A 72,089-nucleotide genomic window follows, 5' to 3' on the forward strand; every position below is an offset into this window, starting at 1 on the left:
AAATATCAAAAAGATTGTTTACACATATTTTATAAAAGGGGTATCTAAATACTTACTAACTTTAGAGATATAATAGATATTTATTTCAAAGATAAGTATATTTGTATCCAATGAATTCGATAAAAAATTAAATTATTTGACGCTTTTAATCCGATAAAACTATAAATTATCTTAATAAAGCGGATGGATGTACTAACTGTAATTATAGTGGCGAATTGGTTTGTCCATATAAATCATAGTATCTTATATTGTCAAAGAATAAAGATCAGTACTTTACGCTTGATAGAAATTGTCATTTTATAATCCGAAGATGGGATCTGTTTCGCCGGGTAGTATAATTTCGTTTTTTTTAATTTGGAAATTTTATTCATATAAAAATGAAAAAAAACAGCATTCATAGTATGGGTCTGTTAGTTCCAGAATTTGTTTTTTTAAATAAATACAAGGGGGAATGTGGGGTTAAATTTAGAATGAGGGGCTATTTAGTTATAGTGTGTTTAACTTGTATTTTAAAAAAAACATTCTTGGATCATGAATATTTTTTTGGAAAAAATAAACAAGTCATTTAAACTAGGATCTACAAATATTCTAGAACAAACTAAAAGCTGTAAGAAATCAGATAAACATGTTATAGAGCCAGATTTTCTAAAATACTTTGATTCTAGTAAAGAAATATAGCATAGTATATTTTTTATTTATGATTTAAGTTTCTTCTATTTATGATTTTCATCTACTGTGATATAGACAATCTATTATAAATATTGCACAACTACTAAATGCGTCTTTTGACACCTTTCTCTCCCCCTTTTCATCAACTACTCTTCTTCAGTCAAATGATATGGGACCAAGTGTCTTGCGAAGTGTAAGATCTTGTATGTATGCTTCTACTAAATCTGATTTTTTACTTCATAACCTAATTTTTACGTAATTTTGTAACTACCATCCCAAGTTATTACATATGGTAGTAATTTTGTTTTAAATTTGTACATTAAACAAATTTCATGCGCCAAGATGACATACTTTCTATATTTGTCATTTTCAACTTCAGTTAAGTTGTCAAGCTAGTTGCGCCTATTTCAATACACGTACAATATTTTCTTTTTTATCTTATTAAATTATCATGTCTATTTTTTGGATCTGTATATCCGTTTCAATTCTGGCATCTCTTTTCGTTTTTACATTTTCGTTTTCACAGATCCCTTGTGCTGAGTGATTTGAGTAGATAATTATAATTTGACGCGGGGAATCGTGCTATTAAATATAGAAAATAGTAAAATATCATTATCACTTTATAGCATGGAATGATAAATAGTTAATTTAATTCCTAATTACAAATATAAATCGCATTTTCTATGTAGAATAATCAATTTATTATTATTCTAGTTTAATTTTTATATTTTATTGAGAAAAAAATGAAGTCCTGGAAAAGAAGTAAAAATAAAAATCGAAAATTTTGTAAAATCAAGCATTTAAACAGCAAGGCATTTTTTTATGAATAAAAAAGGTTTGAAAATTTGAAGATAATATGTATAATATTAAGGATTTTTTTAATAGTGCTTGATAATATGTAATTGAATTCTAAAAATTTACATGCTTTCTACATGGAAGATACACTTTATAGGCTTTATAAAGTCAATGTAGGTTGTTCAAACTAGTTTTATTCTTTATGAAATATATCCAGAAAAAACCAATAGAGATTTAAATGGGTAGAAACTCTTGTGAGGGCTAATAAAAAAACGCATAAGCTTTTTACCTATTAAAATAATTTGATATAGTAAAGACCAATCATTTTTAATAAAGTAAATCATTCATAAAATTTTTTAAGATTAATCAAATAAGAATATTTGAGTTAGAACATTGTATTTAACATGAAATTTGATCGATGGAAAAATTATATTTTAGCTTTAAAGTTATAAAATGTTTGAAACAAAGAATTTGTAAATTTATAAATTCATTTCAAATATTTGTCTATTATATCGAAAAATTTGATGTAAATTCAAGTATATTTACAAAAATTAAAATTTATGGTTAAACTATATCTAAAGAGCTTTAAAATTAAATCTGTTAGGGTTTAAATGTTGTAATTTTTTTAACGTATTTAACATTTTTACAAAAAGAAAATTATACTAGATTTTATAAGAGTTACAAATAATTTATTTAATAGGAAATAAAGTTTTTACTGATTTTAATCACGGTTTATTCATGGTATACGATGAAAAAAAAGTATTCATATCTTTTTAAGCTTCTTATTTGGACACATTTTATTACATAAAATGTAAAATCAAATAGTATTCTATTTAATCTGCAATCGATTTTTAAAAATTTTTAATATAAATTAAGCATTCTATTTCTCTTGATATTAAGGCTTCACGAATAAAATACGTCTTTAATTTTTTTATAAAAATAAAATAAAAATCGTTTGTGATAAAGGTATTATTTTATTTTATAATGGTATAATCCTAATTATATGCCGATATTATGAGCAAAAAAATCCTCAAATTATTCAAAAAAATATTTACATTAAATTATTTTGAAAATTAAATGTAGTTTAATAAATAAATAAAAATTTGTTCTGTTTTAAATTCGCCAAACAAAAATCATGCACCATAAATTTGAGTAAGGATTAATTCTACATAATTCTGTTTATTATTTTTAAAATTTATTATTCTCGATGGAATTAACCTTAGATGTATTCCATATCCTTTTTAAAAAAAATCTTAAAAGTTTTACATCTATTTTCTAATAAAATTCAAATTTTCATAATTTATAAAAACTTAAATAAAATACACTAGTAAATGATGTAAATATGGGTGAAAACGAGAGTATAATAAAAATCTTAACGATTTCAGGACACAGCACGAATTATAATTTAAAAAATTTATCTTTTTAGTATCTATGCTAGCATGTATTATATTTTTTAGCATAGAAACACAATTTTTCAAATGAATTATTACTAATTTTAATTTACTATCATAAAAATTAGAATATTTTATTAAATGCTTAAACTTAATACTTTTCAAATGAATTATTACTAATTTTGTATTTATTATCATAAAAAATTGAATAGATTTTATAATGCTTAAACGTAATATTTTCTAAATGAATCATTACTAATTTTGTATTGTTTATCATAAAAATTTTAATAGATTATTAAATGCTTAAACTTAATATTTTTCAAATGATTATTACAAATTTATTATATATTCGCATAAAAATTTGAATAGATTATTCAATATATAAACTTACATCTTTCATATATTATGACATTATAAAATATATAAGTTAATAACTTTATTTTAACATATTTTTTGTTTAAATCACAAAATAAAAAACTTATCTAAATAAAATTTATATTATATTCCTGCAAAAATTTTTATAAAAAATATTTATTAATGTTTATGAATGTATATCGAAAAATCCAAATAAAGAAATTGATGTTTATTCAAATAAAAGGCTTTTTATTTCTTTCCCCATGTGAATGCCCATATAATTATACTTTTATCAACCCATGAAATGCACCATAGTCTTCATATTTTTCAAAAAAAAATATCAGAAGCAATTTTCATCATATATTTACATGCCTCAATAAATGATTAAATGCACCAAAATAGAAAGAAAATATATATCTTATCAAACTCTGTATAATAGGATATGTGTAAAAGAATTTTTTTTAGAAAAAATAGAAGATCAAATCATATTTTAGAATAAAATATCTATATTCTATTGAAAAGGTATAAAAGATCAGAATAAATGTATATGGAATGTTTTTTTTTGCTCCTTTTATCAATGATATTATGTGATAAAACCTATATTGTAGCACACAACTAAATTAGTATCAGATATAAAATTATGCACTGGGAATTTTATATTTTATACAATATCTTGAATTTATTTGAATTTTTTCATTATTTTCATTAAAAATCACAATTAATATTAAAAAAACAACGTAGATTGACAAAATTCGTCAACATATAGCTTTATAATGCTTCAGCATAGTTAAGTAACCTTTTTATAGAATTTTTAACTTCAAAAACGAAAATATAAGAAATTTTAGGATCAAAAAATGTTCTTTAGCTTTATAAACGTTAAAGTATGATAACGAGAAATTCAAAGAACAAAAATATTCCTTTAAAAAGATTAATGGCTATATTTTATCATAAAAATAAATTATTATGCACATTCAGCCTGTATTATATCTCTTAGAATTCAAGATCAACAAATCTAAAAAATAATAAACATATAAAAAATAATTCATATAAATCGTGTATAATCATACAAGAAAATTTGGAACACAAAATACCAAAGTCGTATATTAAAGAGTTAAGATTGTCATAGAAACGATGAACATAAACAAACAATAGAATGTAAAAAAAAACTTGAATTGATAAGATTTTAAAATGGTAGATTCATAGAAGAAGGTTGTAAAGATACACATATTAAATAATTATTATTTTAATATGTTATATGGGCCAATCTAAATCTTTTTTAACAAATTCATATAGCTAAAAGTTGTAATGGGTGATATATAAATTTGTATAAAAATCGACAAATGAATTTATTTATAGAGTTCTATAAGTTCAAAGAATGTTTTCACTTATTATACCCTATAAATAAATTGCATATATCAAAAATATTATCCTATTTTCTGCATATTTATAGATTCTTTAGATAGTGATAAAACCTACGAATGATAATTATCAATAAATTTAAACATAAAAAAATTGTGCTATTTACAAGTAAAATGCGTGTTTTTTGTTTATTTTATAGAAGGTACAAAATAACGACAAAAATAAACAATAAATTTTATTATTATTTAAAGTGTATAAAAATCAAGAATATATTTACCATATATTTTAGATATTCGAAATGCCCCATAAATGGAAAAAAGAAGGATATTGTAGAAATATGTGCATTTAACTTATAAAATAATATAATTATAAGAGTAAGTTTTTTTATCGAAAAGTTCTCTATATATTTAAGATAATTTATAAAGAACATAATTTATATCCTTTTTAATTCTATGTGAAAATTTTTAGAAACGAAATACCGTGTATGAATATGAATTGCTTTATATATTATATTATTTTATAAGACAAACAACTTATTAACAAAATATTTATCTATTTTCATGTTGAAACCAAATATTTTATTTATAAATTTAGTATTAAAAATTAAAAAAAAGTTATAAAAATGATCTTTTAATGAGAAAAAACAGGTTTCTATGATGTTTTTATTTTATTACAAATGCTACATCGCATTATTGATACAAATTTTTGTATTTATAAATGCTCTTTGTGCAAAAACAGTAAAATAAAATAAATTTGTGCGCAATTTTATGTTTCGTATTTTACACAATAAAAATTAAAAAAAAAACATTTATGATGGTATCTTTATTTTGTTTGTATATACATATATTATCATATAAATATTTTGAAACCGATATGCAATAAATTCCTACCTATGAGACGAAAAAATATTAGAATAAATATATAATAATACAAATTGCATCTTCAAAATATTTTTCTTCTGAGTTTAGCGTATAAATACCACGCTGAGATATAAAAATATTCGAATTTTTGTGAGATCTACAATATAATTTTATAACAAGTATGATTTCATAAAACAAAATGCACAATAAATTCAAAGAAAAACCAAAAAAATATAATTTATGTATATAATAATATGAATTTTATATTTAAGGCCCTAATTTTTTATATTGCGATCTATGCTGTAAAAATATTATTGAAAGCATTTGATGTCAAGCCGCAATAAAAAACTTAGAATTTTTATATTTTTGGTGCAAATAGTGTTTAGATTATATAATTACTTTTATAAGCAAAATAAATAGTAAAGATATATGCAATGTATTTTTCGTTCAGATTAATGTTCTATTATATAAATTTAAAATTGGATCAATACTTACTCTTTCGGCATCAATTATATTTCAAAAGTAACAAAAATATAACTTCCATATCATTATCTATTATATAACGAGATATTATACATAAAAAATATCTTTTAAACTAATTATATATCAATAATAAAATATAATTTTCATATTATTATCTATTATATCACGAGGTATTATACATGAAAAAAACTTTCCAACTTAATTATGTATCAATAATTAAATAAACTTAAATTTGCGATTCATTGAATGTGGTATTATAAAGCTAGATCAATAATTTCTCTTTTGTTGTTGGTTATTTTCAAAAGTGAAAAATTATACCTTCTATCTTATGATATATTATATTACGAAAGTATTGATATATAAAAAATATCTTCACATTTTAATTATCTACCAATAATATAAAATAGAGGTCATTCCATATATCCATTTTTTTATTTCTTCTTCCCCCACTATATATTTATTTTTTAGTAATGGTTAAAAAGATATTTTATCCAGCAATAAATGACGAAGAATTAAAAAGTGTTTATGTACACATGGATGGAAAATGTGAAGACTTTCTTGAAGACAATATTGTGGATCTTTTAGGAGGGCCAATCACAAATGATGATAACCAAGCTAGTGATTTTAAAAATGAAATCCAATATTCACAAAACGAAATTAAAGATTCACAAAACGAAATTAAAGATTCACAAAACGAAATTCAAAATTCTCAAAAAGATAAAATAATTACTAAAAACGGTAGAGTGCATAAAAAAGAAATAAAATTAGTTAAAGATAGATTTATAGACACACCTAAATTAGATTTTGGGCTAAAAAAAGTAAATCTCGAAGATGCACTAAAAGGATACAATATTGTTGAAAGAAACAAAGAGGAAATAGTATTAACTTTCAATGCACCAACATTTAATATAACAGATGTTGATATTTCTAATAAGGAAACTAAATTTCGTAAAAATAAGCAGAATAAAAAACCAGAAGTTAAAGATCTTATTAAATGTTTAAATCGTTTGAAAACAGATTATGTTGAATTAGAAAAAGAATTGATGGATGATAAATTGGAATTAGAAGAGGCTGAAAATATTAAACCGAAAAAGAGAAAACAAATCGTGTGTAAAAATTGGGATGAGTTTTTAACTACAAATAAAAATAAACCGAAAACATTAGGGTTTAAATATAAAAAAAGACAAAAATTAAACATTTTAATTAAATACAATGAATAATTATAATTTAAAAAGTACGAATATATAGAAATTTTAGAAGGTTCTAATAAAAATAAAAAATTGATTGAACAATAAAACAATCGCTTTATATGAATATGATATATATAAATTTCATGATTACGCAAATGAAAATGATAATTAATTGTTTTTTATTTCTGGGCTAAATTTATGGTTATGATTTTAGTTTTTGTTCTCGAACACAACTTGCTTGATTCCCTGCGCATACAGCGTATTTATACTTTCGGTTATCTTCTCTTCTCCAAAGTCTTCTTCAATATCTATCCTCTTTCGAGACCTATTAATTCAAGGGTTTTTCTCAATCCTAAGGATATTATCTATCCCTCGATCTGATTCGTGACATCTAGTTCCTTCAGGTACTTATTATGATATCGTGTCACCACACCGTTTCATGTTATAACATATGGGGTAAAATGAAAATTAACTAACTATAATTAATAGTATTTTTTATTTCTGGGCTAAATTTATGGTTATGATTTTAGTTTTTGTTTTCAGGCACAGCTTGCTTGATTCTCTGTACCCACAGCGTATTTATACTTTCGGTTATCTTCTCCTCTCCAAAGTCTTCTTCAATATCCCACCTTCTTTGAGAACTAACTATAATTAAAACAAATAATTTAAATAAATTTAATAAAAAATATATAATTCTAATTACAATTTATAAGCTAAAAAATAATATTTTAAATCCTTATAATAAACATAAATACTTTAATAAAAATAATAAAAATAAATTTTTCAATTAAAGTAAAGGCTTGCAATAATATTTTGAAATTTTTCAATTAAAGTAAATACTAATAAAAATGCATTTTTAAATTAAGATATATGATTTAAATAAATATTACAAATGCTTATAATAAACATAAATACTTTAATAAAAATTAATGTTAAATTAAAATAAAGGATTTAAATATAAAATTTTAGAATGCTCAATATAAAAATAAAATTGCTAAATTCTTAAATAATAAGTAAGGCGCTGTATAGAATAATAAAAATAAAGAATTTGTATAAAATAAATGCTTTATGTAAATATTGAAGTCAAATTCTATAAATACATATAGTAAATTCAAAGATAAATACATATAATTCAAATTTAATTCCTTAAATTATATATAAAAAACCAAAACTTTAAAAAACGATAATAGAAATTGATTAATTGTTTATAATTTATATATTTGATACCATGGAAAAAAAGAAAGTTTAATCAAGAATACCATTACACAAATCATAAAAATTAGCACGTTTTACAGACCCACAAATAATTTTCTTTTGTTTTATTTTTCCATAAACAACATACTTTTCATCAACCAATAGTTCTATATCTTTGGTTTCCATTAAAATCCAAGCCGAAGCATCACTAACCAAATAGTTAAAATTATTAAAACTTTTTCTACATGTAACAACAAACATATTTATGTTGGGATTCGGATACGCTATAAAGTCTAAAAAAAGTCTTGTTTTCTTTACTGGAAACTTTGGTGATGTAAGTGTCAGACTCGTATCAAAAAATGAAGATAAATCGTCTTTTTTGCTTAAAACTTTTATTCCTTTTAATATATTGAATTTTTTTTTATTTGGATTCATTTTAAACTGACTGATAATCTGGGATCAATCTTTTTAAATTCTAGATTTCCGTACACATTTTAAATAACAGGCGAGATGTGCATGGATAACATAATGAATTCGGATTTTAATAAATAATATTATCTTTAACCACATATATTATAAACAAAAAAGTGATTCTTTGTATATTATGTCCGAAATTCATAATGAATAGCTAATATTTTGTGAGTGATGATATTTCCAAGAGTAAAGTAGTTTTATATGAATCACATCAAAAATCTATATATAATAGTTAAAGTTTCATTAATGCGATATTTTCAAAAGTAAATGATTTATATCAATGAAATCAAAAATTCTTGCACAAAAAGATAATACTATATATTTGTGTGCATTTTCAACTGTAAAGTGTTTTTATATAAAATAAATAAAAAACCAAAGATATAGACAGAAGATTTTAGCGATAATTGTAGGTACTTTGAACACCAAAATGAATTTTTAATAAATTAAAATAAAAATCCAAGTATATAACTAAAATACTATATATAAATGTGTTTATGTTTTACCCAAAGTGATTTTAATTCAATGAAATCGAAAAATTAGACATTTAAGGATATTTTTATACATGAATATATGTATTTGAACAATAAAGTGATGTTTATACCACACAAATAATCAATTCTAAATTGAAACGATCAAATCATAGATTTATGTATTTTATTCTATAACAAAACACCCGAAAATACGTTTAAGATTCAAATTAAATCCTATTTTTGCTGATCTTTCCAATCTATATTGTACTTAATCATGTGTTAGGACTTAAAAGCAAAGAAACCTAATGTATAAATAAATAATTTTACATTAAGATACAAAATAAAATAAACAAAACGCTACACAACATTATAATACATAAAATAGATTCTGTAATTAATACTATTTTAGAAAATCATGGTAAATATATAATTTTTGTATTATTTGTCTCCATTGTCGTGGTTTTACAAAATATCAAAGTGTTTTTTACCACTTTCCCCTTAAAGAATTAGTGGTTACTACGAATATTATACTAAAATAATTTATTATTTTAGCTATTTTATTTAAGCTATTGACGCAAGAATTGCTCAATAAATTCGTAGATAGATCATATCAGTTATCATAAGCCGATATTCATCATATTTTATTTTTTTAATTATGGAATAGATCATAGTAATAATATAACTTGAAAAAATACTTCCGACACTATAGTTAAGATGTATTTTAATTTAAAAGACAATAAATGTTTTTAAAAATAAAAATCAATGCAAGAGATTGTAATTAAATTGTAAATACCATAAAAAACATGCAAGTATTTTTTAGTTCTTTTGTAGAAATATTACAATATAATAATATACATATATCATGTTTAATTTATATGGTGATTGTGTGACAAGTAAGCGATTTAATTTTTGAAATTGTAGTAAGCCATAAATAAAAATTTGGGAAATATTAAAAAAATATCATTTACTTGTCCAAGATACTCAGAAGATGAGTAAAAAAATAACTGTAAATAGATAATATTTGTATTTAAATTCAACAGAAGTGTATAAATGCTATTAAAATGTACTAATTTATATATTTATTTGATATAAGTTAAAAAAATAGATATTCATTTTTTTTATATATTTGTATAATGTAAACACCATTTATTTGAAAATATATGGTATTCATGGCAAAAACCCGAGATTTAAGTTTAAATCCAAATTTTATAATATATTATTACAGGAAAAAACGATATTAAATTATGGATTCAAATAAGGTTTTAATTTTGGTTCAAAATGAGTAATTAATAATTAATCTCCACGAATTTATTTTAATATTGCTTTTTTTAGGATTTTATCGCGCAAAATACCCAATATTATGTTGTTATCACGTGACTTCATAATTTATTTTGAATCTAATAAATAAATTATTATTATGTCTAAAATTCATTAAAAGCAAAATTTTAGTCGTTTTTGGTTTTTTAATAAAACTTGCATTTAAATTGTAAATATTCTAAATTATTGAATAAACCATCACCCGCAAACCCAACACTAAAATTAATCATGTATTTCACCAAAATGAATGACATATTTATCATTAATATTTTAAATCTATATTAACATCATCAGGATTTACTTTTGAGAAGTTTTAAATGACCAGTAGAAAGTAATATTTTATTTAAAACATACTTATAATCAAAAAATAATTACAAATTTTTCAATACTTATGGTTTTGTGACTTTTTAACGTGTATATGACGCCTTTAATAATATTTCGTTAATTTAAACGTGATTTTCAACAAGATATTTATCGCTACTGAAAAAATACAAGTTTCTTTAATAAAGTTTGAATTATACTATAATCTGTATTTTATCACATAAGTAAATTCTTTATTGCAAGATCAATTAGAACCTCTATAATTTTATTCGATATATAGAACCACTTGTATCATATCTATTTGAATTATTCTATTTATTACACTTGAAAAAATCATGAAATGCAATAAATTATAATGTAAGATTTTTTTTTGGTGGTTTTTAATTACCTCAAAAGTACATAACCCTTTAGAAATAATGTGACTTATAGAATAGAAAAAGATTAAACGATCAAATCTTTTATTTCATCATTAATGAGATGATTTATATTTTTTTTATTTGTGGTTTCTGATTATTTTTTATTTGTTATTCAAATTGTGTTTTTATTCTTCAATGATTTCTCACAGATATATCTTAATTCCAGAATATCATGAAATTATCGAGCCATCTTTTTTTTCCAGAGATTTCGTAATAGTTAATGATGCAACAAATCCTTTTCTATATCCTATATTGGCGTAAGCAACGTTGTTCGAGATATGTTATTGAAACATGTGTTTAATTAATTAACTAGTTTCGGAAAGTTTTCAATGTGAGCTTGCGGTCGAGCCAGTATTTTATAAAATGGAAAGAATTTTGTTTATTTTAAAGAAATTCCTAAGTTAAATCTATCTAGATAAATTTTATCAATTTTCTTGAATGTTTTTTTCTAGCTAGCTTTTCTCATATATTGCTTCATTTTATACTTATTTTGAGTTTAAAATCCTTAAAAAAATATTTAGTGTGTACTTGAAATCTTAATTAGACTTGGTATACACACAATGTTGTAAATCTACAAGATTATATCGCTTATATATTAATTATTGTTATTTTATGAATTAAGTTAATCTTAATATATAATAAAACTTATGCAAAAAATCTATTTAATGTAAAGTTAGGCTTTTTTGATGGTTAAAAGGTCAGAAATCATAAATTGTAATTTTTTTTAATTTGAATTAGTCAGCTTCTGATTATTGATCATTTAGTTTAATACCACCGAATCAAATTTGAATTATTGGGACTACTATGGTTGAAAGAATATAGCAGTTAATAAAAAAATGATTATAGACCATGCTAATTCAAATACAAAAGCTTTCATTTGATTGCACAGCTATTTTGGCTTTGTTAATGATATTAATAGGGTTAATACGTAGATATAATTCAGCACTTAACATTTACTGTAAATTGCAAATCCTTAATTTTTCTTGTGTAAATACGAATCTTATGTGCATCCGTTTATTTATTATATGTATGTTTCTAGGATACGGTTTTCAGTTTCATAAAAAATAACCTTTAAAATTATTTCAAAAGGACTATTTTTCAGCAATATAAACGGGAAATTAAAAAAAGAAGAATTTCCATGCTCGAAAGAAACCTATAAGTTCATCTGTAAACAATATAAATAAGGAAGAAGATAATATTTTTAAAACATAGCATTATTAGAATATGTATTGCGACTAATAAAGTTAAAGCTCATGAATTACATCAGTTAATTGAAAATTGCACTGAAATCTATATGATACGTAAAATTTTAAAGAAATAAAAATATTATCATTATATGTGTATTTTTATCCAGTGTAAGTTATTTTTTAATAACATTTTTTATTTATGGGCTATATTTATAGTCGTAATTTTAGTTTTTGTTCTCAGGCACAGCTTGCTTGATTCTCTGTACGCACAGCGTATTTATACTTTCGGCTATCTTCTCCTCTCCGAAATCTTCTTCAATACCCCTCCTTCTTTCGAGACTTATTAATTCAAGGGTTTTTCTCAATCCCAAGGTTGTAAGTTATTTTTTAATTAAATATATTTTACTTTAACTTACCCAGGAAGTATGACTCTTGGCAAATGAATTCGGCTTACTATACAAATGTATATTAAAAATAATACCTTATGTAATGACTTGGGATGCGGCGGTTAAAAAATTTTATAAGAAATATGTAAAAGATTTAAAAATCACAGATTAAGATGAAGCATACATGCAAGCTCTCACACTTCGTAAGACACTTGAAATGATATCATTTAACAGAGGAAGAGGTAAATATGCATTAAAGAGCTATGCAATATTCCCAATGGGCTGTCTACAACACAGTAGATGGAATTTATGAAAAGAAGTAACTTAACGCATAAATAAAAAATACAAGTATTTAACTTACCCATAAGTCGTATATTAAGGAATTGTGTATGCCACGAGAAACGGAAGCATATGCACAAACAATAGTACTTGGAAAACACAGAATGTAAAAACTTGAATTAGGAAGATGCATTGAAGATGATTATAGGATAATAGGCCTGAAAAGAGAGTACAGAAAGCTGTAATATAGAGCAATCTGAATTTTTACATGAGTGAACATGAAAAGCTAATGGAAAAATTAACACTTAAATAATTATATAAACTTTGACTTACAAACGTATAAGTATAAGTCTTTAAAAAGGATGATGAATTGAGTAAGATTGTAAAGATGAATATACAGGAAGAAAAAATGATAAAATCCTTTGATAAATTAATCCATGGCCCTGATTAGATAAATTAAATAGCTTGAAAATAGATTAACCCATCAATAAGGATTCGTATGTTAAATTAAGAGTTGAATATACGCATATGCAATTGATTGAGAAAAACACTTGAATTTATTAGTCTATTAAGAGAAGATGCACAGAAGCAGTTTTTACAGATGAGTAGATTCATAAAAGAAACCAAGTCTGTCAGTAGCGATGGTTTAGTGGTTTAAGAGTTCGACGTAAAATCTTCAATTTAAAAATTACTAGATTATATTCCTCATTAAAATAAAAGATATTTTTTAAATTACCAAACAGGCAACTAATGCCACCTAGCTGCAAGGTATACAGAAAACGCTGGTAGGCGACCGCCAGCAAAAGAAGGCTTTTGGCTTAAGACATACACTTAATTATGAAGTTGAAACAATGGGACTTGATTCCTGAACCGAAGTGCAAATAATAATTACAAAATGGTCTGAGGAGATAGTTTCGCTTAGTTATGTTCCGATTGAAGTAGTCAATTAAAACCGTTATATTTTAACCAAGTCTGTTTTATAAGCAAAATCCATATTTTTAATCAATAAATAAAGCTATAAAAAACCAGTCTATAAATAAATAAAATCACGGATGATTTACTTCAACATATAAATATGCATTTGAAATTAATATGTATATTTTAAAAAAAATTGCTTAATTAACATTAACACGTAAATATATGTTTAAGATATATCCCATATGGAAAATAAAAATATTTAGGGTTTTATTGCATTTCAACACCCGATCTATTATAGAAAATTATATTATTATGCCTCCTTTTATTGAGCTAATCTTCCTGCTGTTTGATTTAATTTAAATGATAAGTGAATCAAAAAAAGGAAGATTTTTTTAAATTGAAAATAATCTATTATATTGCATATAGCTCTTTTGATACTTAAGAGTATCTTTCATACTTAATTTGCAATATAATTAATTTCTTTAAAAGAATATATCCAAATATTTATTCTCTATAAAAAGTTCAATATCAATTTATTATTCCGTTAATTAATTTCATAATTGATTTAATTTATGTTTAAGTTGAAAAGTTTAATAATAATTTATTATTCCGTAATTTGTTTATCATAATTAAAACCATTTACCAAAGTCTAGCTAGCCTATCATTAAATTTGTAACCAAAAGGAGTAAATATTTTTTTGTCTATCCCCAAAATCAAAGAAAATTCGAAAAATGCCGAGAGATTTTAAATATTTAACATTTCCAATCTTCACAGCTATCCTATGCGGATTTTTGTTACCATTCATATTCCAAATTTTAAAAAAATATGGATGGCTAGTTTCAACAAATTATGGATGGTGTTTACTCGATGACAGACATGTGATGCTACCAAGTAAATCAGTCTCTAAACTCGAATTCTGTTCGAGAAAAGCACCAGAATGGGATTATAGCCAAGACATCACCCATGTATATTCACTTTTTAGATACACGTCACAAAACAGCAAATACGAATCAATTGGACTAAAATCGAAAAATGCAAACAGTTGCTATTTCAATTCGTTAATTCAACTACTTTTAAGCTGTAGAAAATACTGTGATCATATTTTAAATACTGAATATGATGAAGCGCTTCAACCTGTCTCGTTTTTAGTCAAGAAAGCTCTTATTGATATATCAGCTTGTGAATCATCTGTCTATGATGTTACGAATCTACAAGAAGGTTTGTTTAATTACTTCCGTACTTTAATGCCGAACGATGATCCAACAAGGGGGAATCAAGTCGATTCTTCTGAATATTTTTGTCCTTTGATTCAAAGATTTGCAGATGAGGAAGATACTATCGAAAATGGTGTGAAATTTTTTGAAAATGAAAAGTTTTGGCTATCAAAATATATGAATAAATCTACTGGATCAATCTACGTAGAAAAAGAACCATGGACTTATTTAGTAATACGTTCAAGATATGGTATTTATACATTAGAAGGACTCTTAAATATGAATATTTCGCTTTCATTTACTGAAGTCACTATGGAGGGTGATGAAAAGCAGAAAGATGTAAGGGTGGAATATAGCGAATACACAAAAACGGGATACTATTTGTGTTTAGAGTTTCAAAGATCAACAGTACTAACGCCCGAGGGAATAAGTGATGAAAGATCAGCCAATATATACATCAACCCATTCTTGGCGTTTCAAGGAGTAAATTACTGCATAAAATCGGTTTTATTGTTTGTCGGTAGTAATAATGCTGGGCATTACTATGTTTATACTAGAAATGGCACTCAATGCTATCGTTGCAATGATAGTGTTATCAGTGAGATTACACTTAAAGAAATGTTGGCTCTAGCCGGTAAGACAGGTAAATTTTTTATATACGAAAGAATAGATATTCCTAAAGAGGTTCCGCTGCCTCTAACAACAGAATAAATTACTAGTTGTTTATCATTGATTTTTTTTTAATTTTGTAATTTTTTTATATTTCTAATTATTTTGTAATTTAATGCCCTAAAATTGTTATTCGCGTGAAAATACCTTTTATGCTCGGCACACCCCTCTTTTATTTTTGATCGTTTATGCCACATTTTAATCTAGTATCTCATGAGCAAAAAACTGTTATTCGTTTGAAAATTTTTATTTCCTCCGAAAGTTGCAATTTCTTTGATGTTCGATGGTACATTCTAATCTCGAATTTCGAGATTAGAATCAAGGCCCTTATCTACAGTGTTACTTTTTGGTAAATATAATAGAAATTAAAATCCAACATCACTTCAGAAGAGCATCAATTTACTTATATTTGTGTATTTTTTTTACAAATTTATAGTTTTTATTTCAAACTATAAATTCTAATCATAAATTTATCGCCTCTTACCATGCATTTCTTATTTTTATCATAGTTCTTACAAATATTTATAGATAATGCTTGATAATAAAAAAATTTATATTTTTTATATGTTTCATAGAGTTAGTTCCTGTATTTTTTTAAGGTAAAATTTTTATAATAAAAACTTAATTTTCTATTTTTCAAACTTTACTTTAATATTTTATGTGATGTCATTTTATAATTTTATTTCCTATCAATTCTTCGCCTAAATACCCTTCATATTCCTGCTATTTTCAAGAATTGTTCATTTAAAAATATTCTTCGGTTTTACTCCCGTAAAGATTATATTATTTAATACACGAATAATAGACTTAAATCTATAGAATTAAAAGGCCTAATAAGAAAAAAATACAGCAATAATGCGTGATAAATTTTAAATATAAATAAAGACACAACGAATATATTTTTTTAGAAATGATTCTATAAAAAAGAACCAAGAGATACTTTAAAATATTTAACGGGATAAATTTTAAATATAAATAAAGACACAAGGAATATATTTTTTTAGAAATGATCCTATAAAAAGAACCAAGAGATACCTTAAAATATTTAGCGTGATAAATTTTAAATATAATTAAAGACATAACGAATATATTTTTTTAGAAATGATTCCATAAAAAAAAACCAAGAGATACTTTAAAATATTTAACGTGATATAAATTCATAAACCTTGCACACATGTCCTGAAGTATTCTTTATTTTATACTTGGAACAAAAAAATCTTCATTTTAAAACGAGGATTCATCGATTAAGAAAATACAATTTTTTTATATGAAATTATCAAGTACGGTTATTTACTTGTGATATATTTTAGACGCATTTACATGATTTTTTAGAAGGCAAAAAAAACACTACGAATCGATAATATAATAAAAAGAACATTTTAACTTTAAATTACTGCTGATTCCCAGAGACTTAATATCATTTTAAGTTGTGAAATAAATTCAGAATTGCACACAACAAACTGTAATTTACAACAGAAATTTTATATAATTAATATAAAAACATTGAAATTTAAGGAATATTGAGAATAAGAAAAATTTATTCCTATTTTAATCATTCAAATTTTTTTTAATTTTGTGCAAAATATTTTTTTTGATAAAGAAAGAACCATAGCGGTTTTATTTCCAATCTGACAGAAATTGGTTTGGTTGTCAGTAAATATAATTTCCAAAGTGTTTATTTACAAATAGTGGATTTATGTTTTCTTTTATAACCCTCAATGCATAAAATGCGATAAAAAAGTTATTTTGGCACCTTAGCTGGGAACAGTATTCCAAGTGCCACTATTATTTTAAAAAACATCAACATGCATGTTTTTTTAGCTATAATAACCCAATAAAATTTCTGAAATGTCAATTAAATGTAAAATAATCAAACTTTTACATGCAGTAATTTTTCTTATGAATAAGTAATCCATGATATAAATTTAGCCGATAGATTAAAAGATCCGAAAACATATAATTAAAGATAGAATGTTTAAATAAGCTCAAGAATAAAGAGGTGACTTGAATTGTTCAAATTTTTTTTTAGAAAAATTGCAATCAAAATTAAAAAATACACACACTTATACTATATTTTTTTTAAATTTTTTCATAAAATACCTTTATAGATATTAGTTTTTACTTATTTTACGATTTTTAATATTTAAACTTATTCATAATTTAAAAAAGGGCGAATTTTAATGCAAAGTAAGGGTGTTATAAATTAACAAATAAAAAAAAAATAAAAAACAAATTATTGGTAATTAAAATAGAAGCTTCCTTTAAATTTTATTGGTTCATAAAAAAAGAACAAATTTAATTTATTTCCGTTTCAAAATGGTGATCCAAAACACCTGTTACATTTCTGAGACAAAACTAAAATCAATTTGATTTGGATTTCTACAGTTAAGCCAAAGATCAAAAGAAACGCTGAATATAGAAAATGGCAATTTTAAGCAAAAACACGGCTGTCATACTATTATACGTCATGCTATTTTATAGCATATCACTGACACTAGGGTTCTTTTCGTCATATGTTCTTTCAAAAAAGAACTATAATTTTAGATTTCCGCTATTCATTACGTCGATGCAGAATTTTATACATTTTATTATGTCTAGTATGTACATCTACTTGTGTAATACTATAAATAAAAGGAAACAGCAGAAGAGATTAGAGAAAATAGATAGTGAAAAAACAGAAAATATTGTAGAAAATCAAAGTTTTGAGCTTTATGGGAGTCCAGTAAGCGAAGATGAAAAAAATAAATTGAATATTGATGGTGATTATATCGAATCCATGAGTAATTTGGATTCGAAAGAGTCAGATGTGAAGCATGAATTCGTTAGAAATGACGAAAATATTTCTTCATGTTCACCTATAGACAAAAATAATAATAAAAGGAATATAAGTGGAGCTCGTGAAGATGCAATATTAATAAAAGCCAAGATAATGATTCTGCATCCAGGAATCGAAGAGAAAATACGAAATTATAAGTTGAATAATTGTTTAGTAGAGTCAAATAATGCATGCACAAAGAAATTGAAGGAAAGAATAAAAAATAAAGAAGTTGAAAAGGAAGAAACTGGTGAATACGACAGTATGGTATTGTTTTCTAATATACCATCATATTTAATAACAACTCTTCCTTGTGCTATAACAGCAGCAGTAGATATAGGTGTTTCGTCCCACGCACTAAGAACAGTATCTCTTGCTTTTTATACGATGATAAAATCGTCCGCACCAGTTTTTGTTCTACTTTCTGGATTTTTGTTCGGGATTGAGAAACCAAGCATCAGCCTATTTTTGACGGTATTTACCATAGGATCAGGTGTTTTTCTTACAACAATAAAAACAGATACGGTTACACGAACAATAAATTTATGCCTCAGCTCAACCACATTTAGTCTGTTGTTTGCAAGTTTTATGGCTGGTTTTCGATGGGCGTTTGTTCAATATCTAATAGAGAAAAGAGATGCTAGAAAGCGATCAGTTTTGTATACCATAAAGGATTTGTGTTTACCAATAGGGGTAATTCTTTTTAGCTTTAGCTGCTATTATGAAGGAATAAATAATATAATTTACAGTGAGTTTTTTCAATCTGATGTTGCGATTCGAAGAAATATTGGATTTATAGTTTTGAGTGGAATTTTGAGTTTTTTTCTATTGGTTTCCGAGTTTTTATTGGTTTCTAAAACAAGCGTAGTTTTTTTAAGTGTTAGTGGGATTATTAAGGAGTTGATAATAGTTTTTATCAGTGTTTGTAAAAAGGATATTAGCTTTGAAGCGGTTAATTATGGAGGACTGACAGTGAGTATAATAGGGCTATTGTTATATAACTATATGAGGTTGGTCAAGGCGAAAAGAATAGAATAAATAAAATAAATTATATCGAAATAAATATTAGATTAAATAAGAAAAATGAAGCTTGGGTTAAATTTATTTTCTGTATAGTATTATAGCGGGGAAATTTAAATTCTTGTCTGTAGGAAATAAAGTTTTTTCTAAAAAGCAGCTAAATTACGTTTCGATTTGAAATTTTTTTTTACTAAGGATTAAAAGGTTCAAATATTTGCACTCATAAGAGTCAATTTATAATTTATTAAAAGTTTTAAAGCAATATAATAAAGCATAAAAAGGATAAATCTCATATTATAATGTGTAAAAAATATAATTTTCTAAGAATTAGTTGATTTTAAATGTATAAAGTTTATTAGTGTGATAATATCTGTATTATTTTTGCTTCTAGGTAGTTTTAAAAAATTAAGAATTCAATATGATTACGGTTAGTTGTTTTTTTTTATCAACACGATATGGTTCCTTAATTTAGAATATTAACACTATTTAATATTATTTTATTGCATCAGTATTATTCACACAAAGTTATATTTTAAGATAAACCTGTCAATAGATCTTTTCTAAATTTTTTTTTCTGATTGAAGCTTCTAATAGTTTAAAAGTTAAGATGTTCCGGATATTCGAGGAAATAGATTGTATCACTAATTAATTTTCTTTATAAAGAATACACCCAATGATAGAATAAATTTTATTTGTTTTAAAGTTGCAACAAATATAAATACCATCAGAAAAAATATTTACTCTTTGAGATGTTGATAAAAAAAGCAGGGCTATTTATATTATAAAATTTTATCCAAAGATAAATAGTCATTTATAGATCGGATAATTATTTAAATAGTCATTTATAAATCGGATAATTATATAAATTAAATAATTTGATAAGGGTAATTTTTATTCACAAAATAATTATTCGTTGATGTTTATATCCAAGAATTCCCAGTAATTTTTCTGTTGATAATGAAATGGGGTTTTTCTGGGTAAATATTATATAAAGATTAACTGGGATATGTAACCATGAAACATGTGATAAAATACACAAGATTGAAGCCCAAAAAGTATTTTTGTCCTGAAATATAAAACAAACTCTTCATTAAAATTATTTTAAAGGAGAAAAACCTGCTGGGAATTTTATAAATATAAATTCTTTATATTTTAGATACATTATAAAATCAGATACTTATCTATAGTATAAACTAGTCACTATTATCAATGCTTTTTTTAGAACCATAGTAATCTTAAATACAGAAGTTAATAAAATTACAACAATCATAAATTTATAAATTCATAAATCTTCATTATATTTAATAATGATTAATCTATGTATGAATAAAAGCAATATTGATACAACGCATAATTTACTTTGTTGAGAAGGCTATGATTTATATTTGGGTCTAAGTACATTTTTAAAATTAAATTTTTAAAGTTGAATTTATTGTGAAAAATACTACGAAAGAAAAGTAACACTCAAAGTATAATTTTTTTTTCAATAATAAAGTTTTTTAAACACAATAATTGAATAATGGCAAATACTATAAAAATTTTATGAAATAGAAGAAAAATATATTAATTTTAAATAATAAGACTGAAAAATGTAAATAATCTATTAAAAAGGATTGATAATCGAAATAATGAATTTTTTAGTGAATAAAAACGAAATAAATCAATTATAAATGGCCAAATATTAAAAAAAATATAAAGATCCCTTAGTTAGAAAATTATTTTGAAAACATGTGAGTAGTCAAATTATAGATTCCAAAATAAATTTAGTATATACAAGAAGAATCATTTTAAAGATTATGCATGTGATATATTCTAAAATTCATCAACTTATAATCAGATTGTGAGAATTTCAATATAAAATTATTTTAGTATATAAGAAATACACTGATTAGAAAAAATATGAATGCAAAATTATTCTATATGACATTAAGTGTACATAAAAAATGAAATTATTCTGAATGATTACATTTTTTTTTGTAATTTCTTTAATATGGTTTCAAATATATGATTTTAAGGCTATTTAATCTATTTTACCTGACAAGTTATTTTTAATTAAATTTATTGTGCTATCTAACCATGATCTTTTATGTATAATATATATTTTTATTAAAGGTACATAGTAAAATTAAATCCATTATCTACAGAAAAATATAACATATATTATTTTGTTAATATTGATTACTTGTTAGATGTGAAAATATAAGCATATGTTTATAAATATTTATTTATTGCTAGGAAATTCAAGACTATATTCTTTTTCTTTATATTTATCTAAATTTCATTAAATACATATTCAATCTTGTTTTTACAATGATTATTCATTATGAATATTTTTTATAATTATGAATAGTATCTATTTTTACCCATTATTTTCAAAACGATGATAGGACCCAATGTAGAATTCGAAAAAGATGCAGAACAAAAAATAAAAGAAGCTCAAAAATGTCTCAAGAAATCGAAATTCCCATTTTCAATATTCCAAACATACGATCCAAACAGGGCAGCTGATCTTTATCTAGAAGCAGGCGATCTCTATCTAACAATAAACAAATACCTATTAGCAAGCCATAGTTTCACAAAATCTGCGGAAATAAGCAAAGACATCAATGACCTTGGATCAAAATCACAAGCTGCCCAATGTTACATGCGAGCTGCCGAAGTTTACTCGATGAAAGGTTTTTATCATCCAAAAGAAGCAGTAGAATGCTATATAAATTCATCTATTTATTATGCAGCATCAGGAAACCTATCGATAGCAGCTTCTAGAAGACTAAATGCCGTAGATATTTTAATAAATGGATTCGATTATGAATCAGCAGAAAAACATCTCGAAGAGGCTTTACAGTATTATGAAAAAGCAAGAATGCCAGCTTCTGCTGTGATTGTTCTGGATAAGTATATAAAAGTATTGCTTAAAAATTGTAATTATAAAGTTGCTGGCGAGAAATTGCTGGAACTTGGTTTTGCTAGGTCAAATAAAGAATTTCATATGCTATTGGCTTTTATCTGCTATTTTCTGTGTGGCGATAATGAAAACATGGAAAATATTTATATTTCTGTATCACCGTGTGAAGAAAAAGGCATTATGGAATGTTTTTATGTTGATATCGAAAAATCAGCGATTTTAGATGAGAAAATCGAAAAGTATTTAAGAATAAATCCAGTCAAAGATGAAATTAAAGATTTGTTTGATACTGCTAAAAACAGAACAAAGCCAGAATTCGATATTCTTTAGGAAACTCTCACAAATAAAAATTTATCCTTGGAAATACTTTAAAATATTTAATTTCGGTTTCACTAACTGTTTAGTATTATTAATTTTATTTATGGGTTAATTTTGGTACTGCAATTTTATATTTTTCTCTTCAAACATAACGTGATTAATTTCTCGTGAGAGCTTAGTATAAATTATATTGAATACATCTTCATCTTATTCGATACCTCTCTTTCTTTCAAGACCAATTAGCTCAAGAATTTTCCTCAATCCTATATTTTTGGATACATGCCTTGATATAGTTTGTGACTTAGTTTTCTTTCAGGCTCCTTTGTAATATCTTCAATAAATATTGTTTTTTTTATTTATAGATATAGCTTCTTCTTTTTATAAATTCCATCTACCGAGATGTAGACAGCCCATTAGGAATATTCCATGACTCTTTAATGTATATTGATTTTTTCCTCTCATATATCTTCGAAAACCACACTTCTTCTGTTGTAATGACATGACTTCAAGTGTCTTGCGAAGTTTGAGAGCTTGTATGTATGCTACTACCACGTCTAGGATTTTTGACTCTTTAATATATTTTTTATGGTAGCAGAAATATATAAATAATTAATAAAAACTAATCACTACACCTAAAAAACGCTATAATGATTTAGGATATGATTTATATAAAGAAATTACCATATCATTATATATAATTTGTTTAACTCGATTATTTCTAAAATTTATTTTTTGATAGTGAAAAATACATTAATCTAAGTATGATATAATATATCAAAAGAGAATCGTAATAAATTAAAAAACATATGTTTTTAAATTTTAATATCTAAATTTAGAAAAGAATCACATTTAGCTATCACCAGTTTTATCTCTAAGAGAAAGCATAAATCATTGATATTTTTTAATTTCAATATTTCGATAAAGAAAATTCACGAACTTGAGTATTACTACATCATATATATAATATATAGGATCACGAATAAACAATATAGCTTGTTTAATAATAAACTTTTTTTTAAATTAGAAATATTTTTAAGTTTACTCCACATATATATCTCTTATTTTACTAACCAAAACTTAAAAAATGCAATGGTGTTTTTTTTTGCATTGGATGATCATCTGAAGGCCAATTTCTAGAGTTTGATCTGGTCCCCATAATTAGCCTAATCTAGTTTATTTGTCTTATAATAATTAGTAAACTTATATTTATCAACAAATAAAACCAAACTTTTCAAAAGGATGCCAAAACACTAGTTTTATATTGGTAACTGATATATTTAAGCAGCAATTTTTATTGTAAATCGATAAAAACACATTCATTCAGATTTTTATTTATTGAATTTTATAGAAGATTGTTTTTTAGCCTTCATAGTTTAAATTCTCTTCTGTTTCTTTCGTCGACAATAATCATAAGCCTGTCTACGTTTTGATTTTTCATAACCTGTCATAGATTTATCACAGTTGCAAGTACGATAATGCGCATGTGGTTTGTTTTCCCCATCAAATTCGGCTTCTGTATCATCTGAAATCTCATTTAATTTCATTTGAGGTATTTTAGATGTTTTCACAGTAAAACGATGTAGATTATTCTTGCTCTCAGGTGCAAGATTTCCATCAAAAAAGCTTGAATCAGCTGTATTTGATTTGTTCACAACTTTATTTACACTCAAATCTTTTTTTCCAGATAAAAATAAGGAATTACTTCCTGTTATTAAACGTGGTATCTTACTTACACCCCTGTTTTCTCGTTTTTGTGCACTTTCTTCCGATTTTATGGGTTGATTATCATTTAGACTACATTTTTGCTGATTTTGGTCTTTTATATGTAAGAAAATATTTTCCGATATATTTTCACCATCTTGTTTCTCACTTTCTTGACTGAAAATATCTTGAAATTCAATTTCGTCTAAAGATCCAACAAGGGTCTGAAAATTCTCTTTAACCTGTTGCTTTTTCTCAGTTTCATTCGCAGAAACTTCATCATATTCGGTGTTCAAACAATAAGAGCCATTTACCGATGTATAATCTGGCATTTTTCCAACACTTATTTTGTTTAGGGGGGCATTTTCCACTTTTGACGTCAAGATCACATTTTCACAGGATTCTTCATGATCATTCAAATCCTGTATATTAAATGTCTCGCCATTCAATTTACTTGCTGATTTTTTTCCCCATGAATTTGTTTCAGCTATTTTTGATTCTGGGCATTCTTTACAGGAAGAAAGATTCAAGTCTTCTATCATTTTTGAAGAAGCAAAATTGTTTTTATCTTTTTCATGTATTATTTCATTTTCTTCAAAATAACTAATCGACGATATGTCAGATATATCTTCTAGCGTTTCATGGTTCAAATTTAAAATATCTTCAAATGTAAACAAGTCTCTACAACTTTCTTGAAATACCTCTTCTTCTGAAGATTCCTTTTGTTTTCTAGATTCTTCAACTTCCAAAGATATCTTTCCTTTTGATGACACAAATTCTTCTTTGGATACCTGTTCTTCCGTAGTTATGTTTCCTTCCGTAGATTCCCCTTCTTCCGTGGTTATATTTCCTTTTAAATACTCTAATTCTTCTTCAGATGCCTCTTCTTCTTTAGAAGATTCCTCAACTTCCAAAGATACCCCTTCTTCCGTATTTATATTTCCTTTTGAATGCTCTAATTGTTCTTTAGATGCCTCTTCTTCTTTAGAAGAGTCCTCAACTTCCAAAGATATATTTCCTATTGATGACACAAATTCTTCTTTGGATGCCTGTTCTTCCCCAGTAATGTTTCCTTCCGTAGATTCCTCAACTTCCAAAGATATATTCTCTTTTGAAGGCTCCAATTCTTCTTCTTTAGAAGATTCCTCAACTTCCAAAGATATCTTTCCTTTTGATAACACAAATTCTTCTTTGGATACCTGTTCTTCCGTAGTAATGTTTCCTTCCGTAGATTCCGCAACTTCCAAAGATATATTTCCATTTGAAGACTCCAATTCTTCTTCAGATGCCTCTTCTTCTTTAGAAGATTCCTCTACTTCTAAAGATACCCCTTCTTCCGTGGTTATATTTCCTTTTGAATACTCTAATTCTTCTTTAGATGCCTCTTCTTCTTTAGAAGAGTCCTCAACTTCCAAAGATATATTTCCTATTGATGACACAAATTCTTCTTTGGATGCCTGTTCTTCCCTAGTAATGTTTCCTTCCGTAGATTCCTCAACTTCCAAAGATACATTTTCTTTTGATGACTCCAATTCTTCTTCTTTAGAAGATTCCTCAACTTCCAAAGATACCCCTTCTTCCGTGGTTATATTTTCACCTGAAGATTTATTTTCAGTCACCAGTTTTTTAATATAGAAAAGTTGTTGATCATGATTAGTTTTAATGATTTCGACTATACCTTCACTGTTAAAACCATCTTTCAATTCTTTATTTGCTTCATCGGAAACATCCGGTGTCGGATGCTTTGATGACTCTTCTGAAAGAGTTTGTGGCATCTGATTACTAATTTCGATGTCTTGTGTGTTTAGAAGTTCTTCTTCGGAGATAATACTTGCATTAATATCTTCTACACTGGAACTTATAAAAGCTTGCCCTCTTTCACCATCAATAAGAAACGTCATGCGTTTATTATCATTAATTTCCGGTATTATACCGCTGAAATAGCAAAGTCTTTTCAATTCTAAATTATTTCTTGTCAATGAATTACCAAACATATGCTTTTTACGTGAAACTTCGACGTTCACTCCACCGTTTTTTATATCTATCGCGACATCTGAATCTTCTTTCTCATATATTTCTAAAAAATGCACTTTTTTTTGTAAAAATGTATTTTTAATACAGTTTTTAAAGAAATAGCTCGCATTGTTTTCCTTGATTTGTTTGTAAATTACATTGATTGACGATTTTAATATGCTGTCAAAAAGCTTTTTGAACTTTTTTTCAAAAACGTTAATAGATTCTTTCATCGCAGGCGACAAGGAAATCCACCCCTTCTTTATTTTATTCATTGAAAAATTAATTTTTCTACGGCTATTTTCTATCATTGAATTTCTATAAAATATGTGGGAATTTTCTATTGCTTCAAGTGAAAAAAGTTCAGACAAAGATATTTTCGAATTAAAATTTGAAAAATCTTCAAAAAAAGCACAGAAACCGGTAATTTTAATGCGTTCATTCACTTTACTATTATATAAATTATCCAAATAAAAGACAAACTCCTTAAAGTACCACTTATAATACTGATCATCGTAGTTAATTTCTTTATACTTTTCAATAAGTTCTACTTCATCTGAAATTTTCTCCAAGCAATCAAAATATTCTGATAATGGGGAATAGCAACTAATTTGCTTATAATTTTCACCAAAATTTTCATTGTTATTTTCTTTAGAAGTTGATGCAGAATTATCTTTTCCATCTTTATATAGGCCATTTACTTGAACTTTTTTCTGCTCTATATAATAGAAGTTTTCAAATTCGTTGCCAACTTTATAAGTTTCCATATTTTTTTCAGATTCATGTGTAGTCGTTTTAGCTCCTACAAATGATGCAAATAAGTGGATTGACAATATTAATAGAAAATTACACATGTTTGGTCAAACAGAAACACATATTTAAACCTTTTGAAAATCAAAATTGATTACGCTGATAAATTAAAAGATTAAAACATAAATCAAAAAGATAAATATTGAATCATAAAGTTCGTTTATGATTTTAAAATATTGATATCAAAAAGATTGATATCTTGATATTCTTAACTTTTAAAGTATTACGACAATTTTTTTGAAATATATGGCCAAGTATGGTAACTACAGAATTATTATGCCTTTTATGATTTACAATACCTTTATTTTTTTCTTCTGCTGAATTAAACGTGATACATTTTAATATTAATTCATTTATGTTTTTCGATTTAAATTTATTAGAATTATTATTTTAAAATCCAAACATTACAACACCACTACCACATCAACTGAAGTATATGCTAATTTATAGCACGATTGTTTTAAAACATAATTATCGTTGCGCTTATGATGCAATAACCATTTATATGTTTTTTCGAACTTATTTGTTATAAATACTAAGAAAGATGCAAGAAAATAGAAAAAGTAATGGATAAATAATGAAATGAACAAGCAATAATATAGTCATATAGTTTAAAACCAAATATATATTCCTTATGCAATAATTATTAAAAAGATTAACGAGTTCTATAATTAAAGAAATTAAAATTATTGGTTAACCATAAAATGTTAAAAGCACTTATAATACCAAATTTTTTAAAATAATGTATTAAATAGAAAATACAAAGCGACTGAAATTTTAACACCAATATATACTATTTTAAATCCATTATAAAAACTTATGGGGCAGTACAACACTTAAAAAAGATAAAGTTGCATACATGAAAAATATTTATTTTTGACGCATAAATTTTAAAAAAAGCATGTAAAATATTCTATCCTTTTATTTCAGTTTAATCTAAAGGGGAATGCTTTAAATTCGTAATATAAACAAGTAACCATGAGTATGTTTAAATCCAACCAATTAGGGCATATAATTAAATGTGATAGATAACAATTTTTAATATATACATTTTTTACCTAGAGAAACTAAAAAAAATAAAAAAGGGGTTTCTTAACTGACTTCTATGTTGAGTAATTAAAATAGAGTTTTTCTTATAATTGACCTATTAAGATGTTTCCAAAAAAGCTTTTTACTAGAATGCAAATCTTTAAATTGACTCGTAACAGCAAAAAATTTCTGATTCATAGATCTAAAATCGCACCCGTATTCGATCTAACTATAATTAAAATCAAGATCACATTATTTAAATTTATTTTGCCCAATAAACCTTTAAACTCGAAATTTATTTTTTTATGTTTTTTAGATTGGTCTTTTTATAATTTTATTCGTGACCACCTTCTTTAAATTTTAGAAACACACATTCATCATAAAATAAGAAGTTATCTAGAAAATCACTGGCATATTAAACAATTTTTTTTGGATTGCATATATCACATACAATCTTATAGTTCATTTGCCATATAAATTATTTATCGCTTTTTCAGTAAATTCAACACCTTCTGATGTTATTCTACAAAAAAAATTAAGAAACAAAATATTTATTGCATTTTTATAGGTTATTTCCTAATCGATAAAACTATATAGATTTCCCAACAATTTATTCAGAGATAGATGTATCATTCTTATAAACTTTGTGAGGCACATGTTTATCTTCACCAAGTATCAATATTAAAATTTGACGATTTTATGATAAAAAATTATTGGTTGATTTAATTCTGGGTATAAAATCATGATAAATATTTTTCATCATTGTTATCGCTTTTTTATATATGATTTATATATATGATGAATCAAAAAAAGTTGTTTCTAAATTATGTATGATTTCTAAATATTTTAAAAAGAAAGAACATTAATCACTTTACATACTTCATCTGTCCCGTGAGAACCGAATTTTAATTTTTGATCAGAAAAAGCGAGATCAAACGTCACCGTATATGCCCTTTAAACCATACCAGTATACAATTCAAATAAAATAAATCTAATAGTAACTATATACAATATATGAAGATGTTTTCTTTTAGAAATACAAGTCAAATTCAATTAGTATCCCTCATAAATGCCGCATTGGATTTTAAATTAGATATTCAGAAGGAATATAAGATTTTAATAAATACATCTATTATTGAGGAAAAGAAAACAAATTTTATTATCTAAATCATGCTGATAATGTACACAATTGAAAATTATTGACTAAAATACAAGGTGGCACCGAGCAGTATAGTGTTTTAAGGAATCGCATAGTATATATAGAGAAATACAAAAAATTAAAATAAAAAAGGCTTGATTGACATTATGCTAAAAATAAATCATTTTAAGGCCTTTTTGAATTTTAAAACATTAAATAAAAGGTTTTTTTTGTTAAAATAATACAGTATAAAAAACATAGAAAATACTTCTGCGCTTAATGAGCACACTATCTACAAATATTTTTTCTTTAATCTATTTTCAGAATGTATAAGTTGAAATTTCCGTGATAATTTATATTTAAATTTTCTATTTTTTATAGTTTTACTTGATAGTGTATCTCTTCTAATTGGTTGACCACTTAATATTGTTATAAAATTCAATTTAAAATTCAATATATAGGATATTAGATTTATTATACGTTATATTATCTTTTCAATAATTTATATTTTTATATTACTTCAGTTATGCAATATTATTAGCTAGTATCTAGTTTTCAATTTATTTATATTTGTATATATATTACCCGTGAGAGATATAGACCATATAAAAGAATCATTCTACACATGAAAACATCTTTTTTTTTGCAAAAACAGAGGAATTCATATGTTTTATGTTTTTTCTGATCTTATTTATAGACATGTGAGATAATAAAGTTTATAAAAAAAATTCGAAATTCGCACATTTGATCATTTAGAAAGAAAATAAATAGATTTATGCTTTTTTACAAGTCGCATCAGAAGCATGATGCGAACGAATTTAAAAAATCATTTTTTTAGAATCATTTCAAAATTGTGGTAACAAAAATATGAACCAATAATATAATTACGATGGAAATAGACATGATTTTTTACAATAAGAATACCAAATATCTAAAATATAATTATTATACCTATTGGTACATTATCGGATTTTTATGCAATAAAATTTTTCACGTGGTTTTTTAATATAAATATAATATTATTTTTCTATTTTTGACGATCTCCTAGAAAAATTACAGGTAATAAGATATAATTCGTGTTTCATTTTTTGCAGAAAATATTTGCAATAGGTAAAAATGTGACAATTCGCCTGATAAAAATGTGATATGATATTTTATTTCATATGAGATGGAAAAAGACATTTATTTTATCTTGGGGATTTAACCTTATTTTATTCAGCATTAAAAATAAGGATTTTATGCTATTAGTTTATTTGAAGAGCACAAAATAAATATGAAATAAGAGAATAAATGTGCTTGGATTTCATACAAACAAAAATTGTATGTGATATAACGATTATAATACACGAAGGTAATAGCTGGGTCATTAAAGCTTTTAAAAAAGCACATAAGTCAATTACTCGCACTAAGAACTATATTTAATGGTAAATGGCCCTAACCAAGAAATATATTTATATCTCTGTTAGAATTAAAGATGATATATAAAAGTATGCGTTTTTTTACCGCAAAAATTATTGATATATATTGGATGGAAATTCTAAGCTATGGATTTATATATTTTTTATTTTCATTTTTAGTAATTAGAAAAAAACCCCAAAAAACATAATTCCAATTATTTTTTTATATATACTATAGATATATTACAACTTTTAATTGAGAAGCATCCTTCACACATGATTTTATACAGAAGATATGCAAAAATGAATTTAAAAATAGAAGCAATCACAATTAAACGTAAGAAACAAATAAAAAAACACAATCTTCACAATCGATCCACTTAAAAATACATTTTACCTTTATGTTTTTGAATATAAGTTATTATTAATATAATCCAATGAATTTTTATAGTAATTAAGGATTTATAATTATAAAATATAAGTATATTTTAAGATAAAATAAAAATTTATTTGTGGGTATGATTAGTTTATTCTATTTATATTTGTTTGAGTAAAAATTTAGATTGCCCTGCAGAACGGAAGCACGAAACACTTCTTTCGAACACATTATCTTAAAACCATCTTCTTATTAAATGATTGTTATAATCAAAACTATTGTAAATTCTATCGTTTGTGTGTATGCTTCTTTTGGTATCTGTAACTTCTTATTATTTATTTCTAATATAGTGGAATATTCATGGTAATAAAACCTGACAATTTCTAGAGAAGATACAAATATAAACATACAAACAGTAATTCTAATTGAATAAAAAACATATAATCAATGGTAAAATCATTATTTCAAGAACCAAATAATATTTGATGTAAATCTTTTTAATTTTGATACATGTAAAAAAAAAATTTAATTTGTAAATTATTTCATTTTCAGCACTTTTCAAACCATCAGCACATAAATTTGCTTTTACTGATTTGAAATTTGATTTGGGAATTTTAAAATATCATCTTTGTGGATTATGATGAAATTTTCTGCAAGCTGCTTTTTTAAATAAAATTATCGTTGTTTATATTAGATTGAAATCGAAATTCTTAGACTTATAATATTGCATGGGGTTCTTTAGTTTTTTTGCTACACAAATAGAAGCCATCTTTCTCAAAGTTATCGAAAAAAAACAGACTTATTTTTTCTATATCTATACTTCCTGCACGCGACTATTTATAAACTTGAGCATTTTTTTGGAGAACACATTTGCTAAAGACATATATATTCTTGATTGATAATATATAAATTAAACTTGATTTTATACTATATAAACATTTTTTGCACAAATTCTAGTGAAAATACCTGGATTTTATGCTTTTAACAGTTATTAATCTTCATAATTCTTTTATAAAAAAGAGTAGAGCTGGCTTCCACAAAGTGGAAAAAATCAAAATAAGAGCTTTTTAGAACGTATATTTTGAATATTATTAAAGTTTTTTTTAGAAATAAGTGTTTAATCCAAAACGTACAAAATAATGAACCCTTTTGAAAACTTCGGAAATTAGACCCACAAATTTATAAAACTCTTATTTTTTTTTACGGCTTACTATGGTTTTTCTACTACTGAAATAAAGAATAAGTTCAACTTTAAATCGACCAAACCATTTTTTTTTAGCATTATAGTTTTTAATAGCAATTTTTAAAGTTCATATTGTTATTTTTATTTTAAAGTCTATATTTCTTAGCCACGGAATATTTCTATAGATACATAGATTTTGCTTGGGATTTATATTTTTCATGTCTGTTTTATTGTGAATATGAAGGGATTTTGCTCTGTTATAGGGGTTCGAGTTTTCTTGCTTCTCAAGTATGTTTTACCATATAATTTTACACATACAATACCCTTTTCTATAGATTATTAGATTTATGTATTTAATAAAAGCCTCAAAGATATAATTGCAGTTTGTTCGTGTCACTTTTTAAATTTTCGGATTTATCTTTTGTAAAAGTAATTTACTTTTCTGTTAAATTCTTAGGATAAATCATTTTGATATGAAACATTCTCGCTTATATTTTCATTTATCTTCAAGATAATTATCAAACCTTGTAGAACACATTTCCAGATAATATACAATATTTTTGTGAAGAAAAGCTTGGAAAACTCTCCTTAAAATCCGAACTATAAAATTACTGCGTAGGATGTGATATTTCTTCATTCGACAAACTAAATACGATGTATTGTCGTTCTTTGAATTCGTTTAACCGTTCCAAGAATAAATTTCTGACAATTAGGTATTTTCGAAAAAGATTTCCGAAATATTAATACTTGAGATATTTTTGTTAAGAAAGAGCTAAATAAAGCTTTTTTAGGCTTTATTTTCACACATTTAAACAATTTCCGCTGTTTTTTTATCAGTTGTGATTTATTTCTCATCTTCTTTGTTCATTTTCGGTTTCTTCAATTATTCATTCTCAGATGTTTCTTCTATAGTTGCAAAATCCACATCAACTTGTTCTTTTAATTTATTAGTTTAATATGACTAGTTCATAAATGGATTTTTTTTGTGGGCCTGCTTATAAAAGAATATTAATTTTTACACAAGTAAGATGCTTCTTACTTTATAAAATTAGTCTTCGTGAATAAATAAATGATAAGAAAAGTAATTCCTTTAATTTTATTTGGTAATATCATAACAACCAAATTCATAATGAAGCATTTAATTCGCCGAATTACTGCATTTTATTTGTATTATATTATTGTTGAATAGACAACTAAAGTTTCACATGATAGATTTTATTTTTACTTGTCTTTTTGTGGCGGTTTTGAACACACAGACATATGATTTTTAACGTTAAACTAGAAGTTAAAAAGCCACCCCTTTTTATAATCTAAGAGGAAGTTTATATGGATAAAAGTTTATTTTCTAGGAAATGATAAAAAACGTTTTAACTTTACACAATAAGCATTTAATGTATAGTATGCCTTTTAAAGAATTTATTTTATCAATACATTCCAGCATTGCGCCTTCTTTATTAAATGTGCCCATAAAACATGCGTATTCCTAAATGTATATGTTTCTGTGTGCTTATTAACCTTTCAACAAATATGACAAACATACAGCAATAAATAGCAGTTTTTATTCATTTTCTTAACCAGTTTATAATTTAATTTATAATCAATGCCCGAATATCTTTGATTTAATTTATAATTTCTTCTAAAAAATATATCTATTCTTTAAACACAGATAGAAAGTTCTGATTAGTTGCTAAAGTTAATATATGCCATCTACATCGGAAAACCGAGCTCTATTGTTTTGATTTTGATAATAAGATGCGAATCAACATTGATTCGTTGTATACAAAATAAGATAATCATATTAAACCATAATTTTAAAATAAAAAAAATCATTAAGTTACATAAATTCATCATAATATATTATTGTGTAAAACATGAAACAAACAACTTCAAAATCAATCTAGCCATCGAAAGTTTTAATTCTATTTCTTAGGATTAACGATAAGTTTGACTTTCTTTGATATTATATTTGAGGTATATAACATCTAACAGTGCGCTTGAAACATAATATTTTCAAATTTCACTTTTAATTTTCTTTGTGTTATTTTCGAATAAATATAGACAAACACATGATCCTTTTCATAATAAAAGATTTAGGTATAAATTTTATGCTCTATCCTTATATGTTTTTAATATATCCGCTTTGTTTAAACCTTTGCTGCCCAAAAATCCATCACAATTTTTTTGCTTTTAAAATTATTAAGAGGCATAAAACACACCAATTTTAAATATTGCAAAATTAAAATTAATGCAACTAATTGCCAGTTTAAATTTCATCTAGATGAAAATACATTTATATTTTTGTGAAAACCAAAACAGACGACGTGGGTAAATCAAAATAAATAGATCATAATCAGAGGTATACATTTATCTTTGATTTTTTATTTATGTTGATAAAAATATATTATATTCAAAAGTTAAATATATTTTTAACGAGTGTTTAGTTTATATGTAATTTATTTTGATTAAAATTTAAAGATAGATTACCTTTCTCAGTAAGCATGCATGAAACCTCTCATACTTCGAAAGGCACTTGAACTCATCACATTTGAGAGAAGAAGAGCAGTTGATGAATATAGATCAGGGGAAGATGTCAAAAGATGCATCAAGGCGTTGTACAATATTCACAATGGACTGACCACGTCTAAATAGATAAAATTGATAAAAATAAACTTAACCGTAAAAATAAAATAAATACATTTGTTTATTAAAATCATTTTACTTTTCGAACATGGTTCTGTTTTTTAAATTAATTGGAGCAAAGAAAACAAACAAATTCGCATCATATCGTCACTATATGTTTTATTGCAACCTTAATATAAAATTTAAAGCATGTTCGGTTTAGATATAAAATAAAACTCGACCAGAATAAATCGATTCATACGTTTATATATCAACATATATACTATGTTTCATCATATGGACATTAATTTTCGAAGAGATAATTTATTGGGATACATTAAAGTATAAGACATTTTTAATGGGAGTTTACATTAAAAATTAGCAGCTATATCATAGTGGCAAAAAAATATATAAAAAAAGAATAAGAAAAGAGAAAGGCATAATATTTTTCAATTGTATTGAATCACATATTGTTAAATTATGAATCTGCAGAAACAAATATCATATAGATAAGCAATAATTTTCATGTCGATTAAATAATATTGGGATATTAACATTCACTTTACAAGTTTATAGTTTCTTAAGTGTATGGTTGTTTAAAGTACCAAATTAACAAAACGAAAACATTAGAACAAGATCAGGTAATTCAACAACTTTATATTATAATTTAGCATAGTAAGCCTCCTGTACAATTTTATTTCAAATCTTAATAAAGCAAGTAAAATATTAAAAAAAGTTAGTTTACCAGCCAAATGACCACTTAGTTTTTTTCATTTTCACAAAGAATATAAGAGGAAACAGATAAACTATAATCCAATTATAATAACAAAATATGTTCTGAATTCATAAACTGTCACAAAAAAAGTCTTAAAATCTGCATAATTATTTAAAAAAAATTAAAGTCATTTTTATTCCAATACGGGCCGAAAAAATTCAATTGCCAATAAGTAGATTCAAAATATATAATTTTTTTAAAAAAAAAACTTTATGCATATTTATTTTAGAATGATTTAAATTTACCTTATTTTTGGTGCTTATCTGTTTTTTCGTTGTTTAAACTAACTGATATATTAATAAGAGGAAGACGTATCATCGTAGATATTATCATGCTATAATTCAAAAATTAATGATAAATTTTCATGAAGCGAAATTCAGCTATAAGTTGTTTATGTTTACGTATATATTGGATTAAAAGTAAATTTCAAATATCAGCAGATATATTTATGCTCATAAAACCTAACAAGATGGCAAAATTAATTTATAGAGGCTCTAGTTTATTTTCAGTAATAAATTGAACTTTCAACCTTAACAAGTTAACGGTAGAATCATTATAAAAGGCAATGAAAATAAAAATATTCTAGCATCTCATCTTTCATAAATAAGAAATAATTTTTTTAAAAATTCTACAAATGTGCTTTATGAAGGCATTAAATTTATTGATATATTGCGTTTATTTGAATTTTAAATGATCAAATGTAACTATTGATCTCTAAATACACAAATAATAACCAAATTTATGTATTAATCATGACGAAATATCACATGGTTGTTTTAAATGATAGTAATGGGCAAAATCTTTTATTTATACTTCTAAAGCTTTTTTATATATAAAGATGGAAATCAAACCCCCCCCCCCATTTACATGTGCGAAATACACGAAATTAGAAATAAAATATCTATTTTATAATTGGATTTTTAGTCAGATACTGGACATTGCAAGAACAATTAATCCACAAAAATAACAATTTTATTTAATCAAATTAAGTATAAAACAAAGAAAGGGTAGTAATATCGACTGCGTTATATTTATTAGAGGGCTTAGATTTCTAAAAATCAAAAAAAAATCATATATATCGACTTTTAAACATCCTAATGATTATATTTTATAAAATAATTTTAAAAGCACAATAAATCGTTCAACTTATAAAAATCTACCTATAATAGCAGTAAATTCTTAGGCCTAACCATATCACGACCCATTAATCATTGTTCGTCAATCTTAATTTGGCAACAAATATTAATTTTGAGACAGCACAACCATATGAAAAGATATTATAGAAATTATGATAACATAATATCACTATTTAAATCTAAATAATGGTTGAAAGCCTTTTTCTGGTTATTAAAGCCATTCTATTTTACAGCACGTTATTTAAACTGGGAATTTAATAAGCAAAAATCAATAGATTAAATATTGAATAGCACTATTTTATCAACGAGTGATACATTTATTTATTCTTAATTATTAAATATAATAATACACCCCATATATAATTTATCTTTTTTTTTATTATTTCATTCTTTTTTTTCTAAATAACTTCTAAACCTTCAATATATATTTGTAATTTAACAATGAATTTTGAAACTCTTCATTATATGATGGATATAATCACCTATGTAGCAATATATAACTTTTATTATATGTATTACGGTTTTTGTAACTACAAATTCTCATCTAATGGAAAAGTAAAATAATCTGTTTAAATACATAAATGTTAAGGTTATAGAAGTAAAGTTAGAGAGAAGATTTCTGGATAAAGAGTTTAAATTGCGTTATTTGATTGGTTGAGTTTAATACCAGTGTGTCTATCATATAAAAAAAATAAACTCGGAAAAATAGCAGATAAAACCATTGCCGAAAACTTGGTTGTAACAATAGGCATAATTTTAAACTTGAAATATTTTAGAAAATAAAAGTCTAATAATACATCAAACTCTCTTGTTATCTGATCCGAACACACACATAAAAATAAAGGATATAATGATGATATCACAAAAATTAAGACTTAATGATGATATCACAAAAAAGTATATATTAGATATTTAAAATACATACAGAAGAAAAAAGCAGGTTTATGTGTCAAATTTAATGGTGAAGACCACCCAACATTATATTTATGCAATTGAAAGTGTGAATTTATTTTTGCATATACTAAGTATGATTAAATTGATATTTTTCTAATTTGACAATTAAAACTTTCTATTAACACACTCCTTTTCAATTAATTTTTGAATATATGGTTACATCAAAAAGAACACTTTATCGTTCCCGTAGAATATAGAGCATACAAAATTCTTTATTTAATTTGACAGAACATTCTATGCATAAAAAGAATTATTATAGACTTCTTTTTCGTGATATTTTCTTTTATTTTTAGATTATTTGCAAGATTATCGTCTTGAATGCAAATTTAATAAAGTATAAACTTCTTACTCATTGAAGTATATGATAAAAATAGTTTAATATCCTTTTTAAACGGAGACAGCAAGATTCAAAATACAAAAGGCTTAATTCTGATGCTAACCCGTTTTAAAACAATATTATCAATTTTCGGTGTGTTTGTATATTTTATAGTTTAATTCTTTAGAATGAATAAGCCACGTAAAATATATATTTAATTTTTTTTACTGCAATTTAATAGTTATTTTCACAAGAGATATATATTCATAGACTTTGAATTCTTTTGATGATACTGCTTTATATTTTCATTTTATCTACACATAATTAAGATATCTCATAGCTATGTGTATGCTGTTTTCATTGATAAAATTTGCCTAACTTCTAATAAAAGCTTTAAATTTCAATTATAAGTTTCTCTTTCATGATATAAAAAGATAGAATTTACTTAAATAGAAGTTTTTTTTGATAATATAAACATTGTAGAGAAAAATTAAAAAAACTATATTACCTACTATGCCGCAATTGTCATAGTTATACAGGTGGAAGACAGTCACTATACCATTTTATATACAATTCAATGATTTGACAACTCAATTTGTCAGTAAACAATGTAAATAAATAGTATTTTAAACGAATCTGATGATAATTATAAAATATAATGATGAGAAAGGCGCCTATAAAGATCACAGAATGAAGCATAATACAGATGACTAGCTGCATATATGTGATATATTTTCGGCAATAAAAAAGCTTAGTTTGAAGAAGAAAATAACCAAAGTTATCATATTTTATTTAACCCCTAATTTTTTAGTAATGTTTTGCTATCTATAATAGGAAATGAATTTGAAAAATATTTTGAGATGGTTAAATCGATTAATTATATGTGAGGATGTTTTACGGCCTTTACTGTTTCTTTTGTAATTTTATTGCTTTTGCATTTTATTAAAGATATAAATATAAAAAGTTTATGCATACTTCATTTTAAATCACCGATCAAGATATCTATCTTATATTCCTTAAGAGATCATATTATTAATACTATATTTTGTAGTGTTTAAAGCCCGAAATAACGTGATTTAAAAGGTTTTAAGATTTTATCATTTTCAACTACATAAAGAAGGAAAGTTCAATAAAGCTGTGCAGAAATATCCAAATAAACACACACAACTAAATATCAGACGAAAGTAGTTTTATTTAACTGGGTTGCTTCATTAGATTCTAATTTATAATAATTCGTTTCAGATTCTTATTCTAGAACACCTAGTTCATTGTATTGAAATTGAAAGATGAAAAAAACTACGGATTAATAAACCATATTCTATAGAAATATGTCGCATTATATTGAAAATATTTACGATAGGATATAAACTAACTCAAAAAATATCGATTTGAGCTTAAATATATATAAAAATCGACATTCGGGCATTTATAAATAGATCATATTTTTGAAAGTTTATATAAAGATATCGAAATAAAATTCATATACATAATTATATTAGCTTGTGGTTTAATTATTTTTTATCAAGTCGGATTTTAGTTCTCGAAAAAGGTTTTTTTTATCATAAAGAGGGTTTTTTAGATATAAGCGCTTATTTTCACATATTTATTTGCATATTATTTAAGCGTTTCGGGGTATTTATTTATTAAAAAGGAGAATATTTTTACAATAAAAATATAAAAAAATTATTAAGGCTGAAATTAGTGCACTCAATTAATTGTCATCATAGCAAAAAAACTTATTTATACTACTACAAACATTTATTTAGTTTTTCTTTTCCAATAATTCTCACTATTCATCTTTTTTTTTGCCGAATTTTTAATTTATAATCATTTTCAAATCAGAACAGATATACTGCTGTTAGATTTATTCGAGTACTTTGTAAATAGTTATCTGGAGGGCATGGGAATTCCATAAAGACATATATTACATGAGTTGACAAATTCACATTTCTATAAAACAAATACAGTGTGAATTTTTCTATTAATCATCCAAACAGGTTTGTTTTATTAAAATTTCATAAGAGATAATATGTTGTGCAATAAAGTTTCTTTTTCCTCTAAAATTAATGGAACAACTTCATAAAATTTTTAGCTTACTGTTAAATATAAATTATTCTGGTTATAAACTATAGTGAATTGCATTTTCCATTTTAATTTGTTTTTTGATTCCGAATTCAAAACAAAATCAAGCTATTTCAGTTTAAATAAAATAAGTTATTTTTCTTTCTGTATTCAAAACATAAGATGATGAACTTTTAAAAGCGCAATTATATATGGGTTACACGGAATTGGGGACTCTAGCATGCTGTATTTTGGTTCTGTGCTAAAATATTTTTTTAAACCTTTAATTTTACCCTTCACAAAGTTCTAGTTCGGTAACCACAAACCCAAAGCTAAAAACGTCATATCGAAAAAGAATTTCAAGTAAATTAAATTTATAACCTAAGAGTCATATAGATTACCTTTTTAATTTCTGGAAATCCTTGTTAAAATTGAATAGAATCCACTATCACAGCGTGTATTATCTTTTTGGTACTATGATTATGAACAGCACCAATGTATTTAACGGGATCAGTGTGGAGTTCAATTATATGGTTCGAAAATTAAACACTAAGATTAAGTGTTGAATGATTTAAACCACATGCAGGTAAATCGGTATTAGCCTTTTTATATATCCATATTATTATACAATGAATAAATTTTTGCCAAAATATAATTGCAATGTTTCCCAATTTCAATTACTATCATAAAAAAAAGAGTTTTTTTCTTTTTTCACTTCTCCCAACCATACCTAAAACCTACGTGCCATCTACTCTGTGCTTTATATTAAATTTAAGAGGTCTAAATATACTTTCATCAGCATTCACAATCATATTTATGAACATATTATATTTTAGCGTCTTCAAAAGTTTTGCTAGTTTTATTTGAATATTCATTATATTAAAAAAAATTTCTTGAAATGCCCAAATATATTATTCTTCTTCTATTTGTGTCACCCAATGATATCTTCTCGAATATATCTAACATTGAAATGTAATTTATTTGAATTTTTGATTAGAATATTAGTTCTGTTTTCGACTTTTCATCTACCCACACTTAATTTTTTCCTACATGATTGTTTTGGAAGATTTCCTCAACAAATTTGACAGAAAATGTTCATAATTTCTCCTATAATCTCTCCCTGTAAATTTTAATGGTTGTATTTTTTAGATATTCGCGTCTTTTCATCTATTTTTTAAAATATTGTTAAACAAAGTTAATTTTTGGAATCTATTCGTTTTAATAAACTTTAAATTTAGTTTTTTTACTATTAAAAACGATTAAAGTTGATTTATACACATAAGAGAGTAAATACAATAAGAAAACAATTTTTTTGCATAAATCCATAATCTAAATTTTATATACTCTAATAGAAAGTTTAAAAAAATAATTAAATTAGAAATCAAAATTTTTTAATAAGAATATATCCAAAAAGAATAAAAAACTATAGTACACTTATATTTATATGTAAAGAACATAGAAAGATGCTTCTTATCTTATAATTCACGCATAAAGCTGAAACCTTTAAAAGCTTAATTTAGAAAATATCAATAAATATTCTATTAAAATCAAAATTTGGAGCATTCTGTGGTGTTTGTTTTTGAATGTTAAAATACGCGTCTGGTAGGCATAATAATTTCTCTTTTGCCCTATGTGGGATTTACAGAATGCAAGGAAGATATAATATGATTATATATCCAGATAATTCGACCTCGAAAAATAAAATAAATATTAAATATATCGCAAAAACATGAAAATGATACTACAATGGTTTAAAAAAATCAAACAATTCATTCGCCTAATACACAATATCAATTTAATTTGATAAAGACAGATTAAATTTTTTATGATCAATATGTTTAATTTCATGCATCGACGAAATTTTTAAAACAAATTCTGATTATATGCATCACAAAGTACAAATTTAGATAATATTTTCAGACATATAATCTTATTATGCCTTTAAATTTTTTTTCGAGAACAACTAATATTTCGATTTAAATCAGATAAATATAAGCTCTTATTATGTCTGCAAATTATTAATGTTATCTTTCTAAAATATTGCTTTTTTTTCGTCAATTTAAATGGTCAAAAGTAGTAAAAATAGATGCGTGGTAGAAATATTCCACCTACAATCTTCAATTTACTTCATTGAATTTTGATTCTTCTTTGCGTATTGTAAGTTTTTAATTATAAAAGGAAATGAATTCTGCGTAACTATAAGGCACACAGAAAACACATATAGGCCGACTCACAATAAAAAAGCTACAAATCTAACATGTACTTTATTATGACCCAGAAAAATTATAATGTTTGTTTTAACGCAGGTCTTAAGAAATAAAGTTTATTTTTGGTATCCTGGGTATGATCCAATTGTAACCTCTGTTGAGTGATGTAAATATGTGACCTAGAATTTAAAATTTTAATGATTGAAGGTTCGTATCCTATTCACGCAAAGGCAATGATCAATAACTAAACTTTTAATTAATGCCGCCTAACTGCAAGAGATACATAAAACACTTCAAGGCCGATTCCTTGTCAAAAGAAAGCACAAAAGTTTAAATATACATGAATATGGCCCTGAAATAACTCAACCCCAATATCAAACATTAGTTCATGTAATCAAAACTATTTTGATCAGATGGATATTTTTTCCTTAGCGGTGGCACGATGTGGCTTTACCAATATCTTTAATACTTTTCAATTATGTTTTCGCGTTGTTAACCCGATTGACTTAAATGAATATTAATCACAAATATTTTTTAAAATAAAAAAAACCATCGAAAAGTTCTGGCTAATTAAGTTTATTATTTTTTAATATAAAAGGCTGTTTTCTTATAACATAAGATTGCTAAGCTGCAATAAAGCCCCAAACTATGAAAAATCTGCATTTTGTATAAGATGAAGAGTAGTGATGCAATCTTTTATTTTTTATGGATCGCTTACATAATAATATCAGCTTAATAAAAATATTCAGATCTTAACATGATATTTTTATCAAAACAATTTATTTATTTAGATTCCATGATAATTTTATTTTAACCATTTACAATTGTTGATTTTTTTTGAAATCTATTAATTATATAAACAAGGGAATTCTTTTATGTATTAGAAGAATGGGGGCAAAATATAATTTAAATGGGCGGTAATTCTTGAAACAAATACGTAAATTATTGAAACCATATTTCGCAATAATGTTCAATTGCTAATTATTTGCAATAGACCTACATTTTTACAAAGAAACTATATATTAATAAAATTTTCAAACGTAATTTATACATGAAAGTATTTTGGCACTTTTTATTGGTATGATTTTATAATAATTTGAATAGATAAAAATTTTAGTTTACATTAATAACAACACCATTTAAAGGTACAACGCTAAATTTTGCTAGTCAAAAATGTATTTTGTATGTAAATATGTAAAAAAAATATGTTTTAAATCTTTTTTATTCCTTAACATTATATTGCGAGAATACTAAGTTAAATATTTTTTCTAATGCAGATACAGCTAAATTTAACTGATCAGTTTAAACATAAATGTTATTTTAAGACCTTCAAGATTCAATAAAAAAAAATTACGCAATGAAAACGAAATTTATTATACATATGATTTTTTAAAAAATCTGATTTATACTAAGAAATTTTTTTTTGTTCATAAACGGATAGAATTAAATGCTTTCGTGGATAAAAAATACATTTTAGGGACACGTATAAAATAAAAATGCCAAAAATAGACTATTGTGTGATTTTTTGAGATAATCGACACAAATCAATAATCTTTTATATCAATATTTAGATATCATTAAGTATCAAATTTAATTTAAACACATCGAGCAGGCAATAAAAGTTTAAAAAAATAATTTATAAGCTCTTGAAGAGTGCATAATTTCATTTAAGAAAATTAAAAATAAGTACTGCATTTGATATATATTTATGAAGAAAAAAACAAATCGCAAAATTTTTGTCAAAAATTATTTAATTTGTACGCATTTTTCGTGTATTATAAACCTAGTAAAGACCTATAATCATGAATTTTTAGAGCACTAAAAAAATCTAATTTATTTTATAATTAATATTTTGAGAGGACAATTAAGGATATGAATAATCAAAATATTATCTTGCACAAATTTCTTTGCTTTAAAAAATACATCGAAGGTAATATTTTTTCATAAATTTTTTTTTAGTTATTTCATTAACCAAGCCTCTATATCCATCTTAGGAACTAGAACACTAGTTAAAATGCCTATTAAGAAGACTTCGAAATATATAATAGAACATAAGGAATAAAAACCGCACTTGTTTTCTATTTAATCAAAAAAGAAAGCTACATCTAGTTCAAATTAGATTATAACGTTAAATGCGCATCTGAAGCTTTTATATAGCTCTATTATGGTGTATTTCTTCAAAAATTACCCATTTATTTCTAAGGCAAAAAAATTTTAAGGAGTATAACGGTTTAATTTCTAACAGGCTTCATATCTACGATGAAAATATATTTCTCATATATTATATTGACAGAAAGGAGATCTTTGGTATTTTTTTATGGGAGAGACAATTTTTCCATGCCAATAAAGTAGAGTAGATTGAATTAAACCTAAATGAATGCAATCGAATGTATTTTTTAAATTCTTTACAGGTTCAATAATTGTATGAGAAATAACTGTAGTAATACTAGGTAAAAGGCGTATTTCCATAATATTATACTATAAAATCGAGATTTTTCGGGTTTAATTTTCATCTACAAATTAAAAATAAATTCTAATAAAAAAATATATAAACTTGCTAATTTCAAGAAAAATTTACGTTAATAAAATCTATTTAAACATTTTGATCTGCTTTAGATTCTGTATTATAAGGGGAATTGTTTATTTCACTAGAATTACCTTATAATCATATAATAAAGCGGGGTTATATATAATATCATTTGTATAAATACCAATATTATCATTTTTACGCAGTATTATTAGGGGTTTTGTATTTATTCTTATAATATAGCCATAAAGTTTTTCTATTTTTATCATTGTTTGTTCATCATCATTAATATTTTAAATTTTTATATAACCAAATAAATAAAGCAATTTATAAAAAGAAAGAAATATTTAACTGCGTTAGACGAAAAAGCCGTTTTTAAATATTTTTTTCTGTTGTTAAAAGCAAAAATTAAATCTACTTTTAGAATCTATATTTATTAAGCATTTTAAAATGCATATTTTATTGCATATTTCTTTTTCTTATATAAGAATATAAAATACTCATTTCACCTTTGGCGAGATGATTTAAAAAAAAGAATGCCGATTTGAACACATCATTAAGTGTGCTATTTATCCTAAAGACGAAAAAAATTAATACTTTTTTGACGCATAAGATCATGTGCACATTTATATTCTACTTTTGATTTATAAAAAAATCGAATAAAATATTGTTTTTTTTTCAAAGTTTAATCATCCTAAATGCATATAACCCCTATCAATACAATACGATCTTCTAAATATAATTACATAAATTAATATTTTTTCCTGTTCTATTCATATACCTTAATTTATAAATTTAAATCTTTTTACAGAAAATAAAACTTATTTTTTTCATGTCAAATATAAAAACCAGAAAAATTGTGGACCACCACTTTTCACTTTCTGTACTGACATAATACAAAAACTTTATATAAAAGTTGATTTACAATAATTTTATTTATAGAGTTGCCACTTTTAATAAGCAAATCGTAAATCAATTATTTTGAAAATAGTAGGTTTTTATAAAGAAAAAATGTCCAGATTCGTTAATTTAAGTACAATAAAATTAGTTAAGGATGTTAGTTTATCAATTCGAATTAATGTCATGAGAATCTAATTACGAGAAGAAAATAAGCTTCGAAAATTTGTCAAACCTTATATGTTAAAAACTGGAAACCTTTGATCACCTCGTAGAATGTAAAAAATCGCATTTAAGATACAAAATAAGATCATATCTGGCTAGAATTATATAAAACAGTGCATATTATTATATTGAATTATTGCTTACTTTATATTTTTTCACATAACAACGAACGTGAACAGGTATTTTTAATTTCTTTTTATTTGAAATAATATATAGAATCGATTTAAATAATTATTCAATGATTTATTCTACTTATTGGTTTTAAAAACGTTTCTTAATAGATTAGATATTATTCATAATATGCTCTAACAGATACGAAGGTTTAAATAAATCTCAAAATAAGTTTTATATGTAGTTTAATTTCTGAATAAAATTGAATTTATGAACCAATGGGTAAACATGCAGTTTTCTTAAAATTGTTTTATTTTATATATTTATATCAGTTTTATAGAGTATTTATGATTCTATCACAAGAAATTTTATCCGATTCTTTTAATATTGTTCATTTTTCAGTAGCCTCTTCATTTTTTGCTTTAATAACATGTATAGGGCAATGTTCAGAAAATTTATTTTTCGTGCATGTATATATATAGAAAATCTTGAATACTATGATCAAAGCAAAAATATAAAATATGGTTGACGGATGCAATGTATTACTTGTAAAGGGTATACGACACGGTGTTTGATAATTTTTATTATAAATCTGTGTCAGAACATCGTGGTACTTTGAATATTCCGAGAACTCACGGTTTACAAAGGACTTGTAAATAAGATAATGCATATAAATTCTCCAGCATACTAAATCATACATCAAATAACCCACTATCTTAATGATATATAATCTAATGCTTACATAAGTCGTACTGAGATATACTTCTGGGTAAAGCAAATTATGAGCAGAGAGAAAGTTTAAAACCAATGCCGGAATACTTAGTAAGATGAGATAAAACAGAGTTAAAATGGATTTCAAGCATATAAAACATACATGTATAATGTTTACCAAAGGTATAAATAGAAGGAATAACATAGCTAGCATTGGCATCTTAAAATCAGGGTCTATGAAACAAGCGATACAGTAATAAAATATGAAAGATGGAAAGGAAGTAACTAAGCTGCTGAAAATCCAATAGATCAGATATGTGCCAGGGCCATAGAGAAAATTCATAGAATCTGTATCAATCTGATCATTCCATATATAATTATCCACGAAAGTTTTCAGAAACAATGAAGCTCCATATAGTACAAAAATCAAATTTATGAGATTCACTCTTGCTGCCATACGGATAAAGTTATTTACGAAATTTGAATCAACAGATTCAAACATTGAATTATCAATAAGACAGATCACATCTTCTTTATTCAGAAAACATCCGAATTTTATAAAAATCACACAGGTAAGTGGTAAGATCAGATATAGTCCTATTATCACAGACCATATATATGATTTCATTCTTTTTATCAGCAAAAACCATCTTTCAAAAAGAATTTTCAAATCGAAGAGACTGGGAATAAAACTAACACCTATGAATTCGGACTCGTTTTTTCTATATTCCACGATATTTAATTGAATTCGGGAGTTTTTTATCAAAGATTCATATGGCGATTTTATTGTTTGGTGTGGTTGTGTGTGAAGATCCTCCGATATTAAATCATTATTTGAAATTAGAACTCCAAGATGTTTCTCATTATTTCTTAGTTCATTAAAACAATGGTTTTTTAAGTCTTCTTTTGAAGAGAATTTCGTTACATATATTAATTTTGTGTCTTGAGAGAATATAAAGTCATCAAAATATTGTAAATGTTCGCTTTTTATATTATCTATCTCGATAAAGAATCGTTTTTGATCTCTAACACATATTTGTCTGATAATTTTTAAAAAATCACAAAAAAAATCCAAACATATACCCATATCTTCAATGAATTTAAGTTCGATGAAGAGAACATGTTTATCTTTCAATAGCTCCAAGCAACATAAAACTTTATATCTTTCCTCCTGATTTATATCCACTATTAATTTTTCCCCGATATCTTTTAGTTTCATATCAATCATCGACGATATAACTATCTTTTCAATAGCTTCCCTTGTTAAATTTTTATAGTAAAATCTTGCGGTATAACACAAAGCCTCTTGAATTGTTTGGCATCCTTTTAACATACTATCATGATAAACATGCGACTTTGTTTCCAACCACTGATCCAAAGAATCTATTTTTTCGTCCGTTATTGCGTTAAAAATGGAATAGTTTCTAGATATGTCTCGAATTATGTTAAAAGTTTTTTTTGAATCTTCGTTGAAGATGGCAGTCATTGTTCCGTTTTCTTCTGCACAATCCATTTTAAATTGTTGAATAAATTTTGTTTAAATATATAAGAATTTCTTTTTTGGTAAATGAAAACATTTTCCGAACAAATTTAAAAGCCTTTTATAGGATGAAATAAATCTAGAATTAAAATGAAAACGTTTTCCTTTTATTTTTAATTAAAAAAATGCGACCAATTAAACAAATAACCATGTTACATGAAGATGGTTTTATAATATGATATAAAAATAAGCACATTCAAGAAAAATGTACACATTATAACTAAAATTATGTGAATTCAATTTTACAAAAATATCATGATAAAATCGAGATTTCTTGTGTTTTGACATGTTAATAAAATTTAAAAATTATTACAATAAGGAAGTGAAAATGTTATTTTGTGATTAATTCAAGCTAATTAATACAAAATTTGAAAATTGACGCGGAAAACCAAGAAATTAAATATTCTATTCTTTATAAGAACTATACTTATTATGAATGGATTAACTAAAGATAGCTTCTGGGATGTATAATCTGATTCAATTGTATTTTTTTTTATGTTATATTAAATGCGAGTAAAGTAAAAATTATATTTTGATTCTTGATGCAAAAATTAGAGTTTTGAATTTTTTTTTAAAAAAATACGAAATCTTAATTATTAATCATGTAATTAAAAAATATATTAAGATAGAAAATATTATATATTTATAATTTTTAGTTTTCTTTATTTCATAAAATTATTTCGATCATTTATATAAATTTATTTTTAACTGTCAAAGATTTTTAACAAGCCAAAAAAGCCAATTTACATCGATTCGACAGCTTTTCCCTTTTTATGGAATATTGATGAAAAAATAGAAATGATATTCAGATTTAGTATTTTTATTTTCGAATAGAAAAATCAAGAATTTATACGAGTTTTGAATTTTCGTGTTATATATTTTACTTAAAAACTGTCAGTTGTTTTAATGAGCAGGTTTAATTTTTCAGCGCATTAATTTTCTTATCTATTATTACACACAAGATTCTAAAATAATTCAGATATTTTAATACTGCTGTCATTAAGCTCTATTTATAGAATATTAGTCGAATTAACAAAAATGAAAGTAAAAAAAATAAAATTTCTATAATAGTTTTCTATGAGTTTTGTAGTTAGATTTATTAACTACGTAAATTAGCTCATCTACTGTATAATATAAAAAAAGTAACCGTGTGGCTATTTATTGGCAGTAAAATAATTATTTATTCGAATGCTCAATTATTACTCGAAACTAAAATTTTATTTTATATATATTAAATGCATGGTGTTTAATGCACAAATACTTCAGTAGTATCAGAAGCTTTAGGTCATTGTTTACATATTAAATTAATATTTATCATTATAAAATATTTATCTATGATTTTATTCAAAACAGAATTGTTTTTTCGGGGAGAGGATAAAATGCCCACATTGTAACGAAGCCATGAAAACAATCGATCACCTTGCAACAAGATGCAAGAAAATGTTAGGGCATGATTAAAACCGAAGACACAATTAAATCGTAAGATATCTTCACTTCCTCCTATCAAGACGATACAACTTCAAGAAAACCAAAAGGATCAGAACTCACTCAGTACAAGAGATCTGCGAAAACGAAAACGGTGAAAAAAAGTTGATACCCGAATAAAAACAGATATAATAATCAAACAAAATAGATCTGATATCTTTCAATACGATAAAAAAGAAAATATGATTACGCTGATTGAAATAGGTATAACCAGCCTTGATAACTAAACCGAAGTTGAGAATGAAAAATATAGGAAGTATACATCTTGACGAATGAACTTGATTATATTTACAAATTTAAAACAAGAATAATACTATATGTGATGACTTGGGATGGGTTGGTCTCAAAATATCATAAAAAATATGTTAAGGAGTTAAAAATCCCGGACGAAGTAGAAGCATACATGCAAGCTCTCACACTCCGTAAGACACTTGAACTCATCTCATTTATGAGAAAAAAAGCAGTTGAGGAAGATAGATCAGAGGAAGGTGTCAAAAGATGCATCAAGGAGTTGTGCAATATTCCCAACAAGCTGAACACGTCTAAATTGATAAAATCGATAAAAAGAAAATTAACCCATAAATAAATTATTTATCTATGAAATATAAAAATATTCTTACATTTTGAATATCATTTTTATACAATTTTTAGTTTTATAGGGAGTAACTTAAGAAATAATAAATAGTGATACTGGAATTGTGAAAAATATAGAAATTATACAAAAAGTGGAAGACAGGTTGCTTATAGTTCTTTTCATATCAAAAATTTATATTATAGTATCACAAAATTTATATGAGAATTAGATTAATAATAATTGGAAAGATAGTAGATTCCTTTTATGCCCCTTTTATAAAATAACAAATATATATGGAAATAGAAGATTGCTAATAATTATAAATTTGTGTAAAAATAGGAAGTAAAATGCTAAAAATAATCAAATCAAAATTTCTTGCATTAATTAGAACTCTGATATTTTTTTTATCTGTGATAACTTTTTCATTTTATTAATATATTTTTTTTGTATTTTTGCACTAAGGTTCGATAAACAGGAATAAAAAAAACATTTGAATGTATTATAAAATTTCTTGCCACAAAAATAAACAATTTAAATACATATTTTAATCAATGTATCATTTAACTTAGTCAGGATATGATTTTTTTCTGGAATAAAAAGGGCGATTTTATACGAAAGTTCCACACAATTCTCGAAAAGAAACATTTCATGTCAGACAAAATTAAATTATTACGGTCTAATATCTAAAAAAGTGGAATTATGATGGATATCAATATAAACTAGTGATATAGTTTTGAGAAATCGCATGAATAAAGATTTAATAATGTTTTACAAGGCAAATATTTTAAGCTATAAAAATTTTCATTGTTTAAAAAGCATAATTATTTGTATTTAAGTATTATAACAAAAATATTTATTTACATAATTAATATATATAGCGATCTAAATGCATACAATTATTCTAGTCAGAAAAGCGTTTCTTTGAAAAATAATAGATTTTGACTATCAATAATATAATATTTTTGCTATATGAAGTTTTTATGCATCAGATTCCTTCTTTAATATTATTTATTAAAATATTTTTGTTTTTATAAAATATGATGAAGTGAAATTTAATACAAAACATTTAACCTAAAAAATAAATTTAATTTATATTAATATTAAATGAATAAGAGAATACATTATATATCATAACACAAACATCGTTTATCTTAAATTAATAGTAATTTTTCAGTTGCTTTATAGACACGCTTTTAAAAAATCTACATTTGACTCAAAATTTTAAGAATTGAAATATCATAAAATAAATATCGTTTATCTTAAATTCATAGTAATTTAAAGTTGCTTACTATACACACTTTAAAAAAATCTACATTTGACTCAAAATACTAAGAATTGAAATATAATAAAATCAATATCGTTTATCTTAAATTCAATTATAATTTTCAGTTGCTTACTAGACAAAATTTCAAAAAATCTACATTTGACCTAAATTTTAAGAATTAAATATTTAAAAGAAAAATAATTTGAATGTATTTTATGTAAATATAAGATATGAATATATTTTATATTTTAGGTTCTAACACTTATTTTTATTTCTACATAAAAAAAGAAATAAATGATAAGTAGACAACATAAATTGTGGGGTGTTTTCAGCATCACGTCATGAAAGTATTTAATTTATATAAAATTTACAATTGTTGTTTGAAGTATTTCTGTTATCTATAGCCTCAAGATCAAATATTTCATATCTTAAAAATTATTATTTCTGTTAGTATAAGACTATATTTATCAGCCATGCGATAAAAAATATATATTAAAGTTCTAAAGACCGTCCAAATATCAAAAAGGGCACAGCATTTTCAAATTTAAAGCTTTATATTTTCTTAAAAAACAAAGTAACGTATTCTCTTAAGTATAAAACAGCTTGTAGTTTTAAAAAGTAGAATCTTGATAAACGCAAAAAAAATATAAATTTGCATTTAAAAAATTCTTGCGCAAGAAAAAACCTTCTTTATATTATATATACCAGTTATGAAAAATTATAATTTTTATTAGAAAATATGATGGGTTCTTATCATTTTAATCGGGATCCATGCCATAATTTTTAGGTATTTCCCACAACTAAGATTTTTTTAATAGTTTATATGTAATTTTCGATTTTTCTTAATTTACATAATAAGTAGGAATAATTTTATTTAAGAATTTAAATCTTCTGTTATAAGGCATAAAATTAAATTTTCTTAATAAAAAATAAAAGGCTGGCGCGAAAGTTTTAAAATATCACAAAAAGATTTAATTTTACTTGTATTTACAAACTAAATAATATATAATAATTTATATTTCATATTTTTTTCTCGACAATTCTAAAAAAGATGATGTATTTGATGCCACACCCAAAATAATTATTTCCAACATATTTAGTGATTGAATTTTTTTGATTTTTTTAATAACTAAATAATAACTTTATATTATATAATCTAAATTTTTTTGCACTTATTTTATAAAAAAATCAACAGCAATAATTTTTTAAATGATTTGTGGAAGTGTAATCTTTCCATTTTTACACTAAAAATTTCTTTTGTATATTATATTAAAATTATATTTTTTTAGAAACTAACATAGTTAAAAAAGATCCTAATAATTTTTTAGCATATACGATTTATTATTTAATATTTTTACATTACCAGTCATATTATCGAATATAAACACTAAAATAGCATTCATAAAATTCGTTAAAAATATCCACTTTTAATTTAGAGAATGGAATATCTTCTATGCACCCTTTAATCCTACAAAAATCAATATCACATCCCACAAACCTACAAATCAAATTTCCACTATTGAAATTGACAGTAAACATAAAAGGAATGAAATTTTCACGATATACAAGATCCTTTATATATCTAAGATATTTAAAAAGAATATATTCAATGTCATTATTTGTTTCCATATAGTCTTTATACTCGAAATTTTTGTATATTTGGTCAAATGTATTTTTAGTCTCTCCATTAATGTTACAAACATTTTCTCTATATAAGTTATTAAGTTTTATATTATGTTTTTCTCTTATTTTAAATAAATCGGTGCAATGAGTCAACATTGCTTTAGCTGATGCAACAAACATTTTGTTTACATTTGATGATATACAAAAGAAATTAATTTCAGATGTCTTATTTTGATCTATGGTATTTTCTTTGCTCATTATTTAGATCATCAGTGAATTGCTTTAAATCATATTTATTGTATCTTAAACTCTAATAAATTTTTATATTTATATTTTAATAAACTATAAATTAAAATATTCTATCCATAATTAGAATAAACTAAAATCTTTCTATGCGTGATAATGTAAATAATTTGTTTTAATTTAAGTCATTCTTTTTTAAATTTAAAAAAATAGTGTGTTGGTCTATTATAAATACGCATATGAAAGGGATGGATTTACCGCTTCGCTTACATAATATATCTATATTTTATTATATAGATCTAGAAAGCCAATGGAATCGGAAATTACGTTTAAACAAAATCATTTTTTTAAATATAATTCCAATTTAAATTATAATTAAAAATCTATAATCAAATAGCATTAGATTAAAATACATTTATTTATGGGCTAATTATATTTTTAGCTATTTACAGTTGTTCAAGCAAAATTTAAATTGCTTTATAGAACAAAACGGATGATGCACTTTTCCACCGCATTAAGTTTAAAATCTTTATCAATTCATATTATTCTCTAAATAGTTATTAACTTAGGTGACTTACTCGATTATATTGTTTGTGTGCATGCTTCTGCTTCAGTCGGTATTCCAAACCCCCTAATATATGACTTATGGTATTTTGTAACCACTTGATCACACGTTATAACGCATGACAATATTCGAGTTCTACATTTATAAATCAATGTAAGATCATTTGCAGATAGACGTATTTTCTTAACTTCTCAATTTGAACATATGTCAGATAATCAATACTAGTTATTACGATTTCAATTTTTCGTGATCAAGTTTTTCTTCTTATCGTGCACGAAAATATCAGGTCGATCATGTGATAATTTTATGCCCTTCTGATTCTTGTATTAATCTTTATTTCTGCTAGTTTGTTTTCAATTACTTCCTGAACCGAATGTTTTCAGATTCTATTCGATTTTCTAAAGTTTTATTTTTTGAAAACATATAGTGTATGCATTTTACAACTTCTTCGTGTATAGTTTAAGCCAAGAATTTTTTTAAATCGACTTTCTAGGTGGTATGCTGTTTTATCAGTTTCTCCACAGTGTTAACATTTTGACTTTTTTCCAAAGAATATATTTCTATCCTGCATAGAACAGAATCCTGCTTCCTTTTTAAATTAATATTTCCAATTTTCCGCCACTTGAAGATCCAGCTATGTTAATAATTGAGTTGTTGTAGATACAAAAGGTTTTTAACGCAGTTTTTTATATTTTACTTTGCACATTAAACTTTTTTTTGTTTTTTAAAAAGAATTAAATTGATGGATTGTCTAAGTTATATTTGATCATTAGATATTCTTTTTATATGATAGGTTTTATTTATTCTTCTTTTCTATTTTGTATATAGCTGCTCCTCTTAGTGATATTTCTTTATTGATGTTAAGTGTCTTATTTAGCCGTAAAGGAATTTTATCCAATAAAAATTCAACAGTCGATAGTTCTCTGCCAATTTCTTCTCCTTTAAAAATAAAGTATTCCATTTTCTTCTCGCTGTAGTATATAGATTCTTCTACTAGAACTTTCATTATCAGATCATCTCTTTTAGGAAAGTCTTTTGGCTCTAATTTAAGAAGGCCTATATGGTAGTTTATTTATGAAATTACTCGCTTTTCCAATTATTGATAGAAGTTTTTGCATTTGAGGTTGGTTTTGACTAGATTCGAAATTCTTAATATAATTTTATCACAAATTTTGGAAAACCTTATATCTTTTATTTTCGATTTACTGTCTTCTAGTATCCCGAAGTGTTTACATCCTACTAAACCTTCTATTATATTCGCACATTCATTCATATAATTCAAAATTATTTGTTGTAGATTAGATTTATTCACACTAGTTCATGCAATTGAATAAATTCACTGTTTCTTCTTTCATTTTATATAAGATTTATGTGTCTTTGGTCACAAGCTTCAGATCATCAATAGATATGAAATTATTTATTCTATTGAAAGATTCATCTAAGGGTATATTTACTGAAGGTAAGTTTTCGTTAAGTACTCAGCTTAGATTATACATGCACGGGACAGATTGAATCGGTAACAAGACCTGCCTTGTGGTGTCTCTTTTTTCAATATTTATTTGTTGGTACGACTTACTCAAATTATCCATTTACCTATTATCACAACTATAAACCTGTATAACTACTCTGGAAAGTTAAGTTTTTCTAATACCACCATAAAAACGTTATGATCGATTGATTCATAAGCTTTATTTACAAACATTCATGTGGTATTCAGTTTGTTGCAATATTAATTATTTATTGCGTGTTTATTAGCGCTTTCTATTTAGCTTGTTATACCCGTCGAACGATACACAGTAGAGTTTCTGATAATAGGTTACACCTTTCCACTTCGAACTAAAGTATTTCCATAATCAAGTTAGTTGGTAATTTATAGAGATTATTCATGCAGGTTATAGGCCTAAATCTACTACCATTTAAAACATTATCTATTGGAATGAGAAATACTGTTTCTTTATAAAACTTTTCTTTTTCGCTTTTTTCTTTCAAACATATCTAAGTGATATTATCGAAGATACATTGATGGAAAAACTTTATTTTCTTTATAAAAAAATTTATATATGTCATTAGACCTTGCATATTTTCAAATAGGCACGTATTTACAATTTTTTCGTATTATTGGAATATCAAAAGAAAGACCTCCAGATGTTATTTAGGGTAGAATCATACAATACCTTTTAAACCGCCAACTTAATTTTTTTTCACTCACCTTTTCTCTAAAAATACTGCTATTTATTTCTCATTAAAATTCATTTCGTATGTTTTTTTATGACGTATAAAACCGTCTTCTATAAAATATGAATTGATTTTTGCATGCAGAAACTTACATTATATCCCTTATTAATTGATCCTTTACCTTTTATTCTTATTTTTCTCTTTCTTTCTATTTATAACTTCAAGTACATCCGATTTTCTGTCTAAGATTTTTTTAACCTCTCGCATAATCTTTTGCAGTTTTTTTTTACTTTTTTTTCTGATAACTTGCTTCTTGCGCATAAAAGATATCTCAGTCCCTTTTATTTTTACATGTTTCTGGATGTTTTTTCTTTCACTGCAATATAAATTTTTTTTTGGATTCAGATTCTCTTTTTTGGTAAGCGTTTCATAAGTCAAATGGATTTTCTATAAAATATTGGCGATTTCAGCCAAATTTTCAGGGTAATGGCACTTGAGATTCTCTTCAAAAAATTATTTAGATCTTCTGAGATTTTTTTCTTTAGTTTGTGAAATAATGCTTACTTTTTTTTTAAACACACGCATCTTTCGATTGCCAACTCCAGCGAACATTTTTTAATAAATTGATGCATAGTTTTATATAAAAATTGTCACATTTAAAATTTTGTTCTAGATAAAATATGATCACTTCGCATTTTTCTTTTTGTTGAAGTTTCGTAATTAAATTCTCGATTGATCTTCTACCATCATATTTGTCCACTGGAAATTATTTTGCAGCTGTATTACTTGTTTCAAGACAAGGGAGTTACAAACTTGAGTTATATTAAGTCATTATTTATTGCCAACTAAGGCGCGGCATACGCTTAAAGCGTAGAAGGATTTATATAGCACTTTTGAACAAATAATGCGTTTGAAGAAGATCATTTTAATAAGATTGTTCACATAATAAATATGTTAGAAGCACAAGATTTCTTTTTTAAGGCGATTCTTCTGTTTTTATCCTTCATTCCTTACAGGATAAATTTGAATGTTTTTGCTACTATAGTTCTTTTATACTGGTTTTTTTGTCATCCCCATTTGCCGGAACCAAGATAAATATATTTTAAATATATATTGATCAATAATTTCATAACTGTGCAACATCTAATTTATTTCTTGTGCTATAAAATATGAGAATTTGGTGTATTTTGGATTTATTTCATAAAATTGGCAAAGAACTTTAGAATCATATTGTAATTTAACTTTAAAAATTGTTATAATGGTTTATTCAAGCATCATATTAAAAAATATGTTCTTTTATTTCTAAATAGTAATTGTTTGAAAAAAATATAACTTAAAAATTAGCACAAGCTATAATCGTACTTCAAAATGTTTTGGTTTGTATTTACTAAAATAACTGTATCAAACAGACAAAACATATATTCTTAATAAATAGCACTTTTATGATTCATAGGAAACGTAATACCAATCGAACAAAATTTTAAACAATTGTTATGCAGCAAAACAGATATTTTAATTGGGTATATACGTTTCTATATTTTAATACATCATACATCAAAAAATTGTTAAAATAGAAGTGATCAAATGATGAATATATTTTGATGTCATTTTTTTCATCAAATACAGAAACTTAAAAATAAATCACCAATCTCTAGATTTTAATTTATCAATGGCTTGAATATCGATTATTTAAAAATATAAAAATATGAATTAAAATTTTATCATGATTGCTTTTTCTTTGATAGTTGCATTCCACACCTTTAAATCATTTATAAAGAATAAAAACGAAGCATGTAAAACTCTGAATATTATTGAAAAGGTCCAAGTAAATGAAAAATTACATAACTTTGAAACTATTGATACAAAAAAAATGCTTGAATTAGAAAAAAATACAGAGAATATAAAAAGAGTTACTGTAAGAGCAGCGAGCGAAATTGAAAATTACGATATCTGTGCAATATTACAAACTGAAAATTCCAATAATAATGTTGTAAATATTTATAGGAAAATTTTTATATGCGCACCCTTGTTAGATCGATTTGAATTCACAAACCCACTTTCAAACAAAATGGAATCCCTTGAAAACAATAAAAAGAATATAATTGAAGCTTTTTTTTGCAAAAGCACATTTTTACTGTCCATTTTTCATCATGAAAATTCCATCAAGAATAGAAAAAAGAAAGACAACGAAACTGTAGAATTTAATATCTCTAATGATAGTTTTTCAAAATGCGAGATAAATATCGGAATGGGGAGAATTTTAGAGTTAGAACCTATAAAGTTTTCAAATGATACTTTTAGAAAAAGAAAGAAAAATAAACGATGGGTCAATGAAAATGACAATTCAAAAACTAAAAAAACCAGTGAAAGTGCAGATTTAGAAATTATTGGGCATAGTTCATTTAGTATTATAAAGTATATTGATAAAAATACACCAAAATTTTCTGTTTGCAATACTGACACCCCAAAAAAACTGAAAATGTTGCGTATCCTATATATAAACCGGATGAAAATTTTTTCTTTCTTAGAATTACTTTTTAGTAAAGAATCAAGTAAAAATGAATGTTCAAGAGCTATATTAAACATTGAACTTAATTATCTAATATTAGAAGACATATTAAAGGCCAATACTGTAAATATTTCAAGTAGGGAAAGAAGTTTAGATTGCGTATTCATGTTTTTTACATATAGAAGTAATGATTTCATATTTTATAACCCTTTAATTGCGGCAAATAATCCATGCTTTTTTGCAAAAGAAAATTTTTATACTATAAGAAGCATTTTAAATGTAGAATTTAACTCGATAGATTCGGTAAATCCTTTACTGAATGCACAAGGATCAAATTTTATGCAAGTAGAAAGTAGCAGAATAGAAACCAAATGTAAAAACGAGCCCAAAAAATGCCTTTTTGACTTTGATAACGTGCTTGAATTAACTTTTTCTTGCCAAAAACTAGAAAATGTAAAATTCTATAAACAACACATCACATCTATGAAATTATTGGAATTTCAAAAATATTTATTTTTTATTGCAAAGAATGATTCTGAATGGAAAAAAATGCAAAGCCTTTTTATATCCGGCTTTTTTAGATCTTCAGCTAATAAAACCGGAATAGTAGTTAATTTGCAGCTTCAAGAAAAATTGTTTATAGACTGTACACATATCCAAGATATTCTTGATAATGAACTTACAACCATGATTAAAGGCATTAGAGGTTATATAAATCTTGATTTAGAAATAAAAACGGATTTTAATCCTTTAGAAAACCAAGACTCAAATAGTAAAGAACTTGAAATCTATAAGAATCATAATGAATCTTCTGCTTCGAATATAAATCCATTTTATGAGCAACATAAGGATAAAACTAAATCAGAATCTACTTGTCTTTTTATTTCACACAAAGAACAACTAGAACTGGATGTTTTTTTATATGCAGAAATGTTGTGTAGTAGGACGTTCTTTTCGGAAGAAAAGATTAATACAATGATTGAAAACCGTTTTACAATGCGAAAAAGTGATCTGGATGGATGTAAAAAGCGTTTAAGATTTGATAGACCAAAAAAACAACTGTTAAACCGCAATAAAAACAAAATTTGTCAGGTTAAGAACCTTATGAGTATCAGTCAACAATCAGAACAATTATTAAATAAAACAAAGGGCATAAAATTGATAGAAACAAAAACAGCACCATATTTTAGCAAAAAAGTAAATTCTTATCACCACAATAGTCCTGATATATCCATTTATATACCAAATCTAGTTGATAAAAAGGTTTGTGAATCAAGGAAAATACAAAAGAGCAAAATACCAGTACGCGATTCGTATTGCACTAAAAGGAACAATAATAAAAACGAAAATAATATGAATAATGTATTAGAAAGTAATATCGGCGTTGTATTAAAAAAAAGACGCGTTATTAACAACAAAACAAAAACAGAGGAGCGTCCACAAGAAAAAAAAGTATGTCAGGCATGTGTTTTGAAATATCACACACCGATAGAAGAAAAAGAGTATATGAGAAGATTCAAAAATGAAATTTCAAAAAAGAAAAAAAACGTAAAATAAATCACCATTTCCAATATTAGACATTCAAAAAGACGTCAATAAGTCTGCATATCAAGCTGGGATCTAAATAAAAATTACTTTTTTTATCATAATCTAATGCGTATTTCAAATAGAGCTAACATCTAGATGGTGACATTTTAAAATAGGTAGATCGTTATTATACATGAAAAGTTGTAACAATACACAATAATTGCAAATAACTTTATCTGTTCATTTACTGTCTGTTTTTGTAGCCAAACCAATGCGATTTTCTTATTTTCATGATATGATCGGAATATATTATGTGAATCATCACAAAAAATAAAAACCTTAAGATCTTTAAGACTAATAATTGTTTTTTTTTTTAGCTTTTGCATATGATTTGATTATTTTAAAATTAATCTGACAGCAATTTTTAATTAAACATATGAGTATATGGCGGTTTTCATCCTTACTAGTTTTTAACTGTATAATGAGAAAAACAATATACTCTATGCGATAAATAGTTTATATATTACATTATATCTTACATATTGCACGGTTAAAAAGTAAAATTTACACGACAAGATCGTAATATAAGCCCTCTTTCTTTGCGAAAAGGTATATCAATCCATTTATAATTTTTAATCTTGAATTTCACGTGTTTAATATTTGATTTTTATGAATCAACTGAAAATAAAAATTGAATGATTATCTTTCAGTTAGATGTTGTTTTTGATGCTATGTGAAAAATCTGAGCCTCTCGTTAAATTTTTTGTTATTTTAAATAAATAAATATACAAAAAGCTTTTACATTTCACATAAAATAAATATATATTAATTTCTGAAAAAACTGTTATTTCCTCGAAAAGAATTTCATCCATCATTTCTCCAGAAGCACAACAGTAAAGATATAGAATGTTCATAAAAGCCTCATATAATTTATATTTTATTGTAAAAATGGCACGAAGGGATTTTCCCTAAGCATCACATATATAAATACGGGTAGTATTGTTAATCAGGCTTTCTACTTATATACTAGAGTGCGAATGAATATAATTTTAGCATTTTTTCTGCCTTTGAGCTATCTATTTTACTCTGTTAAATCTTATAAAAGTAATTTAGAAGAAAATATACAATTTTAAGGTTTACCTGCAAAGTTATTACTATTTTAAAAATACAACATTTTTAAAATTGTCAGTTCTTTGTTCCGGTCATTAAATATATCATTTATGTTATAAAATCACTAACCTAATTTAATAAAAATCATTTGGTTTTTATGGTAAAATTTTTATAATTATTAAATCTTGCGATTTTATATATATGATGGCATCGTACATAAATACTAAAATATAAATGCTTTTAAAATAAAATTGATGGAATTTTTTTTTACTCCTTAATGTAGAAATTATATAAAATTTATTGGAAATCTTTTTATCGCTGAGTATTAAAATTCTACAAGTAAATTTAAATCTCATGCTCTGTAAAAATAAAAAAATCAATTTGATTCTTTTTTGTAAAGAAATCATTATAAAAATGTTGTAAAGATAAAAAAATTGTTATTTGTTATTCTAACATATTTACGGCGGTTTTCTTGGTATTTTCTATTGATCTGCTTCAGGCTAGGGACGTGAAAAAAGATTTCATTGTATTATTTATTATAAAGTGGTATAGCACCTTTTAAAAACCTTTTTTAAATATCTTCTTGAATCTGTACTGTATTTATAATTCTTATTGTCAAAATATATTTCATCCATAACTAACTGATAGCTCGCTTTTTAACGTAAATACAGCCATTTATTTTTTTTGATCATTTTCGGTTTATGTGATATTACATCGGGTCAAATCTTTCAATCATCTATTCAACTCATAAAAAGCTTTTGCTGAGTAACAATAAATAAAGATTAATTTGTTGTCTTTTTATTTAAAAATTATTGTTGTTTAGATGTATTTACCAAGCTCTTTAAAACATTTTTTATGTTGATAAATTATTTTTGCAATTAAAAAAAAATTGATATCTGCTATCTAAGGTAAAATAGATAGTAATAATTTATTGAAAATTTTGAATATTTCCTAAGAATGGTTAATAACACGACTAAAGGTATTTTTTGTTATATTAGAAGTTATAGAATATATTTGATTGTGTTTCTTTATATTTCAAATCATATATAAGGCTTTAATTTTGTCAAAGTCTTTTATAAATATAAAAAATACACTAACACTATTAAAAAGTTCTTAAGAACGAATTACGTCAAAATTATTCCTTTAATGTGTTGTTTTTTACTATGATAGGAAAGTTAGCTAATTAAAAAAGCCGAATTACAGACCCTAGATCTTTTAAAAGTCTATCAACATAATTTTATAATCACATACGGCATTTATAGTTGATAATAGGTTCATGCACCAAAAAAAAATTGTTTAGATCTAACCTTTGCATTAATTCGTGCTTTACATGATGGGAGCACAATGAATCAAATTTTTACGGCATAAAATTTATAATACATGTTTATTTAAATATAACAGCAAAAAGTAAGAAATAAAAAAAAATATTTTTGCATACACGCCATTTTCCTTACCTTTTTTATTTTGTTCAATACTGGTTTTATAAAGGATATAGACCGATGCGTCATTATTTTAAATATTCAATGATAGATTCTTGAAAATGTATAGTAACATAAAATAAAGATTTGTTTAGAGCCTTTTTATTTGGTTTATTTTTGGTATTCTGATCTTCGAAGTATTATTTCATGAAAATACATTTTTGCGATAAATATTTAATAAAACAGCGTTGTGATAACGATAAAAATATTATGAATTTTAACATAGTATCTGTTTGGAATACTTTATTAGTTTTACCTACATTTATTGAAGAGCTTTATCATATATTAAATTTTAGCAACAAGAAATATTAGTCGTCATAACCATAAATTTTATCTCTTGCCAAAAAATTAGTAAAAATACAAAAAAATGACACTGATTGTTTTTATAAAAATTTTACCGATCAAAGAATACAAATAATTGTATAAAACCGATAATTTTTACATCGATTTCAGCAATGATCGTGGAGTGATGTAAACTCTTGACCCGGAATCTAAAATATTTATGATGATTTCATATTGAATTCTTCTCGTGTAAAGGCAGTGATGCATTATAAGACTGATTGTTTATGCTGCCTAGCTGCAAGGGATACAGCAAATACCGTTAAATCAACCAACTGTAATAATAGCTCTCGTCTTTAAATACATTCTTAGTAGGGGGCTAATACACCTACTTTATTTTTAAAGTGAATGCAAGTAATCAAACCCTTGTTGTTTTATGGGAACATTTAACGGTAGTGGAGACCCGATTGACAGTTCAATATTATAAGACACATTTTTTCTTCATAATTCCTTAAGTTTTTTGTATTTATATCTACAACAATTTATAAAAAGTAAATATCACATATAAGATTTTTCAAAGATAAAAATTTGCCTATAATTTTTTAGATACCCGAAATGGAATATTTTGCCGCCTTAGTACATATATTAAATACTTTGTAATTCTTCAACGCATCTTTACTAAATGACGAAGTTTTTTTTTTGGGGGGGTTTGTTATTCATATCTGAGGTTTTAGTGACTGAAGCAATGAATGCTAACTTCGCGTGCATAAGAATGGTGATATTAAAAACGAATAATAGCAGATTATGTATTATATTCATTTGTAAATAAACCTTTTGAATATAGTAGGGCAATTTCAAAAAATAAATTGTTGTTTTTGTCTAAAAACCTATTTTACGTCATTAATTTTTTTATACGTTTACATAAAGCATAATAATTTCTGCCTGATGCATATTTACTTTTTCTGGCTTTTTTATCGCCAGTAATTTTGAAATTGTATTTGTATAATATTAAATGCAGTTTCTCTTCTACATAAATCATAATGTGCTAATTGCGTTTTTTTTATATTATTTGGGATAACTATGAATTTTATTTTCCTCAATCTAAAGTTGTTCAACAATATTTTTTTTGATTTGATCTTACTGAAGTATAAACGCCTTTTTTCGATTTTGCACGTGATTTTAGACTTATCATATTAAAAGGCGATTTTATTATCTTAGATGGCCAATATTTTATATTTAGATAAGGGAAGCTTTTTCCAGTCAGCAAATTTTTTTTACAATAATAGCTTAATCAATTGCATTTGAAATTTAATTTTTTAAATATCCTCATATTTTATTAGTTACTATGCTCTTTGTTTAATATCAGCAACCAAATTCGGTCATATAATGATAAATTATAAAATTTACGCAAATAATGTAAATTTTCACGATTATAAGCATTTATTGTGATTTCGATTATAAAACCACAGATCAACTTTTTCTAATTCATTTATTTCCCACATAAAATTTTAAAAATATTATGGTAAATATTCATTAAAGGTGTGAAAATTTTTTCATTTTATGCAATTTATAACAATTTCGGAAATTTAATTCTATAAATGTAAACTTAAAGATGGTATTTTGTTGGTTTTCTGGATCAAGATTTCCGATACAGCGGATATATCTTTATATGTATTCTTACTGAGTTGAAAAATGTGCACAAGAATGTATATAATTTTTCTATTTTGAAAATAGTTCTATCCGTTAGTTTATATTTTATAGGCACAACCAAAATCCTATAAGATGTTTTGTATTTGGTTTTTAAACACTATTCTTCTTTCATGTGTTTTCTTTAGCGTATTTTCTCTCTTATATACCTTATTCATTTTTTATTGCTTTGAAATTTGATTTTATGTATAGAATTGATCAAAATCTACTTCTGTATGAATAATCTTATATTAAAACGAAAGAATCCTCTCTATTAATCTATGAATTCAATTTTTATATCAAAAGCTTGAAGGTATCAGATTCATACTGCATAATGCTTCATAATAATTTCTAATATTTTTAAGATTTCCATTTTACTGCACAATTTATGTCTTACAGAAAAAAAAATTTATTGCACTTTATTCAAAGATTCTGATCTACGGCAGAAATAAAATCAATTCAAGCCATCATATAAAATCGCTGCAGCTATATATTTAAATATAATAAGTGAAAGTTAAGGGTCTATAAAAAAAAGTAAATAAATCATTTTTTCTTACATTCTCGAATTCTGTTTGCATGCATATTATCTTTCAAATAGAAATTGCTTTCATACGACACTTTAAACTATATAAGAATTAGAAAAATAAATAATCAACATAATGATACTAATATTTTCACAGATTGATTGTTTATATTTATAACAAATTGTAGCGTAACATATTTTATTACAACACTAAAATTTGATATTATAGGCAATTTATGTTATTACTTTTGCCCATACTTTTATTTTTAATATTAAACTACAGTATTATAATTTTATAACACTTGAATATGAAACTCTTTTGGGAAGCTCATTGATCTATAATATAAATAGGCTCAAATTTTATCTCAAAAATGAACCATTGTCGACTTAGTTTATATTCATACCTTTCAATAATTTTATCGGTGCTATAAACGATTTATATGATCTATTGAATGGAATTATATATTTCAATCACAAAGTAATTTTATTTTTGTGCCAGAACGCAAAATATAGCTTAAATACAACCTTTGCCTTGATTTTCATTCTTATTATATTTTGTATCATAAATTACAATTTTGTATGCACTATTTATACGCTTACACAATTTTTTACTTTCGTGATCAAAGAACCATTTTTAATTGTAATAATATGGTAAAACTTAATCTATTTTTTTTCGTAAGAAAATTTTTCCAAAACTTGAACGTCAAAATATTCTACATTCTTCTCAAAAAAATAGTATTTTAGGTTAAAAAAAATATTATTCTATAATTATTACTAATTCGGAATTTACATTTAAATTTCGTTGTCTTTTAGGAATTTCCGGCGATAATCTTCTAGTATCAATTCTATGGAATGTAAATTTCTATTTGGTTTTTTTGCGACCTAAATCAATATTTCAATTGTTTCATTTTTACTTTCAATAAAGTTCTTTTATCTTTAATAGAAATTTTTTTTATCAATAAATTGTTTTTAAAACTATTAACATTACTTTAAAAGTTTTTTTTTCTATTTCTTTGTTTTTTCATTTTCAGCATTAAATACACACAAATACCATTTTTTATACTTTTTGTATTGATTAAGTCGATCTGCGTGTTTTCTTATGTTTAAAATCACTTATAAATAATTAAAATTATACATTAAGATATTTATTTTATGTTTTTTTATGTGTATAACCAAATTATTGCATTTAGTAAATGACAACATGCATTATTTGTTTTTTTTTTGAGGATAAATCTTCTAACTCATCAAAGTATCCATAATATGGCCTTTTTGAAAATATAAAAAAATATATAATTCAAACCATAGGTGTATCCATATTTTATATTGAATTATGTGATAAAAATTAAGAATTTATGTTTTTAATAAAAGGCTTTTTTAGACTTATTTGTTATAAATATGAAAAGGGTGTAGCTCAAATGTTTAAAAAAATATTTTAGTCTTTATTATATTCATGTATAAAAAGGTTATGATCTAAATTGGCATAAGATGCTGGTATTTAAAAAAAATGTTTATTTTACGATAACACAAGGGGTGTGCTATTTATTGTCAAAATATCAAGGAACAAATACTATGTATTCTTTACTCGATTATATAGGAGTAATATTACACAGAAATAAATTTTGCATCTGAAAAATAATTATTTAGATGCAAAAACGTTTTTTATTCCATTTCTCGTAAAATTTTCAATATGCAATAAATTTTATGTCTTTATGCATAATATTAGCAATCACAAACCTATTTAGCCTCGTAAATTAATTATTGAAAACCAAAAAAATAATATTCAGATAGAGATCATAATGACACATGTAATTTTATAATTTCCTATTTCATATTCATAAGGCAAAATATTGTATCCGGATACAAAAAATTTACATTTTCTTTCTTATATTGTAGCATTTTAAACGTTCTAGTCATAATTATGTATAAACATCATAATAAAAACCTTAAAGATTAATTATTCAGTTGTATTAATACGAGGTTTAGGGTCATATTTAATATTATATTCTTATTTCTTATTTTTTTGGCATTTTTAATAATAATTTTTTGTTTTCTTAGCATTGAAAAAAAATATTTCGTTTTTTTTGCAGGTAAGATTTTATGTTTTAAATAAAAATGGGGGCTTTTTTATATCTGCTTACTCTAATTTGAGCTAATCATTCAATGAAAGTAGGCTCTTAATGTTTGCTTGCTTCGAAACATTGAATATGTTTTTCATATGCTTTAAAATTATTTTACAGATTTTCTTATTGTCCTTTATATGATTTCGAATTCAGTGTAATTGAATGTATCGGTTTTAACTCCATTATTTAGATTTTCCTGATAATTTAGATAAAGCATTAAGTCATAGGAAAAAAGATATTAAAACTTAAAAGGCATGAAAACATTGAGAACCTACATCTTTAAAAAAAATACTTTCTAAGATATAAACTAAGTAGATTTTTCAATTGTACTGCTGATTTATATCATATGATCAGCTTTATAAAGGTGGGTATACACTGTAGATCTGAACGAATTTGGCTTAAATTTTTTATCACTAGTTTGAATCAAGGAAAATAATAAAACATGGTATTTTTCAAGATTATCAATCAGAATTTGGAATAATATTGAATTAAAGCAAGATAGACACAAAAAGAGCGTGGTGGGATTATAATATCCTGCAAGATTTAAAAAAAAATTATTAGATAATCTGATATAGTCGACAGGTAGTTTTTTTTGTTGCTTTTTACTATTTTTTCGGTTTGAATATAATATTTTCTCATTATGAAAACAAAACCACTTTTCTTATTATTATAAATAAAGAAATTTTATGTAATTCACTTTTATCGTTTTGTAATTTTCAAGCTTATGTGTTCTTCATGTCGGTCTTGAGAAATCGATAACATGGTGATTCTACAATATATATTCAATTAGAGAATTTAAGCCCATTTCAAATAAAATATCATATTGGAAGGTTCTAAAACTATACTTATTCATATAAATATTCTTCCCAAAATACCCATAATTGTAGAAATTGCTTTTTTAGTTTACATAAAGTACGAAATCATATATTAAAATTGCTAACAGATTTATGATTTAGAATTTTATATATAGTCTAGTTTTTGCACTATTATATTTCTTCTATATTACAATTTTTATAAGGTTCAGTTATATAAAAAAACATAAAAGTCTATGAAACATGAGTTCCTATAGTTTTTGATGCTATTTTCTTGCCAAGGTATAGTCATACATACCCATTTTTTGTATGATTATATAAAATTTGTAAGATATGATGTGCTCTAAAATAAATGTTTTTTTTTTAGCAAGAAAATTGTTTCGAATTATTTACAATTTTATATCCCGTGCTATGATAATTTAAAAAAACAATTTTTACGGTTTACATTGATGGCTATCATTACAAATATAAAATAAAACTAGCTTAACTATATAAAAACAAACATAAAAATCTGTTTAAGTGATTCTCTATGGTTTAAACATATTATTTTCAGCTATTTTATATGTTGTATTTGAGTTCACATTGTATTTAACATCATAGGGTTGTTTTTCTCATTAGTGGTTTTTGTTTTTTATTATATATATCAAGTCAAAAATATAAAACATTTTTAAATACAAATTTTAGTTTATTTTCCGCATCTTTGATATTTATTTGACCCAGGCACGCGCCCTCTTAATGAGCACGAACCATAAAGACTTTACGTTTTTAGTTTTGAATGCCCTTATCGGCTCCGAACCCAGAAACATGAATATTATGAGCAGAAATTTATTTTATGGAAAGACTTCGGTTATTGGTTATAATTAAATATATATTATAATCGTTAATTTACTAAAATAAATTTTAATTCCCAGATGCATAACTACAAGGATATGTTACCACAGAACAAGAATATTAAACTTTGAGCGCGATTTCGCTGATGAGACGAGTTCCAGATATTGATGGAAAAAAAATTTAAAGGATAAAAACGAGATAGAATAAATATATCGTTTAAACGGTATTATATACCTTAAAGATGAGCTTTAAGAAAATTATAGAGAGGTAATTAACAGTTCTGATAGAGAAATAATAAAGATTATGGCTGCTAAATTGCACCATAAAGCACATCCCGGCATAAATAAGCTTGTGAATCCAATATATTTATTTTTTGATCATAAAATAAAGCCATTAAAGTAAAGTCCTGTAATGAGCCACCCAAGCAGCACAAGCAAAAATTAATTATAAAATGATTGATTTAAATTAAAATTATCAAATTACTTGGTTAAATGAATTTAGTTGATTTAAGGATGTAGAAGACTATGTATCAGGTTATTGCTGTGTGTTTTTTTGCTGTAGACATTATTTAAAAAAAATTTATATCAAAAAATTACGATTCAAAGCCATTCAGAAGTTCGCAAACGTCTCTGTCGGATGTTCTTCCTTTTACATGACACTTAAAATTATATATTCGGATAACGGTAAAGCTAGTGTCAATCAATAAATGGATGTTTTATGGTAGAATATAATATTGTAAAGATAGATTAAAGTCCAAGGCATCCCCAATATAATGTCCTTTCAAAAGACAAAAAAAAAGTTTTGAATATTATTTCACAAAAATTTTTTGTTGTGGGCAAAAGGAACAATGAAATTAGATATCTTTTATTGATAAAAAAGGTCTTTATAAATAGCAATCCCTTTTACTCAGCTAAAAAAGCATCTTTTGGATTATATATCATTACACCGAGTATAAACACCCATCTTCTGCTCAGGAGATTGGAGAAAAAAGTATAAGTATTAATTTGATTATTGACAGAAAAAAATTAATTTTATCTAAGAATTTTCGAAGAAAAAAAAAATTTAGATCGTTTTTCTTGTTTTTATTGAAAATGGGGAATTTAGAAAGAATATAAATACATTATTTAGTACATATTCTTTAAAATCTCTTATAAATAGTAGAACACATAATTATTAAATTGATTTTTATATAAATATTAGTTCAAAAAAACAATCTAAATCTTTGACTCAAAACCAGTTATAGTTTGTGTATAAGGCAAAAAATCATGTAATCTCAGATAAAAATGATGCATTACTGAAACAACACTTTTATATCAAAAAATAATCATTTAAGTTATGTTTTCCTCTTAAAGCGTCAATAAGATATAAAATAATTTTTTTTTAATGTATATAAATTGAAGAATCATCATTTCAACCAGTAAAAACTTGCACAAAGATTATGATTTTTTCTATATTCATTAATTATATTTTATTTATTGCTTAATTTCCTTCTATCAATTTTATCTATTTAGACGTGGTCAGCCCATTGATAATATTGCACAACTCCTTGATACATCTTTTTACACCTTCCACTGATCTATCTTCAATAACTGTTTTACTTTAAAATATGATGAGTTCAAGTGTCTTGCGTTACATTCATTAACATGGTTTTTATATACAATGCAATGAAAAGATGCAATAAATTTTAGATTTTCTAATTGTGATATGTTTTATATATTTCTGACATGAACTCTTATAGTCTAGAATAACAAAAAAAATACCTGCGTCTGTGAATGTTGGTATTAATAAAAATATCTTATCAAAAAATAGGCTCATAATCCGTATATTTCAACTATTTAAAAGCCCATTTGCTTTTTTATACTGTTTGTAAGTGTATTAATCTATTCAATTCTACTAGTTGTGATTATTCAAGATAGTCAAGAATTTGATGATTTAAAAAAGAAAGCAAAATATAAATGTGAATAATATAAGTCAAAAGTAATCGGGCGATTTAAATTGCATTTTTGTATTATTTAACTTTACTTTTCGCTTTGATGTACGTATCTACACTCGATGGCATTTAGGGGCGAGTTCGGCATGAGGGGCACCAATTATTTTACCAATATAATTAAAGTAATTCCAGAAAGCTCAAAATGTGCCTGAAATCAATATAATACTTAGAAAAATAACTAATCCTAAAATTAGAAAACAAAATCCTCAAATTAGAAATTATATTTGCAATTATAAGTAGATGAAAAGGTATGTTACTGTATTTATATTTTAAAATATACTATTGGCGTAAAATAAATATTTCATAGAGAGGTCATTTACTAGGAAACAATATTTACTCAGAAAAAAACCAGAGAATTTTTTTGCAAGATAGAATTGATATATGCTTGTATCTAATGCACAATTAAATGGTTAAAAGATAATTTAATGCTCTAAAATATTTTTTTTCGATTTTTTGCATTTGCTGTTTATTGATTATAGACGATTTATCTAAGTGGTCATACAATTTATAAAATTTATTGGTTATTTGATATTTTATCATTATAAATGGTTTTTAAATATAATAC

This window comes from Rhyacophila brunnea, unplaced genomic scaffold (assembly GCF_057557595.1).
Source record: "Rhyacophila brunnea isolate RB1 unplaced genomic scaffold, BYU_Rbru_1.0 scaffold_79, whole genome shotgun sequence".
NCBI lineage: Eukaryota > Metazoa > Arthropoda > Insecta > Trichoptera > Rhyacophilidae > Rhyacophila > Rhyacophila brunnea.